This window comes from Tenrec ecaudatus, chromosome 12 (assembly GCF_050624435.1).
Source record: "Tenrec ecaudatus isolate mTenEca1 chromosome 12, mTenEca1.hap1, whole genome shotgun sequence".
Lineage (NCBI taxonomy): Eukaryota > Metazoa > Chordata > Mammalia > Afrosoricida > Tenrecidae > Tenrec > Tenrec ecaudatus.
Window position 1 is genome coordinate 29245832 of NC_134541.1, and position 70341 is coordinate 29316172.

At 51.2% G+C, this 70341-nt stretch overlaps 2 protein-coding genes across 2 annotated transcripts in view; both read right to left on the minus strand.

Moving 5' to 3' along the window:
• Nucleotides 1-8254: 8254 nt before the first annotated feature.
• BPIFB1 (BPI fold containing family B member 1) lies at nucleotides 8255-29374 on the minus strand. Its single transcript, XM_075527789.1, has 15 exons — nucleotides 29260-29374; nucleotides 26139-26280; nucleotides 25406-25513; nucleotides 24662-24802; nucleotides 23876-23957; nucleotides 19518-19581; nucleotides 17552-17637; nucleotides 15913-16092; nucleotides 14756-14809; nucleotides 14058-14216; nucleotides 12039-12106; nucleotides 11136-11181; nucleotides 10179-10242; nucleotides 9273-9349; nucleotides 8255-8287 (listed from the first exon to the last, which is right to left on the minus strand). The coding sequence occupies exons 1-15, from the start codon at nucleotides 29372-29374 to the stop codon at nucleotides 8255-8257; spliced, it is 1419 nt and encodes a 472-aa protein (XP_075383904.1).
• Nucleotides 29375-65894: 36520 nt separating this feature from the next.
• BPIFA1 (BPI fold containing family A member 1) overlaps nucleotides 65895-70341 on the minus strand; it is a 5471-nt gene continuing 1024 nt past the window's right edge. The window contains exons 4-8 of the mRNA XM_075527943.1: nucleotides 68769-68876; nucleotides 68316-68465; nucleotides 66781-66865; nucleotides 66213-66276; nucleotides 65895-65935 (exon numbers count right to left, since the gene is read on the minus strand). Coding sequence (XP_075384058.1) covers nucleotides 65895-65935; nucleotides 66213-66276; nucleotides 66781-66865; nucleotides 68316-68465; nucleotides 68769-68876 — 448 coding nt within the window. The remainder of the gene's footprint in view (nucleotides 65936-66212; nucleotides 66277-66780; nucleotides 66866-68315; nucleotides 68466-68768; nucleotides 68877-70341) is intronic.

Sequence of the window (70341 nt, forward strand, 5' to 3'; positions counted from 1 at the left end):
ACAGTAGCAAAATGACAGTTAGGAAGTAGCAACGAAATAATTCTATGGTTGGGGGTGGGTCCCCACCACACGAGGAACTGTATGAAAGGGTGGCGGCATGAGGAGGGTTGAGAACCGCTGCTCTAGTGGTTCTTGTCAGCAGATGCCAGCAGCGAGCGGCAGCCCTGTTCTGGGGGTGGGGGCACCCAGCTTAGGGACCTGGTTGATCTGTTACAGATAAACTCTGCTTGAAGTCTTCACTGTGTTGTAGCTGGGTGGGTTTCTGTCTCCTGGAGCCTTAGTTTCGTCCGTTGTAAGGTGGGGAAAGTAACAGCATCAACTTATGGAAGGCCCTTGGGTGGAGAGGGTCTGGGTGAGGCGACGGTCTGAGTTATGTAGCCCTTCATGGTCTCGGTTTCCTTATCTGAAGGTGGGCAGCATGTGTAGGAGGGCCGTGAGGAGGAGGTGGGATAGTGAGGTAAAGGGCTTGGCAGGAGAGAAGTGCCTGTTCTGCCCTGGGCCTCGGCACCCACATGCCAGGGGCCTGGAGGTGCTTCTAACTCTGACCTTCCACCTGTCTCTCAGGAAGCGCCCTTTTCCCAGCACTCACCTCAGCGATGTCCATGTAGCCTTGGCCAAAGGAGATACCCTTGATAGTGGGCAGCGGAGGCCTTGTTTTCTGAGACCTCTGTGAGAGAGGTGGGCAGGAAAACTCAGGACCCTGGTGGGCAGGCCTCTCTGTGGGCATGGGGCAGAGGGGTGGTGTGGGGACAGGCTGACTCATCCCTGCACCTCCTTCTTCTGCCCAGGACAGGAAAGGGTCTAGGGGTGCCTCCCTTCCTTTCTTCAACTGGCACCATCTCCCATCCTCAGTACGTCACCCTGAACTTGTGAGCTGCTCCAGCCCTAATACCATGTGCATGGTATGTGAGATGGTCTCACCTTCCTCACTTCTCAGGATCATTCTGACTCTGACTCTTCCAAGACAGATCTGTTTCTTCTTCTGGCAGTTTATAGTATACTCCACCTTCTTCAACAGCGCCGTAATTCAAAGACCTCGATTCGTCTTCAAGTGTCCAGAGTCGTTATCCAACTTTCACTTGCATGCGAGGCGATTGGAAACACCATGACTGAGCCAGGCACCCCTCAGCCCTCAAGTGATGCCTTGGCTTTTCAACACGCTAAAGAGGTCTTTCGCTGAAGATTGCAGCAGCACATAGTTCGGTTTCTTAACTACTGCTTCCATGGACATGGTTTGTGGATCCAAGTAAAATGAAATGCTTGCCAATAGCAATCTTTTTCCCATGAATCATGAAGTTGTGTATCTCTCAAGTGGTTAGGGTGTTTGTTTTCCTTACACGGAGGCATCTTGTGTACTGCAGACTGTAGTCCTTGATCTTCATCAGCAAGTGCTACAAGTCCTCTTCAGCAAGCAAGGCTGTGTCATGTACACATCTCAGTTTAATTAGCCTTTCTCCAACCTGACACTGTTCTTACTCAGTGTATATAAAACAGCAAAACAAACTTACTGCCATCAAGTCAATTTTGGTTCGGAGTGACCCTATAGGACAGGGTAGAACTATCTGCATGGGTTTCTGAGGCTGTAGACCCTTACAGGAGCAGAAAGCCTAACTTTTCTTCCACAGAGTACAGTTGGGGGGGTTTAGAACAGTTGACTTTACAATTAACAGCCCAATATGTAATACATACTGAACAAAACCAACGTATGAGACAGACTAGAATTGCTCCATAGGTTTTATGAGACTGGAAGGAGACCCCCAAAGTGGCCAAACCTGTCCTGGAGTGGCATCAGAAGTCTTGGTGGTGTCTAGAATCAGTAGCATCCCAGTGGCTTGCCCCTTGGAGGCCTTAGGAGCTCAGCACATTGGGCAACGGAAATGACGTATTTTTGTTTTGTTTATTTACAAGTCAATATCCAACTGTGAAATGTATACTGTGACTATTAGCTACTCATATTCTACTTCCGGATGAATCTTAAATTCATCCCCCATTCACTTTGACCAGCTTTTAGTGAGTCTCTGTGCTGGGCACATGTCTCAGGAAGCCCACTCAGGTCAGGTCTCTCCTCCTCTGTCCTGTTAGCACACCACACGTCTCCCATCCTTTTGCATCCCAGGCCCACAATTTTCGAGGCCAGCCCCCCTGCCCCTTCTTCTGAAGGCCTTGTTATGGGCCAGGCAGCATACTGAGAGCATTACAAGCTTCATCTCATCATGGAGTCCTCAGCACCGTGGTCTGGGATCTTTGATATCAGGCCCATTTTAGATGACGAACCTGAGGCCCAGAGAAAAGTCTCTTGCCCAACGTCACACAGGCAGGAGGTGACCTGGCAAGGATTTGAACCCAACTTTGACTCCACTAAGAATCCAGACACCATGTCGACATATTCTTGTAAGTGCTCAAGAAAGATTTGAGGAATTACCGTATTGCATCTTTATCCTTGCCTTTTAAGAACTGCCCTATCCAGACACTCTGTGGGGCTTTATTGTTCAGCACCCCCCCAAAGACCCAGTTTATAACCTGAGCTCTGAGATTTGAACTGCTAACCTTGGGACCCAGGAGCGGAAAAATCCAGCTGCCTGGCCAATTCTCAACACTCAGTGGAGGAAGGGGTCCTTTTTGGTGTGGAGTGGCAAGGGGCTTCTGGCCAAAACCAATAGGACATGTCACCGAGGCCCACAGGACAGACTGTGGGCTTGGCCTTGCTCCGCAGACTCCAGGACGTAGTGGATCACCGTGATTTGGGAGTGGTCCTTTTCCCTCTGGAAAAGCACCAGTGCTTCAGAACCTGAGGGAAGGCTCCCAGCTCTTGGGGAAAGTTGGCGCTGTGCAGACAGGCTGTGACAGTCACAGACATCAAAGGAGGGACAGCATGGCAGGGAGAGCAGGCAAGAGCCAGAGGTCAACCTGGAGATTGGGAAGGGGAGGTTGGGCAACCAACTTCTGGCCACTCTGCACACTCTTCCTTTCCATATAGGTCGTCTTAATTTATTCCGTGCCGGAAGCTTCCATGGTGGTACAGTTGTCAAGGATATGGCTTCTGCCATCAGATGGTTCTGGGTTTAAACAACCACCAGGCTCAGCAGCTGTGTGACTGTGGACAAGTTACTTTCCCTTTTGGAGCCTTTTCTGACTCATTGTCTCTATAAAATAATGGGAATAATAGATCTCTCTATGTCTTTCAGGTATTGCGAAGCTTCCATGGAGCAACTTCTGTAGATGTCAGCGTGGGGTCTAGCACATAAGAAAGGTTTATTTATTTATTTTTAAAAGGAACTTATTTTAAAGGTGAGGAAACTGATATTCAGAGAGGTTGAGTGACTTGCTCAAGGTCACCCAGCCCAGGGAGGGAGCTAGACATCCAGCGAAGGGGAATCAAGTGGTAATAAGCAGTGCAGCCCCAAGACCCTTTGTCCCCACATAAGGCTACCTGATATGCGAGGACCCTCTGTGGGAATCCTGGGGCCACCACAGCGACGGTGCACTGAGTTTGCTGCCTGGGTTTGCACGGAACTCCTGCATGAGCACCAGCCAATGGTGGCTGTGACTCCTCTCTCGATGGCATTGAAGTTTTCTCCAAGACTCCTGTTCACATGCTGACTCATGGCGACCCTATAGAACAGGGTAGAATGGCCTCAGTGGGTTTCCCAGACTGTATCTCTTTACAAGAGTAGAAAGCCTCATTTTTCTCCTGCAGAGCGGCTGGTGGTTTTGAACTGCCAACCTCCTGGTCAGCAACCCAACTCGCAACCACTACACCACTGACACGATGGCAGGGAGTTTTGTTGTTTTCCTTTTCACAACCCAGTGCCATGGCCAGGGCAGGTGGTAAACTCCACTCTTCAGTTGGAGACCCCGGGGCAGAGGAGTTGATGGTGGAACCTCACAGGTTCCCAGGTTCCAGAAGACACAGCTGAACAGGAAGTGCATGACCAGTGTTAACGAGGTCCAAAATGGTCACTCCAATGTTAAATGCCAATGGCTGATGTTAATATGACTTGGCAGCACTCCTGAGATGGGCTGTACGTCTGCCAGTGTCTCAGAAAGTCATGACCCTTCTGTGTAGGAAGATGCTTTTAAAGGCTGAGGGTTCTGCCTCTTTTCTTGCTGGGGTGTCTCCCTTCTGCCTGGGCCGTTGCAGATGAATGTGTTCCTGAGTCACCAGGGGAGGTGCAGGAGGTTGAGAGGTGTCCCTTCTCTTCCCAAATCTGCCTTCTCTAAAAGGAATAGCCCCAACCAAACCCACTGCCTTTGAGTGGATTCTGACACACAGTGACCCCTACCTGTCAGAGCAGGACTCTCTAGTGCTTCTGAGGCTCTACGTGTTGACAAATGCAAGCTGACTCATCTTTCTCTCTTGGGGCAACTGGTGGGCTCTAACCGCTGGCCTTTAGGTCAGCAGTCCAGTGCCTAACCCACTAAGCCAGCAGGACTCCTAAATGGAATCAAAACTCTCACTGCCATCGAGTCAATTCCCACTCATCATACCTGTGGAGGACAAGGTAGACCTGCCTGTGTGGGTTTCCGAGACCGAAACTCTTGATTTTTGCTGAAGATCATCCAACAAAGGTTGCAGCAATACAAACAAAGGAAGTTTCCAGAGGTTCAGATTGGGTTGAGAAGAAGATGTGGAATAAGAGAGGTCATTGCTGATGTCAGATGGATTTTGGCTGAAAGCAGAGAATGCCAGCAAGATGTTTATTTGTGTTTTATTGACTGTGCCAAGGCTTTCGACCATGTGGATCATAACAAACTCTGGATAACCCTGAGAAGAACGGGAATGCCAGAACTCTTGATGGTGCCCGTGGAGAACTTGTACGTGGATTAAGACACAGTTGTGCACAGGGAATAAGGAAATACCGCCTGGTTTAAAATCAGGAAAAGTGTGTGATAGGGTTATATCCTCTCACCCTGCTTATTCACTCTGTATGCTGAGAAAATCATCGGAGAAGTTGGCTTATATGAAGAAGAAGGTGGCATCAGGATTGGAGGAAGGCTTGTTAACCACCTGGGATATGTGGATGACACAACCTTACTTGCTGAAATCAAGGAGGACTTGATGCATTTGAATTGTGGTGCTGGAGAGGAATATTGAAAGTAGCACAGACAGCTCAAAGGACAAACCGATTTGGTTTGGGAGAAGTATGCCCAGAATGCTTCTCAGAGCAAGGCTGGTGAGACTTGGCGTTATATACTTTGGGCGTGTCGTCAGGATGTTTGGTGAAGTGGAGGGAGGGGCAGCAAACAAGAGGAAGGCCCTCCAGGAGATGGACCGACCTCGTGGCTGCAGCAATGGGCTCAGGCATGGGAACACTGGTGAGGATGGCCCAGGACCCGGCAGTGTTTCCTTCTGTTGTGCACAGAGACAAACAGACCCGATGACACCTGACAGCAACAATAGCAACAACTCTTAATGGAAGTAGGAAGCCTCCTTTTTCTCTCAAGGAACTGCTGGTGGTTTCCAACCAGTGACCTTGTGGTTAACAGCCCAATTCATAACTACCAGGACTCCCTCTCAATGGGCTCATCATAATAAAAATATTCATCATTGAATCAGTTTTGACTCAGGTGACCCTGGCAGCATTGTGCTGATGCATCGTGCTGCCAACAGTTGGAAGCCACCAGCCGCTCCGGGGGAGGAAGATGAGGTTTTCTACTCCTTTAAAGAGTTCTAGTCTTGGAAAACCACAAGGGCAGGTCTACCCTCCCCGATAGGGTCACCATGAGTCTAAATGGAATAGGAGGGAAACATTTGGCTGGATCCTCAGGGACCCTGTTCACCTCATTGGCTCATCTCTGCTGAGAGATGGACGAGGTCCCGGGGGTCTTCTCTAGGGGCCAGGGAAAGGGAAGACCTGAGAAGGACACAGGGAAGGCACAGGACAGCTGTGACAGCCTCGCTCAGTTTCGGCCTACTGGGCTGTCAAATGGGGAGTGGTTCACCCTCCCTTGGGGGATCAGGAAGAAGTGTGTCTTATTGCGGAGTCAGGGAGACACAGTGGGAGAGCTCTGGGTTCCCATTCCAGTGCATCATTTTACCACCTGGGTGTAACCTGTCCTGTCCTCTCTGAGGGGAAGGCTGTGAGTAATCATGCCTGCCAGTCTGGGCAGTTTACGGAAATGGGGCTTTGTGTTTCTTTTTCTTCGATGCTGCTGTTAGGAGTCAGGGGGAAGTTCTTCCCTATTCTCACCCCGAAACCCAGGAAGGCGGTGGAGCCTGGGGATTCTGGGTCTGAAAGCTCTTGCTTTGACAGTCTTTCGATGCCCCAGATGGGAAGGAGGTTGCCAGAGGCCAGTCTTCTCTCCTGCTTGGGAGGTGGTGACCCCAGCGCATGGGATGAAGGAGTAGAGGGGAGGCAGTAGGCTGATGGCTAAGGGCGACTTGGCAGTCTCGCTGTTTCGGCATTTGCCCAGGAGAAGAAGCCGGCTGAGCCTGTGCTAGAACCTGAGGGGAAGGCTGCATGAGGGTAGGTCTGGAGGACCCTTTGCCTGGGACCTGCCAAGAGCAAAGGCTTGTCTTGCCCTGGGTTCCCCGAGGGCAGACCCTGAAACACCTGCTTGGGTGCAGGTGGTTGCTTAGGAAGCCGGCCCGGGGGAGCAGGGCTGTGAGACAGGGAAGGGGAAGCAGACAATAGAGGGCATCATTCAACCCTTGCGGACACCGGTTCCATCCTCCTGGGGAGCTCTGCGGGGTGGGGGGGGAGTCTAGGGTGAGTGCCTCTGAGTTGCTCCCCACCCCCTGTCCTTGGCCCTACAAGGAGTTGAGAAACTGCAAGGATTCATTACTGCCCTGGGAGCCACAGATGACACAGGAAGATGGAAGCCTGCGAGCCATGTTTGGGAGAAAGATCCTGGGGTGCCAGCCTAGTCTGGGTGACGGAGCAGCTACCCTCGGACAGGATTGTGTGGGACAGAGACCCCTTCATCAGCGCCAGGCTACACCCCAATCCAGAGACTCTGCCCTACCCTGCAGCTTCCTTGCAGGGCCTCCACACCAACAGGTCTTTACACAGCCTCACGGGGTGCCTAGGGGACCAACCTTAAACACCAAGGAGCCTGAGGGCCTCAGCTCCCTGGGGAGGGACACTCTAACCCACTTTTAACATGATTTAGAAGAATCAAGAAATGTGATGGGAGCAAATTCCCAGCCATTTTTCAGATGGCCGCACAGGGGTGAGGCTGGGGGATGCGAGGGAAGCTTCAGCACGAGCCTGCCACCTGGGCAGGTGTGTTGTAAGGGCCTCAAGGCCTGGCCCAGGGCTTGTCGGGAGGGAAGTTGCTCCCTGGGTGGCCTGCCCAGCCTGTGATCCGCTGCTGTGCCTGGGCCAGCAGGCCTGCTGTGGATGTCTCACAGTCCGGAAGTGCCTCTTCCCCAAGTAGCTGCCATGACCCTATCTGCACGGCCCCTGGTGGGAAGTAGCGCTGTGTGTGCTTAGGCAGCTGAGAACAGGAGCCCATTGTCTGCCTGGAGTCTCCTGATACCAGGCAGGTCAGCGACACAATGGCAGTCACCCTCGCCGCTGTCAGGGCAGGGAGGGCCTTCTGTGATAATGCCTGACTCATGGAGTCCAGGTGACCACAGCAAGGATGACATCGCCCTCCCTCCCACCCCGCCCCCGCCCCGACATGCCTCCAGGGCCTGCCATGGGTCTGGAAGTGCTCTCTTCCACATTTAATCCTCACCATGGCCTCCGAGGTGGGACTGCGAGTCTACCCATTCTACAGAGAAGAAAACCGAGGCCAGAGAAGGGGAGCCACCTCCCAGCCTCGTACAACCAGTAAGTGGCTTGGCCAGAACTCAGAGCTTCGCTCACCGCCATCAAAGCCTCTTGTTTAAAGAGTCCTCGGTCTAGCACACTGCCAAGTCCAACCAGTTCCCCATCTTCGTGGCCTTGACGTGGACCCAGAAGGCAGGAGGAAAAACTCGAATTTCTCCTTCCTGAAGCCCAGGGAGGGGGCAGTGACCTTGCACCTCACTCCCACAGGACCCACAGATGTCTCAGTCACTTCCTGGGTTGGCTCAGGGATGTCTGAGCACAGGTCTTGGGCATCTTCCAAGCCCTCCAGGGGCCAAGTGACGTGTGTGCTGGGATAGAGATGAACCATGTGACAAGAGTCACCGTGAAGTACTTGTTTATTGCAGTCTCCAGAGCTTGCCAGGGGCCCACCCTCTCCCCCACTCCCAGTCAGGCATCCTTCCCTGGAAGACCACGCTCTGAATCTTCATGGGGAGAGAGGAGAGCTGTCCAGGGCTCTACAAGGAGGCCGGTGTGATCACAAGGGCATCCTGGAATTAGAGGAGAAAAGTCAAATGGAGTCTTTCCCACCTGACGCAAGATCTCTGCTGGCTGGTCCTTGACCAAGGAGCCCTGGTGGCCTCGTGGTTCTGTGTTGGCCTGTGAACCATCAGGTCAGCAGTTCGAAACCACCAGTCATTCCTTGGGAGCGAGACCCACAAGAGCAGGTCTACCTTGTCCTACAGGGTTGCAGTGAGTCAGAGTGGACTTGATGGCACTGAGGTTGGTGGCTTTTGGTTGTTGATAAGGTACCTGCTGGCACTCGGAGGCCATGACCCTGAAAGCATTCACCAGAATGACCATAATAGGAGGGCCTTATGTGTGAACAGTAGCACCAGGCAGCGGAGTGGGGGGGTTTCTGTTTGTTCATTTGTGTGGCCTCAAGTACACTCAAGCATGCCCGGCACACAGTAGGCCTTCCAGACATATCACTGAATGAATGGGAACAGCTGGAGGTGTACTGACCCCAGGCCAGTTCTGGTCAGTTTTCCACCCTCTAGAATCCAGATCAGGTGAGAGGCCTGGGCAGGACCAAGGTCCCCCAATGAGTGGAACACAGCCTGGGCCCCCATCCCAGGACCCTCCCAGCCCAGCTGCCCTCCCTCAACTACACCTACTGCCCCTAGGGCTTTGGAGCTGCAGTGTTCTCCCATGGAGCAGCTGGTGGGTTTGTGCTGCTGACCTTCAGTGAACCTTCAAGTCCTTAGCCATTGGGCTGCCAGGACTCCTCAGTATCCTCCCCTGTTCCCTCCTGCCCCTCCCACTGCCATCGGGTCAATGCTGACCAATAGGGACCCTGTAGCACTGGGTAGAACTACCCCGTGGGGTAGAAAGCCCCGTCTTTCTCCCTCAGAGAGCACTGGTGTATTTGAACTGCTAACCTTGTGGATCGTAGTCCAACACATAACCACACCATCACTTGGGTCCTTGTACACTCCCTAAGGCATTTAAGTTATGTCCCCACAGCCCACTCACCTTGGTAAGAGACAAGGAAACTGCCTCAAATCCTAAAGCCTCCGTGATGGAAATTGGGATGCCGGCCCGTAATTTGCCTGCAACAACAATGCGGTCATAGACAGGCAGTCCTGCCTCGGGACTTACCAGGGATTCTGCGGGTCTCCTCTGCCTCTGCACGCCTGTTCTCTGGCCCCCCAGCACCCACTTTGTCTCTTCTCCCCACCCTTTGCTTCTGACACCATCTTCTGGCTGCTCACCGCATATACACCCTCCCATCCTCTCACGCTCCTGCTCAAGAGCCGCCAGGGGCTCCCATGGTCCACAGCAGAGGTTTCCACAGGTTGAGCTTCCCCACACGAATACATACAGGAACGGAGGAAGCAGGGCTGGCAGTGGGTTGCTGGCCTAGAGGGAAGTTCCACCTTCTCTCCCAGCTCCCTCCCGCGAGCCCACAAGCCAAGGGTTGAGCCGTGGAAATGGAAGTGCTGAGCGCTGCTGTGTGGCCAGCGTCCCTGCAGGAAGTTGATCTCAGGGCCCCAGTGTACATGAGTGGGTGACGGAGGCTCTGGAGAAATGAAGCCGTTTGCTCGAGGTGAACAGCCCATAAGAGGGGGCACCAGGCTTGAACCCCGTTCTGCATAAGGCAGCTCCAGGGAGCGCTGGTTGTCTATGGACACCTGGGAGTCCATGAGGCTGGGCCCTGCCCGGTGTCTCTGAGTGGCCCAGGCTCTGGACTCGGAGAGGTTTTCCTAGAGTTGGGAGAGGGGAGGGGGGGCGAGGTCAATTCCAGCTGGCTAGGCAAGAAACTGCCTGGTAGAGTTTGGAGCTGTTGAAAGGAAAATGCGTGCACAATGCAGGAATGTAAAGGGTCCTCGAGGGGGACCCTGGCAGGCGCACAGGGAGGAGGGGGTGGCAAAGACTCACCGTTCTCATTGGGCAGCAGGACGGCCAGCAGGATCTCAGTGATGACGTTCTTCAGGAGCTCAGGCTGGGAGAGAGAGGGCACTGTCCCTCTGTCCTTCCAGCTGTCCCCAGGACAGACACCACCCAGCAACAGGGGATGAGGGGTGGCTGGGGAGATGCCAGAGTCCAAGGGGCTCTCAGGCAACCACCCCTGGGGCCTGGCTGGGGTGAAGGAGGTACCAGAGGGAATGGGGTCCTTGGTAGTCAGGACTTAGGACTGCTCCATGGGAGCCCGGTCCTGGTTTTCACGGGGAAACCTCCCAGGCTTAAAGTAGTTTCAACTTCACCTCCTTCTGAGGAGTTGAAATAGTGGACATTTTAGATGTTTTGGGACTCAAAAGTATTTTAAACTTTAAATACTTATAAAATGTCTCAAAACAAAATGAAACGAAACCCTAGGGCCAAAGGAGACATAATGGCAGGCAAGGCCGTCCAGTCTGCAAAGCTGGTTCAGCCCGATGCAGAGGGAGAACCGGAGGGCCCGCAGGGAGGAGGCCGCCCAGGGGTCGCCCAGCGAGTCTGCGTGAGCAAAAGGGGACCGTGAACCTGAGGGGTGGTTTTCTAACGGAGGCACCGAACTTGATGGAAGGAAGAGTGTGTAACTGTGCACGTGAGTATCTGGCCGTGTGTGTGTCAGTGTGCGCATGCACGCACGTGTTCTCGGCTGGGCAAGCATACAGTAGGTGCTCAGTAAACACCTGAGCCAGGAGTCAGTGGCTGCTGCCTGGACCTCGTCCCTCTTCCTGAACAGCTAGAAGGTCCAGAGCCACAGCTTTCCCACAAGTCCTGGGGCAACCCTGGCCTGATGCCCCCATTCTGGGACTTGGGGACTTGGCAACGTGGAGTCTACCAGAGTGCTGCCCATGTTGGAGACAAGTCTTTGGGGACCAAGCAGCTGGCCCTGCTGTTGGTACTCACGTTGAATAGGCCGATTCCCGAGTTCATCAGTTGGATTCGATCAACGCTGTAATGGAAGATGCTTATGAGAAAGGCCCCTGGGGACTCGATCCTGTCTTCCCCCCTTCCTTCAGAAAGTATTTATTGAGCACTTACTCTGTGTAGGGGAGCCCTGGTGATGTAGTGGTTACTTGTGAGACTACTAACTGCAAGGTCAGCTGTTTGAAACCATCAGATTCTCCATGGGAGACAGACAGGCTTTCTACTCCAGTCAAGAGTTGCAGTCTTGGAAACTCACAGGGGCAGTTCCACCTTGTCCTACAGGGTCGCTGTGACAGGGACACCTGATTCCCGACTCTGGTACTTGCTGCTCTACTGTGTGGGAATCCGGGCCTAGGGGCCAGCTATGCGGGTTTTTATATGTGGCACCATTAAATGGACTTGAAAACCCATCATGTGTGGGCCGATCCAAACACCTGGTGGATGTGAGATTTGTCCCGGGAGGGTCTGGTGTGCCCTGTGACCCACTTCTGGGGCAGCAGGGATCAAGTGGGCTGGGGGAGAACAGGCTGGGTACCAGGGGACACGATGTCGGGGTGCCCTCTCACTGCCACCGATCCCTAGTGTTGGTTCAGTCTTGGGCATGCCCAGAATGGGCCGCCCAGGGCTGAGAGTGTGGGCAAGAGGATGGGCGGGTCAGCCTGGCCTGTGGCTTCGACCAGGCCTCTTCCATCTCCTTCCCTTTGCCTATGCTCTGTTGGAGACCGCCAGAGACTGCAGGCCAGGGAGGCCCACAACAGCCTTGCCCCATGCTCAATGCCCCATGCTCGGGCAGCCACAGAAGGCTCTCCGTTCCAAGAAACCTGATGCCCCAGGGCGTGCCCGCTCCGTCCCTGGGGTCTTCCCAGTGACTTCCATCCTTACCTGATGCTGTTTAAGTTGAGCAAAAGCAGGTCCCCTTCGGTGTAAAACTGAGCTTCTGAGTTTGCTTCCTGCAGGAAGAGAGGGTGACGCCCTGCTAAGAGGAGGCGTCAAGCGTGGGGTGTGGGGTTACGCCAGGAGGCTCTAGGGCAGCGGTTCTCAACCTGTGGGTCGCCTAATTCATACAGTAGCAAAATGACAGAGAAGAAGTAGCAATGAAAATAATTTTATGGTTGGGGGTCACCACCACATGAGGAACTGTATTGAAGGGTCGCGGCATGAGGAAGGTTGGGGACCACTGCTCTATGGTGTAGCTGACATGGTCCGAATCTCAGTGACAGGCTCTGTGACCATGCAAAGGCAGTGACCTCCCTGGGCCTCCCTGTCCTCATCTGCTGGACGGGATAACAGCCATGCTGCTGACCGGAGCAGTCCAATCAGTCCCGACTCACAGCGACCCCGTGCACAACGGAATGAAACACCGCCCGGCTCTGGACTGTCGCCCCAACCACTGTGAGGGCTGAGCCCACTACTGCGGCCACTGGACAGTCCATCTCGTGGAGGGTCTTGCTCTTTCTTTCCCAAGCACTATGTCCTCCTTCCTTACTTGACAGATCCAACATTGGATTGTTGTGGGGACGTCATGATGGAGGCCACAGTGACAGCATCAAGCCCTCTTCACTGTGTGCTGAGCCGAGATGGAAGAGTTTTATAAGCCTAGGAGGCTGGTCCTATTGCTACTGCATTGTAGAGCTCAGGAGGAACCTGGGAGCCTAGTGGTTTTGTGTGGAGCTACAATCCCCAGGTCAGCAGTTTGAAACCACCAACCACTCCAATGGGGAGAGACGGGGCTTCCTACTCCTGCAAAGAGCTGTCATTTCAGAAACTCACAGGACAGTTCTGTCCGGCCCTATGGGGTTGCTCTGAGGCAGCATTGACTCGATGGCAGTGAGTTTGGCTTGGTTTGGTTTGGGTTTGGTAGAGCTGAGGAAATGAGGGACAGAGTGTAAGTGGCCATCTGGAAACTGCTGACCTTGATCTTACTAGGAAAGTCACCCACTGAGCCAGGTCACAAATATGGGGTCCAAAGAGGAGCAGCCATTTGGCTTCTGGGCTGGAGTGGCTCAGAGGGCAGTGTGGCGGGCTCCAGCTCCAGGTCAGCTGTCCTGGAGATCAAACTTGTCTCTGGGAAAGTTCCTGCCATTGACCAGGGAGGGTCCCACCAGGCTGGTGCGCGCGCGTGACTGTCATTTAACCCAGGACACTGGGCTGCACAGCTCCGGGGGTACCCTTCCCCTTGTCGTCTCTGTGACCGTGTGCCGGCCGCTGGGCAAAGCATCTCCACTGGAAGCACCGTGTCAGCTCGAACCTGCAGAGGAGTCTTCCCGAGACGGCAGCCTTGAAGCCAAAGGACAGCGCCTGCCTCATCTGCTCCTCTCCCCTGCCTTCTTTAACGGACAGTGCGGGTGCCCCTGCCTCAGCGGCGGGCAGTGTTGCTGCTCGTGGGGCACACCTGTCCCTCCTCTCCCCCCTCTTGAACTGAGCTGCCTTCCTTGCTGTGGGGGAGGTGGTGGTGGTGATGGTCCCCTTGACCACTGGGAGCCACTGGCGACTAAGGATGGACAGACAAGCTGGGGTGCCAAAGGCCAGTCCTCTTGTTTCAGTATGGGCTCCACTCTGTGGACCCGTGAAGGGACAGCCAGCTGGAAGATGAAGGCCGCCAGCCGGGGAGGAAGAACAAAGATACGATGGCCTGCACACCTGGATCTAGCTGTTCCTGAAGGCAACCTCATCCAGACTTTTCACTTAATGTAGTTCCTGGGATGCATGGGAGTTCAGATCCCACCCCAAGTTCCCTAAGAAGTGTGCAGGTCAAGGGCTGCTCCCCCTCCCCAGAGCTCCAAACTCTTGGTTCACAGTTCTTCTCCCTCCCCCATCCTTGTTGGGTGGCAAGTTTGGTGGGCATGTGTAGTGAAGCAGGAGGGGCCCCCAACCCCAGGCTGCTGCTGGTGTCGCACTCACGATGCCCAGGGTGAAGAAGGGTCGGAGGACTTCATTTGTGGCGAAGACCTCAAACACGATCAGCTGAGCCACCTTGGCGTTGCCCTGCCCCAGAAGGAGCTGGGGGGCGTCCTGAATTAAGACCTTCACAATCTGCGTGGGCCCCAACAGATCTGCAGCCTAGAAAGACATCAGGCCCACATGTGACACCCTCCACCCCCAGAACCTGGCTCAGGCCCACAGGCCCTTGGGATCCCATGTGGTCCCATGTTGCCTGGCCTTGCCCAGCTTCTTTGTCCTATCCTCCCACCTCCACCCCCGCTTCCTCTCTGTGCTCTGGCCAGCCCCCTTCCTCCTTCAAGATCTTCCTACTTCATACGTAGCCTTGGGCTTTGTGGTTCCATCTGCCTGTCTTCCCCTTCCCTCCAGAGAGTCCCTCCCTGACCTCCCAGAACTATCAGTTGTCCCAGGAATGCTCCAGAACCCCTGGACCCCGGCCTTGGTCACTGTCCCTGTAAATGAAATATTATCCATCTAAGTATTTGACTTGTTCCCTCTCTGTGAGGACAGGGACTTGCTCTGCTAAATTCACAGCACTGGGAGGAAAGCAAGCAGCTCCCCCCAGCCCAACTCCCATGCCTCCCCCAGTGTTTCCCCAGATGCCTAGGTAGAGACCCCAGTGAACATCCACCAGGCTGCCAGAGGACAAATGGACTGACCTGTCCACTGATGGTCTTGATGCTAGACTTCAGCTGGCGGGCAAGCTCCGGAAGCTGAGGGTGAGAAGAGGTCAGAGTAGGTCAGCCAGAAGGGCCAGGGGAGACAGATGGGCCTTCTGTGCCCCACGGTGGGGGTGATAGGGTCCTTGGACATCAGAAAAACTGGGTGGGCCTGGCAGTCCTGGCCATGCATGCCAATTGTTTGGGAAACAGCCCTGTCTGCTGCTGAGGAATGGGGGGCCCTCACCCACCCGACCCTTTCCTGTGGCCAGTGGTGGTGCCCGAGGGTCTTGTGGGTTGTGCCCACTCCTGGAGGACACATAGATGTGAACCCACGTTTTACCACAGCCGTGAATGTGGTTGCTACTGGCAACCTCATCCCAGCTCCTCCTCAGAGTTCTCCTTTTTAATTAGCGGGCATTTGCTGCCTGTTAGCTGACCTAAACTCCGTCTCCCCTCCCAGGACTTTGGGCCAGCACTTTCTCCCTGTTTCCTTAGCAGTCCACCTGTATGGAGCGGGTGACCCATTCTAGGGGATCCGTGGTGGTCCTCTGCTGCCCTGCACTGATAGGATTTCAAGGCTGAGTCAGTGTCCAGGCTCAATCGGAAAGGAAGGCTCTGACCATGAATGATGTCTGCCCCACACCCGAGGAGCTCTTAAGGAGTTGTAATAGGTATGGCCATTGAGCTGCTAGACACAGGATCCGCGATTGGAACCCACCAGCTGCTCCAGGGAGAAAGATGAGACTTTCTACTCCCGCAAAGATTGACAGGGGAAGTTCTATTTTGTAGGATTGAGTCGCTGTCCTGGGAATTGACTTGACGGTAGGATGGATTTTGAAGTCCCGGGCCCCCTAGTGGACAGCAGTGGTATAACGGTCTCGATTGCCTTATATCCATCCAAGTGGTATTTGTCTTCTCTGGACAGATGTGTATGCACCTAAGATGCCCTTTGGCTGGGCAGGCTGCCCTTTGGTGGAGGACAGGATTGGAACCTCATGGGGAGGACTTTGGATCTGGCAGAGTAAGCAATGGATTCTCCCTAATTGGAGGGAAGTCAAGGAGCCCGGCAGGGGAGTCCTAGTTGGGATCCAGGGCTCCCCGCACCTTCTTGGACTCAGGAAGTTCCCCTAGTGAGGTCCCGCGCTGAGACTTACCACGTAGTCCAACAGGACAGCCAGTTCTTCTGGAGGGACCAAGGCAGCCACCGCAGAACTCACCACATCCTGTCTCACAGCGAGGCTGAAAGGGGCACTGTCCAGCGACGGCACCGTCAGGGATGCCGCAGAGCTGTTGAACCAGTTGGTCACCTTGCCCTTTGAGTCCAACAACTTGGCCTGAAGAGACACAGAGCCAGGAACTGACGGAGACTTTGAACTTCCCAGCTAAGCCTATCACAACAACCCAGAAGGAAATGACACCGTTCCGTTTCTCTCTCTGCTCTGCATTTGCTCCCAGGGAGCTTAAGCCTAGAATTCAGTACCTTGGTTAGCTCCAGTGGCTGGAAATGTCTGCTCCACCTGAACCCCCCAGATCATTTCAGGTGCCTCAGTGGACACTCAGGCATCTCATACCATTTGGCTGAAGGGGACATTCAAAATGGCAACATGAAGGGCAGTCATGCTTGATGCAAGGGAGCTACAGGAGCGGGACTCTGGGCTGGCACGGCCTCTCTCAGAGTTCAGCACGGTGTGGAAGTGCGGCTCCACATTTATCGAGTGCTAGCATTTCCTAGGGAGCTGTGTTGGTGTAGAGGATTATGCACTGGGCTGCTAACCTCAAAGCCAGCAATTTGAAACCACCAACCATTCCCTGGGAGAAAGATGAGGTTTTCCACTCCTGTAAAGAGTTACAGTCTCAGAACCCCACAGGGGCAGTTCTACTCTGTCCTACAGGATCTCTATGAGTCAGAATTGACTTGATGACAATGAGTTTTTTTTTAAAAGAAAATTTCTGGAGGAGCCCCAGTGGTGTACTATCAGCAAAATCAGCAGTTCGAACCCACCAGCTGCTCTGAAGAAGAAAGGTGAGGCTCTCTTAGCCCAGAAAGAGTTACAGGTGAGGGATCACAAAGGGGCAGTTCTAAGTTGTTCTGCAGGGTTGCTATAAGTCAGAATTGACTCTATGGCAGTGAGCTTGTTTAAAAAAAAATTAAAACATGTTCTGTTTGCCAGCCCCTACTCTGTCCCATTTCATCCTCTCCTTGGTGACTGTTATAAAGTCAAAGAAACCAAGAAGAAACCTTTCCTGGATGAATTTTGGTGGCATAGAAGCTAAGAAACTAAGAAACCTAGAGCTGAGGAACCAAGGCTCAGAGAGGTAAAGAAACTTGCCCAAAGCCACACAGCCTGAGAGCACTGGGCCTGGTAGAGAAACAGATTTGGGTAACTCTCAGTGAAGTGTCTCAATCCTGGGCTCAGGCAAGTGCTCTGAGCAAACCGCCCTGGCCTCTCACTGCCACCAAGTTGATGCCGACTGACAGGACAGGATAGAACTGATCCTGTGGGTTTTAGAGACTGCCACAAGCCTCATCTTTCTCCTGCAGATCCACTGGTGGTTTTGAACTACTAACCTTACAGCTAGCAGCCCAACTCGCCATCTGGGGAAATCAGAGTTGGAGAAGTGATCTCCCTGGGCCTGTATTCTTCGTGGGGTCCTTAAATCCCACCTGTTGGGTTTCCTCCTGAGATGGTTTCCATGGGGTGTGACTTTTCTGAGTCAGGCATCGTGTCCTAACCGTGGCTGGTGTAGTAGTCCCTGACCCTTGACCTTCAGGGGAGACCCTGTGCCACTCACCTTCAGGTTAAGCTGCACGACGTTCTTCTTGATGGCAGGAGACAGGACATCAAATTCCAGGTGGTTAAAGCCCAGGGGGATGGGTGCTGTTCGGGAAGAACATTCTGTGAGGGTGGTGGGCAGGGTGGGGCGGACTGAGCACAAGGATGATGGAGATGCTGAGGATCACAACGATGATGGTGGGGATGCTGAGGATCTAAACCCTTCACAATCACCCTAGGAGCTAAGGCCCTGTGGTTACCCCATCTTACAGATGGAAAAACTCATCCAGCTCAGCAAAGTGGAGGGACTTGTTCAAGGCCCTGTGTGCACTGAATTCATGGTTTAGGCAAAAATCTTGCCTATTGCTTGTAACGCTTCATCTCTTCTCTGCTAGAATGGCGAGCACCTTCCCGCGTGCAGTAGCGTCTGGTCTGGGATATCGGTACCTAGCTGTACACATCTGTTCGTTTCACAATTTCCACAGGTGGCCACCAGGTGTCGATGATGTCCCACCTGCCCTGGCTGCAGGCTCTGCCCTTGACCCCGCCCACTACACTGGAAGCTCCTGCTCTGGGCCCAGGAGAGCAGAGGAGCCCACCTAGGTTTGAGCATCAGCGACGGCAGTTACTGTCTTCTCACCTCTGAGCATTTGTTGCTGTTGCCAGACGTGCTGTCCAGACCACTCATAGTGACCCTCAGGAGGCCAGCGTGAAACACTGCCCAGACCTGCACCATCTTAGAGCCCATTGCTGCAGCCACTGTGTCCGTCTATCTTGTCAAGGGCCTTTCTCTTTTTGGCTGCCCCTCTAACGAACCTAGGAAGGGCTAAATGAACCCCAAACTCACTGCCGTTGGGTGGACGCTGACGCATGGCGACCCTGTAGGATCAGGGTCAAACTGTCCCTGTGTGTTTCTACTCTTTACGGGAGTAGAAAGCCCCCTCCTCTTTCCTGGTGGTTAGCAGCCCTACGCTAACCACCATGCCAGCAGGGCTCCCGTGGCCTCAAGCCTGACTGGGGCCTCTCATGTCGAGAACGTCCACTCTGAACCTGGACAAAAATATCTGATTTTCTCAGAGCCTCCATTTCTTCCTCTGACTGCCAGGGCGTCTAAGGAGTCAGTGTATGTACAATGCCTAGCCCGAGCCTGGGCCCATGCCCATCGTAGGTGCTGCAGGTGTGTGAATGCCAGCTTCTTCTTTCCACTCCTCTCTGACTGCCCTTCGAACCAGCCGGTTCCGGCTCCAGAAGGGTAGACGACAGCGGTGATTTTCTCCTTCCATCAACCTCCACTTCACAGGAGCCGCATCCTCCCATCTCTCGGGGGAAATGGCCTCTTTTCCTGATTGCAGCTCTGTGGCTCTTCCCTCGGCCCCTCCTCTCCCATGTCCATTCTGGGTGTGGTGACAGTCCATCACACAGCCAGCCAGCACACTTTGGTAAGCAGGTCTCTGTGCCAGACCGAGTGTCCGGTATGTGCCTAGAACTCCCTGTAAGCTTTTAATCCCACCGCAGCCTGATTGGAAAAGAGGAAGGCCTCTGCTCGACAAGCTGGATTGATGCAGTGGCTGTAACACCAGGCTCAAGCTCAGGAGCGATGGTGACGTGGGCGCAGACTCGGGGGGCATTTCAGCCTGTGGTTCAGAGGGTCCCTGTAAATAGGAGTGAACTTGATGACACTTAAAGACAGCTGCTGCCGCCACCACAGGCCTTGGAGGCCAGATGGACAGGAGAGGACGGACGGGAGGCCGAAGGGCAGGGTAGGGGCTTGCCCAAAGGATGAAACAAGCCGGCAGCAAAACTAGGATTTGAGCTTGAACTCATCCTGGGGCCTTTCCCGTGGGCCCTCCTGGCCTCACACAGAAGCCTGTGCATCGTAGGTGCCTGTCAGCCCTGGGCAGGGGGCATCTGTGGCTCATCCCTCCTGTGGACGAGTCCAGGTGGCTGGTGCAACCTGACTGGTAGAGAGAGAGCAGGACACCTACCTCTCACGAGGCGCAGGAGGTCCGCGTGCATGTCCTTGAAGGATGCCTCAATCACGGGGCAGAGCTGCAACAGCATGAAGGCAGGGGCTTCATCAGCGAGGGGGCCGGACGCACAGAGCGTCTCGCCCAACACTGCCGGTGTGTTCCCCTACGGGGCCCATGTGTTCTCCTGGGGACAGCTGGCCATTGGCTTAGTAGTTCCATGTGCTAGGCTATGATCCTCAAGGACAGAGGTTCAAAACTGCCAGCGCATTCTGAGGGAGAAAGATGGGGCTCTCTACACCGTGAGTAGCCATGGTCTCAGAAGCTCTCAGAGGCAGCTCTACCCTGTCCTGGAGGGTCGCTGTGAGTCGGCGTTGGCTCCATGGCAGTGAGTGTGGCATGGTTTTGGGGACATATTTTAGTTGTTGCAACTTGGGGGTGCTGTGCTATTGTCACCTAGTAGGGAGAGGCCAGGGTCACTACCAAGCATCCCACCCTGCTCAAGAGAGTCACTCCTTCCAACTAAGAAGTGACTGCCTCTGGGCGTGGATGGCAGTGCCGTGGCCCTGAGACTGGCCTTCCCTGGTGCTGTTCTCGCCTGGACCGCCTTGAGGGAAGCCTGTGACTCATGTGGGACCCCCCCCCCCACACACACAGTCTTTGCTCTCCCTGCTTGGAGGCAGCCCATGTTTTCCATTTGACATCCTTTTGTCTTAGGTGCCGTGGGCCTGGTGGAAGAACCTTCCAGTTGAGCATTCCCTGCCGCTGGCCAGTGTAGCAAAGCCAGTGAATTGTGGTGGGAAATGGGGTGGTGATGGAACTCCGGTTCCTCCTATCATTTGCTACCATTGAGAACTGACCACGCACTTTGGGAAATAGTCATGTTCCCCCCCAGGCTCCATGATCCCCTGTGCTCAGCTGCGTCGCTGACCCAGAATCCAGAGAGACCAGAACCTCCCAGCCGTGCACCGTCGTCCCCTATGATTACCTACCCCACTTTCTTTCTACCAGCGGGGCTCATCCGGGTTGCACATTCGGACCCTCTGTGGCACCAGGCCCCAACAGAGGCCGATGATACCGGTCTCTCTGAGGTGGGACCTGGATGTCAGGATTTTATATCCTCTGTCTAGGAGGTTCTGATGAGCAGCTAGAATTGAGACCGACCGACGGACCCCAAAATCCAAAACACAGTCTTATTCCCGAAGAGTCCATTCTGACTCGTAGCAATCCTACAGGTCAGGGTAGAACTGTCCTGTGGATTTCTGAGACACGTACTTAAAAAAAAAAATTAAATACTTGTATTGGAGACTCTCACATCTCTTATCACAATCCATACAATCATCCACTGTGTCCAACACATTTGTACATATGCTGCCATCAACATTTCCAAAGCATTTTCTTTCTACTTGAGCCCTTTATATCAGCTCCTCATTTCCCCCCTCCCTCCCCAACCGCCCTCCATGATGGACCCTTGATAAGTTATAGATTATTATTTTCATATCTTACATCGTCCTCTGTCACCCTAAACCCACTTTTCTATTGTTTGTCCCTCTGGGAGGGAGTTATTATTATTTTTTCCCCCATCTTCACTTTTATTTATTTTTTTAATTAGGAGCTCATACAACTCTTATCACAATTTGCCCCCAAATGTGTAAAGCACATTTGTACATTCATTGCCTTCATCAGTCTCAAAAAATTTGCTCTCCACTTAAGTCCCTGGCATCAGGTCCTCATTTCCCCCCTCCCTCCCCACTCCTCCCTTCCTCATGAACCCTTGATAATTTATAAATTATTATTTTGTCATATCTTGCCCTGTCCGACATCTCCCTTCACCCACTTTTCTGTTGTCCGTCCCCCAGGGAGGAGGTCACATGCAGATCCTAGTGATCGATTCCCCCTTTCCAACCCACCCTCCCTCTACCCTCCCAGTATCGCCACTCATACCACTGGTCATCCTCCCTGGATTCCCTGTGTTTCCAGTTCCTATCTGTACCAGTGTACATCCTCTGGCCTAGCCAGACTTGCAAGGTAGAATAGGGATCATGATAGTGTGGGGGGTGGGGAGGGGGAGAGGAAGCATTTAGGAACTATAGGAAAGTTGTATTTTAATCGTTGCTACATCGTACCCTGACTGGCTTGTCTCCTCCCTGAGACCTTTCTGTAAGGGGGTGTCCAGTGGCCTACAAATGGGCTTTGGGTCTCCGCTCCATGGGAGGGAGTTATATGTTGATCCTTGTGATCGATTCTCCCCCCCGCCCCCCGCCTTCCCCTAATCCTCCTGCTATCTCTATTCTCCTTGTTGGCCCTGAGGGGTTTATCTATCCTGGATTCCCTGTGTTTCCAGCTCTTATCTGTAGCAGTGTACATGTTCTGGTCTAATCCAATTTGTAAGGTAGAATTGAGGTCATGCTAGTGGGGGGCAGGAAGCATTAAAGAACTAGAGGAAAGTTGTGTGTTTCATCAATGCTATACTGTACCCTGATTGGCTCACCTCTTCCTTGTGACCCTTCTGTGAGGGGATGTCCAGTTGTCTACAGATGGGCTTTGGGTCTCCACTCCATGTCCCCCCCCCCCCACCATTCACACTGGGTATGATTTTGTTCTGGGAGACACGTGCATTTTATGGGAGTAGAAAGTTCCATCCTTCTCCCTCTGAGCACTTGGCGGTTTCCAATCACTGGCCTTGCTATTAGCAGCCAAGACACAACCACTACCCCTCCAGACGGACACCAGCCCAAGACACAACCACTAACCTCCACACGGACACCAGCCCAAGACACAACCACTACCCCTCCAGACGGACACCAGCCCAAGACACAACCACTAACCTCCAGACAGACACCAGCCCAAGACACAACCACTAACCTCCAGACAGACACCAGCCCAAGACACAACCACTAACCTCCAGACGGACACCAGCCCAAGACACAACCACTACCCCTCCAGACGGACACCAGCCCAAGACACAACCACTAACCTCCAGACAGACACCAGAGGGGCTTATTCAGCATTTGTAAAATGGACTCCTGTCAGATGCCGACCCCCCCCCCCCCAAAGATGCTACGCCGTTTCCCCTCACGGTCAATAAGTCATTCGTGTGCCAGGGCAGCAAAACTAGGGAAGCGTGGGGAGAAGCGGTGTGGTCCTGGAAGGCCGGCCTCTCTGATCGTTTGCTTCACTCGGCGTTTCCCTTAAACACGCTACTGCACAAAGCGCATTACAGCCTCATGCTCCTGGCACTCCCCCGCCTTCACCTTTTCCTCTAAGGAAAATATGTCTGTCAGCAAAGCATGAGCTCAGATACGGGATGACTTTGTGGGAGGGTGGGGCAGCTTTAGAGCTGGGTTCTACTTTGGGAGATTCCCACTTTTGGATAGAAGAACAAAATTTGCCCCCCAAAATACAAATAAAACCTCACCCAAGGAAAGCAACATTTTACGAAGCTATTCACTTCGCGATCCCTTCAAGAAGGCTGCCGGGAATGGCTTAGGCAAGCGTTAGATACTAGGCAGCCATTACAGAACCATGACCGTGGCTCAGTGCCACAGAAACAGGGCACCCTGGAAAGATGCTCGCCAGTCTGTGTTCATGCCGAGGGCTGCCACAGAGGAAACCAGGCGCCCGAGTAGCTGGAGAGCGGAAGGCAGCGAGCAGAGGGGGAAACCTTTGTTTCGTGAAGACAGACTTGGGAGGCTCGTCTCCCCAAATGGTTTTGGTTATCCAGTCATCTTGTCTATTAAAACACTCAAACTACAGCCCTTCCTGTTCCTGCATGCGAACACTATCTCTTAAGGTTCTTTCCCTTTCATGTATCTGTCTGGTGGAAGCACCATACGGTAGTATGCCTAGGATTTAGCTGACCGCAAGGTCAGCAGTTCAAATCTACCTGCTGCTCCACAGGCGAGAGATGAGACTGTCTGCTCGCGTAGGCTGCACAGCCTCAGACACCCTCTCTGGAGTCCCCGAGAGACAGAAGTGACTCGGTGGCAGTGGCTTTAGCGCGTGATAGCACATCTCTTCCCAACGCCATGCTGACGTCACCTTGGTGGTCTGCAATCACCCGCAGGCAGTTATGGCTCAGCAGTCAGCAGACACTACAACCAGGGGTCCCTCCCCACCCCCGCCCGCAGAGCTCCCTGTGCCAAGTTTGCCAGCACATCAAGGCATCAGCCTAAGTCCTCTCGGCAGAAGGTGGGGTTCACTTGTCTTGAGCTCAACAATCTGCCAATGGTCCCATTGACTACGCTTAGTCCTGCCTGAAAGAATTAGCCAGCCCCAGACATTTCCACGCGTTTGCAGTTCCAGCCCAGATCCCTGTAGTCCCCACAGTGTTGGGGAACAGTCCTCCCCGCCAGAGAGTCCTTGGTTCCCCTTACCTGACTTTTCACCAGGTTGGGCAGGGCTGGCATCAGGAGGCTCATGACCTTGTCGGCTAAGGAGTTGACCAGGAAAGACAGCCTTCCAGAGAGGAGAAGGGACAGAGAGATTCGGAAGTGTCAGAGAATGTCGCCCCTTCCCTGTGTTCCAGCAGTGGGGATGGAGTCCAGGGAAGGAAGGAGTTTGCCCGTACGGCTTCATGGCTTGTCAGACCAGCTCTATAGGCCAGGACTAGCCCAGGCAGAGAGTCCTCTGGGACCAGAGTCAGAGAGAAGGGTTGTCATGAAACTTGTGTGGACTTCGGGAGGAGGGTCGTGGGCTCATCTCTCCATTCTCCTGAGAAGGAGAAGGAAAGCCCAGTATTTTTGGGCAGCCCCGAGGGGCACCACATACCAACCACACCAAGCTGTTTATGGAGGTTGGCTGATCGAATCTGGGAGGTTCCAGCTCCACTTCATAGCCATGGAAGGTGAGGCCCAGAGAGGTGATTCGGACAGTCTAGGCAGCAGCTGTGGCTGCCTGATCCCAAAGCCTTTGATTTCACACCATGACTCCACCTGAGTGTCTCTGGGGCGGTTTGAGGGGGTCCTAGGAAGGAGGCCCCTCTCTACCTTCACTGCTTGTCCCGCCTTCTGGCTCTAAGCTTTGAATCCCACCGTGATTGCTTCTATCCTGGTGACTTGCTTCCTAGACCCAAAGTCAGGAGTGACAAGTGTTTTTCTTTCTGGGTCTCTTGGAGAACCCCCCCTCATGGCGGAGCCCAGTGGGAGGCTGGCTGTACTCACTTCTGCAGCAGGCTGATGCGCAGGCTCCCATGGCTGTTGGAACATTGGCTGAGGACCAGGCCGCTCCCGCCACTCTTCATTTGGATGGTGGCTTGGACCTCCGTCTCCATGTGCATCTCCACGATGGTCTTGACCAGGGGTCTAGTGGGGGTGGGTGAGAGGGTGGGTGGAGGCACCAGACCCTTTGAACACCCCTCCAACCTGGAGACATTCGTTGTCTGCATCTCCTCCCGCTTACTCGGCTTCTCCCCACCCCCCACTTCTTGTCCCCCACACGTGCCATGCTTGAACTTTAGCGTCCTCTCCAGGTGGAGACCCCACCCCTATGACAGTAGCTTCCAATGTTGTAACCCACTCTTTGCTCGGATGTCTTAGCGGAGTCTCCAATTGAGCAGGGACAAAACTGAATTCCCAAATGTGCCCCTCCCCCCACCCCCCATCTTCATGGCTGGGCACGCCATCCTTCAAGGGCAACACCTCGGGAGTGGTGGTTGATTCCTCTTTTGCTCCACATCCAATATTTCAGGGCACCCTCCCCTCTCTACCTCCCTGCAGAACAGCTCCAGAATCTAATCCCATCCTCCCTTCACATGCAGTAAGGCCACATCCTCACCTGGACCCACAAGGCCCCACATGATCTGGTCCAAACTGCCCTCTGACCTCACTTCTCACCATCCTCCCCCTATCCCTTATGTCCCCGCTCCCTCCCTCTGAACACGGCTCTTCTCTCTGGAATACCCTTACGTGTTAAATCCAGCCACCATATCCAAGGGGATCTTGACCACCAGCTCTTGGCCATCGGTCGAGGGTTGCACTTGCACCTGGAGGATGCTGGCAGAGGTGACCTTCAGCCTGGATGGGATGCAGAAGAGATGAGAATCAAATGAGCATTGTCCCCAAATGTGTACCCCTGTCTTTCCCATGTCTCTTGGGTATCTAGCCAGCAGATGGATCCCAGTCCTCGGTGACTGACTCCTTCCCAGTATGGTGTTCTCCCACGCCCCGCCTCACAGCGTATGACTGGCACTCTTCCCTCTCTTGGCTGGATCCCAGATCCTTGGACTGCCTGTGACCCACCCCCTCCATTTACTCCTTACCATGGGCTGGAGCTGCAGCCTTCCTGACGGACCCTCCCACCCCCGTGCCTCTGCTGAGGCTGGCTGTTTCCTTCTGGTCTCTTAATGAACTCTGAGTCATTAACCCCAGCCAATGGGAAGACTTGTCTCATTCCCACCTCGGTGACCTTGGTCTGGGGTTCCCTCTATTAAGAGTTTCTGTGTCTCTGTCTTGTGGTGACTGTTCACTACGCTGGGAGCTTCTCAACGAAGGGGTTTCCTCTGATGCCCTTTCCGCATCCAGGCAGAGTGGACACGCATTGGGGCTTGTGGACTGAGCATGTCAAGTCCGCTCAGGGCAGCAGAGCAGAGGGGTGGCGTGGGTCGGGGGGATTTAGAGACGTGTGCCCTGTTTTACTTACCAGACGATGTATTTCAGGATGGAGTTCACTAGGCTGCCTATCACGGGGATGCCCCCGGCTGGCTCCCCTTGCATGGCATTGAGCAATGGAAGCTGGTGCAGGATGCTGACTGCATCGTGGTCCTTCAGCTCCTGCATCAGCTCTAGAGGAAGAGCCAACAATCAGGGCCCGAGGAGGAAGGCAGGAAGAATGCATTGGTGGGGGCTTCAGCCTGGGAAGGATATCACTCAGGAATCCTTGGACTCTGATGGCAGGTAACAGTATGGATGACTTCATCTTGCTCATCTCTGTTGTGTAGCTGGGACCATGAAGATGGTGGCCCAGATGTGTCATGTTCAAATGAAAATGCGTGAAGCTGGAGACACTGTAGGGACCATTCACAGGCTGGTAGAGAGCCAACTTCTGCCAGGAGAGTTGGCAAGTATGCTCAGAACATGGACTTGTAACCTCTTCACCAGCCAGTAGGCCAGGGGTTCTCAACCTGTGGGTTGCGACCTCTTTGGGTGTCTAACAACCCTTTCATAGGATTTGCCTGATTCATAACAGTAGCAATATTATAGTCATTAAGTAGCAACGAAAATAATGTTATGGTTGGGGGCTCACCACAACCCGAGGAACTGTATGAAAGGTCGCAGCATTCGGAAGGTTGAGAACCACTGCAGTAGACAATAAATCCAGAGCCAAGAGACAGGGACCTCACAAGGTCCTGTTTGGGGAGGTGTTAGTGCCCAAATACAATTATTAACAATTCTCTGATAGTCATGCCAATTCTAGGAACCTGTTGTCCAAAGAATCTCAGGCACTGAGCAGAGAAAGGAGCAAGCAGAACCAGAAGGGAGTGAGTCGGCAGCCTAGGTGTCGGTACCTCTAGACTTCCAGTCAGAGGCCATCTGGCCTATGTGCAGCGAAGACCAGAGCACCTGAGAGGTGATGCCCCAGGAGCAGCCCTCAGCCAATGACTGAGAAGCCATCATCCCTCAGGTGAGATGATCCAAGTGTGTATCCCTGATGGTTTTCCAGGGCCCCTGTGCTCAGTACAGTTATTGCCTCTCAACTACACATTACCCTTTTTGCTTGCTCTGTGATCATGGAGGTGGGCCTTATAAAATCTCTCCTCTGACAGCTGGCACAGTGCTAAGCCCTGTTGATGGAAGCTCTGGAGGGACACTGGAGGGGGAAGGGACCTCTCTTCCTGGCCCATGGATATACCTCCTGCTGATCTCTGTGGAGTCAGTGTCCAGTGGCTTTGGGCAGCAAGTTCAGCGGCACTCCGAAGAGCAGCTAGTGAGTTCTCTGAGCTCCCAGCTCACTTCCAGATTATTTTCTTGGGACGGCATCCCAGTGAGTCAACATCAACATTAAACCTCTCATCCTTCTTTGAGGGCTTCACAGAGAATTCCGAATTCTGTAGGCATCTCGGCAGATGAACCTCTGCTTGGAACCACCTAGCAAACGCTACCATCAAATGCTACCATCCAGTAAGCTTCACACCACAACCTCTTCCGTGAGGTTTGAGCACCAGCTCTGGAGAAGACTCTTCCTCCCCAAGTTTGTTCTGTCTCGGGGACCCTTCCCCATCCCTGGGGTGTCCTTTGGAGTTCTTGTTCTTTTCTCTCTCAGCCAATGTCCTATTACTCCAAGCCCCCTAACAATTCTTTCTATTACATTTATGGATTGCAAGTTCTCTGTGGTTTCTGGGCCCCCCTCGGCCCTACTGATGAATACAGTGTTCCACCGGCTGAGCTCCAGTCTCCAGAGTGCTGACTCCCTCTCTCGGACTTGTTCCCCGCTCTCCTGCAGGGGTTTTCTGTGATCGCCTCCCAAAGAAACCATGTGTGCTTAGCTTCTTATGCTGGGGGAACCTCAACCACAGGTGCTGACCTCCACGCTGCTTCTGACTGAGAGCTCTCTGCTGCCTGGCCTGCCTGGGGAATCCAAGTCCCTGCCCATCCAGCCTGAGCACAGGGCCACGACGTACAGAGGTATGGTCCACTTAGTAAGTTAGTGGTGGACTTCCTAAGCTGACTGAACATCCTTCTTCCTGGGAGACCACAACTGAGAACAGGGCTTCTCATTTCCCCACCAGAGGGTCATTGACCTGTCTAAAGACATTTCCAGTTGTCCCTGGAATGCTATAAACAGCCTGTAAAGTACTGAACAGATCTCCCCAACAAAGAGTTAATCCCTGCCACTGAGTTGATCGGGCTTATAGCTACCCTGTAGGACAAGGGAGAATGTCTCGTGTGACTTTCCAAGACTGTAATTATACAGGAGTAGAAAGCCTCATCTTTCGTCTGTGTAGCAGCTGGGGGTTTGGAACTGGTGACCTTGCAGTTGGCAGCCCAACGTATAACCACTACACCACCAGGGCTCCTGAAACAAAGCGTTATCTGAGTCTCAATTGGCAGTAGTACTGAGAAGCCCAAGTGTAGAGTTTAGAAAGGGCTTGTCAGTTCCCATTGCGCCGAGTGCTCCCAACCCCCCTGAGAGGCAGGCCCTCTTGTTGGATCCAGAGGCGGCAGCTGGAGGCTCAGGGATGTGCCAAGTTGCAGGAGTGGAGAAGGATAAGGTGGAGGGCTTGCTCCAGAGACTAGCAGGACACCAGGTCTAATGCAGAAGAGGGACTTTCATGAAGGGGTTGCAGGCAGGCCAGTTACATCATCACACATGGTCAGGCACCCTTTCAGAAGGGCATGGAAACTTAGAGCGGGGCATTCTTGGCACCGCAGGAACTAAATTATGGGATACGAAGATTCACAGAATCATGATCTCTTGAGATCACCACTGCCATCGAGTCGATGCAGACTCATAACGACCCCTGTAGGACAGGGTGGAACCGTCTCCATGCGTTCCTGGACCACAACACTTTATGGGAACAGAGAGACTTACCTTTCTCCCGCAGAGTGACTGTGTGTTCAAACCGCTGACCTTTTGGTTAGCAGCTCAGTTCATCGCCCTATAACCCACCAGGACTCCTTCCCGAGATCACAGACATCCCCAACTTTGTAGTCTGTCCAGAACTTTTATCCTGGAACCATGCCTGGCACACCCTCAGTGATGGGCGCTCCGTCCCACCTCCCCAGTGCTTTATGGTGTTGTGCCTTGCGTGGCCAAGACTTACTTTCTTGGATGACTTCTGGACCTAGGTTGAGAACCGCAGGGGGCATGAGGGTGGCGTGTACCAAAGTGGCTGCCAGCAAACCACAGATGAGGGTGAAGGCCCGTTGGCCGGCCATCTTCCAGCAGGGGTGGATGTCAGAACCTGGGTGGGTACAGGGGGCCCTGTTGGATGGTGCACTGGGACGTGGGGTTCAGGGGAGGCTGTTTAGGGCAGTGGTTAAGAGTGTGGGCTCTGGAGCCTGACTCCATGTATCTATGAGCATGTCCTGGCCTGGCTGCTTGCTAGCTGTGTGGCCTTGGACAAGCCTCTAGCCTTTCTGTGCCTCTGCTTTCTCAACAGACCAATGGGCCCCATACTTCTTTAATAATGCTGACTCACTGAGTTGACATCTGGAAGGCATTTAGCATCGTGTCTGACACACGATGAACGCTTGGGAAACGTTGACTATTTTCATTTAGGATGAAAGACCCCACATCCTCTGTGCTGCGCCCCCTACTCTAGAGTGCTTGAAGTTCCCAGAATATGCCTGGTTCTCTCCTGGGTCTGTGCCTTACCCACACTCCACTTGCTTCCTGATCTGCCTACCGAACTCCTATTCATCCCTTAAAACCCTGCTCAGGTACCACCTCCTCTGTACAGCTTTCCATCTCCATCAGGGATCCTGGACCACACTTGGAGAATCATTGTCTTGGGAGCTGGTGTATCCAGGATGGAATTTTGGTGGCAGGAGGGAAACGGGAGTTCAGGCAGACCCCAAAAATGCTCACCTATGTGGGTCCTCTTACATGGGAAACCTTTCTCACTTCCATCGAGAAGATTCCGACTCACCGTGACCCTCTGACTTCTGAGGCTGTAAAGCTTGATCAGAGCAGATAGCCTTGTCTTTATGCCTTGGAGTGGCTGGGGGGTTTGATCCGCCAACCGTGAGGCTAGCAGTCCAATGCTTACCCTATAGCGCCACCAAGACTTTCCCTAGTCAGTGTCAAAACTCAGTTTGTCCCTTGCCATAATGTCTTGTCTAAGAAGCCTTCCCTGTCTACCCTCTGCTATGTCCCTGGTCTTCTCTGAGCACCACACTGACCTGCACTGAGAGTCACTGCAGATGGGGACAGTGTCTGATGTCTTTCTTTCCTGTCATCTCACTACTGCACGGGCTGGGTCCAGGGTACCCAGTGTGGGCAGAGGTCTGTCAGGGGATCAAGCTCAGGAGGAACTCCCTCAATCTGGTCCCCTTGCTAGGCGAGGGAACTGGGTGCCCCTCACCCCCTAGGCCCTGACCTTTAGAGTGCCCAAGGGACTGTAGTCTGGGTCCCAGCCTCCCTCTTGCTCCTGACCTGACCTTGGCAGGTATCACTGCCCAGAAGCTAGCTGGCAGCCTAGTCCTGAGCCCCTTCCCTGTAGCCTTACCTGGACGCGGGCAGTCGTTGCCCACCACTCTCTGCTCCTGAAGTGGGCCTGCAAGCCGAGCCTTATATCCTGTCTTGGTCAGCCCAGCCCATCACTCTTTGCATGTTGGCTGAGACCTCTGGCAGGGTCAAGGTCTCCAAGGTAAATATTTGTGGCTCTCTGTGAACCACAGCCCCGCCCGGAGGTAGCTGCGGAACACCAGCTTCCTGAGCTTTGGAGAACGGAGGGTCTGGGCTGGCATTCAGGGGGCAGGTGAAGCGCTGGGGCTGGCGACCAACGGGCTGGATGGGGGACAGTTTGGACCATGCAAGGGGCCCCTGTTTCCTGGGAAGTCGATGCCCTGCGGCAGTCATGACAGGAGTAGCAAGGTGGCTGGAAGGAGCCCTGGTGATGCAGTGGTTACGAGTCAGGCTGCTGACCACAAGATCAGTGGTTTGAAAGCACCAGTCACCCCCCAGGAGAAAGATGAGGCTTTCTACTCCCTTAAAGAGTGACAGTCTCACAAACCCACTGGCGCAGTTCTACCCTGTCCTATAGGCTCACCAGGATTTGAACCAGATCCCGAACAGGGCAGCCTACACAGTGTGGCAGACCCAGGGCTGTCCTGGGGACAGACAGCAGCTGAGTCCTGGCCCCGCTGCTCCCATGCTGGGTGCCTTGGGACACATTGTCTAGCCTCTCTGAGCCATGGCATTTTCATCTGTGAAGGTGGCAGTGGTACAGGTGCTGACAGAGCGAGGGCTTCAGAAATGTGAGTGGGTGTTATTGTTGTTGATAGAAGGATGGGCCAAATTATGATCAGAGTTTAATCCAGAGAATTCCCCCGGGGAAAGGGAGGTATAGCTTGTCCACCCCTCAGGATCCACACCTTCACGAATTAATTCACCAAAGAGAATGAATCTAGGTTTCATTTTTGCCACTTCCATCCTGTGTGACCGTCAGAGAAGTACTACACCTCTCTGGACCTCAATTTCCTCATCACAAAACCCAACCCAAACTCCCTGACCTCGAGTTGATGCCGACTCATAGCAACCCTCTAAGACAGGGTGGAGCTGCCCCTGTGGGCTTCCCACACTGTAACTCTTCATGGGAGCAGAAAGCTCCTCTTTCTTCTGTTTCCTGATCCTAACTTAGCGATGATGAAAGCGCCGCCCTCCTAGGGTCAGAGCGTAGTATGAGGGGTGAGCCCCTTAGCACAGGGCTCCAGTCCACACCTTCTGCAGCATTGTTGTCTTGAGTGAAGCAGCCTCAGTGGCTCTATAGGCTGATACCCACAAGGTTGGCGGTTCAAATCCACCAGCTGCTCCTCCGGAGAAAGACAAAGCGGTATATACTCCCATGAAGATTTACAGCCTCAGAAACCCCATAGAGAGTCACTTTGAGCTGGAATGGACTCTATGGCAGTGGGTTTGAGTGTGCTTTGGGATCCCAGTGAATATGCGTGTCATGAATAGACATTGAAGGCTAGCCTTAAACCAAGGGGACATTGGTGAACAGGCCCCCTGGGGCCATCAGCACCACCCATTAACCTGCATAGTCACCGGGCAGGTGTCAGCAGCCCGGATGCCGCTGAAGGCATCGAGGTTGGTGACTGGCTTAAGGTCACATGGCCACAGCTGGAATTTGAATCCATCCCTCAGACCCAAACCACCTGGTCGTGAGCACCGTGCCCTCCTAACTCAGCAACTCTGGGTAGTGAAGCTAACACGGCCCTTTGCTGTGGCTTGGGACACAGTGCTTGCTGCCGACTGTAGTCTAGAAGCAGGGGATGCAGTTTAGAGCTGGGAGGGCCATTGAGATAGTCGACTCCCCTCTGTCTGCTCGAGGGACGAGAGGGTCCGTGAGTGTCCTGAGGTCACACAGCGCAGGGCAGGTCCCTGGCCGAGCCCTTCTTCCTGGTGGTGAAGAGGAACAAAGGGAAGGGCATTTGCCAAAAGGACCAAGGGCCTCATCACCCAGGAGGCTTCTGGGAAGGACCCTGTCAGCCTGTTGGGCACATCTCCAGAGAGGCTCCCACCCCACCACACTTGCTGCCCACGGACAATGCCCCTCTGTGGCATGCCAGAGCCCAGTGCCAGGGCCTGGGCCTATGTCAGCTCCTGCTTCCTGCCTCTGGGCCCTGACCCATTCACTGGGTCAGCAGGCATGACTGTACCCCATAGACCTGGTGTCTAGAGGCCCTGGCCCGTCACAGCCTGTGACAACCTTGCCTTCCATGCTGCCAGGGAATGGTCCTTCCTGGCCTCACCCCTTGCCAGCCTCCAGGCCGTTACTTGCCTGTGGCTGAGTACCTGCCCCCATCCTCTGTCTAGGCAGAAGGGCAGCCGGAAGCCCCTGGAGTCCAACAGACAGGGCTCTAGTCCTGCCCTGTGCTTGTCAGCTGCGTGACCTTGGGACACGTGCTCCATCTCTCCGAGTCTCTTTCCTTAACGGCAGAATGAAACTGGTTTGAGGGCTACAGACCACATATGGGAAGCACCTGGAACATCGAACTGTTTAGGAAATGGCAAATGCTCTCCTTATCACGACACGTCCTCTGGTGGGTCAGATGACTAAGCACTTTATGACTGATTGAAAAATGGGTGGTTTGAACCCACCAGAGGCAGGCTTGAAGGATCCCAGGCTTGAAACCCCCTTGGGGCCATTCTTCTCTGCACACATGGGACTGCCAGGAGTCAGCACCACCTGGACAGCAGCAGACAACAGTGATTGTGGCTATTGAGACACTGCTATTAACACTGAGACACACTATTAACGCCACTGCCACGAACTTCATGGTGCCCTGGTGGCCCAGTGGTTACGTGTTGGGCTGCTAACCACAAGGTCAGCAGTTCAAGACCACCAGCCACTCCTTGGGAGAAAGATGAGGCTTTCTGCTCCAATAAAGAGTGACAATCTCAGAAACACACAGGGGCAGTTCCACACTGTCCTGTAGGCTTGACTCGATGGCAGTGTGTTTGAGTTTTAAGCACCGGCCCTCAAGCCCAACCAACTAGAAGGCAATCTCTATAAAAGCTTTCCTCGATCATTGCCTGCCGGCCCGAGTGTCCTCTGTCCTCTCCCTCCTCTTTGGCCCCCAATGCATGTTGACTCTGCGGGGGCTCGAGAGATGTCCAAGTCATCGCGTCTTCTCTCGCTCTGTTTCCCTTCCTCCGCCCATCCTCCTTTCCTCTCTCCCTCCTCTGCTTCCTTTTCCTTCCTGTTGCACCAGCCTCCCCACCGACTCCCCTCTGAGTCCAATGTTCACCCCCCAGCCAGAGTGGGCGCTTGAAAACATGTGCTGCTCCTTAAAACCCTGCCGCCGTGTCCACTGCTCACTCAGAGGAAGATCGGACCCCTCCCACTCTCAGTCCTCTGTCCTTGTCTCTCCGTTTTGCTCCTCGGGCCTCTGGTCCCAACCTCCAGGCCCTGGCCTACACCGAGCTGTCTCCCTATAGCTTTGCCCCTGGCTGGCTCCTTGTCCACCATGCCTGGGCCTCACTGTGGTCTCCTTGGAGAGGCCTTTTCCGGCTCTCTGTCTCCAGCAGGGCATCTCTCTGTCCTCTCCCCACTGCGGGGCTTTCCCTGTCGATCAGGAATTGCAGCGGAAAGCCCAAGTGTCCTTATAGACACCGTGGGTGTTACCTGCCCAGGTGGGTCAGCGCTCAGTGCCGACTATAAAGCAGGTGGCTGGGAACTGGCCACTCTCAGACCCCTCATGGAGATGATCAAAAGGTCAGGAGAGAGGATGCTTCTTTGGGGAGGGCTGTGGGCCCTCTCCCAACTCTCTCAGGGAAGGAAAGGGGGTGTCTGCCCCTCAGTGAAGGCCTAGAGAGAGGGAGTCCTTCAGGGTCCTCTCAGGACTTGAGGGACGTATCCCCAGTCATCCTGCAGTGGACTGGCGCCTCCTGCCTAGGAGAAACGGCAGGGAGCTCCAGCCTGGTGGGCCAAGCGACTGGAGTGGGAGTGGCAGGTATGCCCCCCCCCCCTCGGGACGCACTCCAAGGGCCTGGGGTGGACGCTGCTGGTCAGGCTCTGTGAGAAGGCCCTCCAAGCTCTTGCCTGGAGAGGGTGTGGAGAGTTGGCTGGGGAACGGCTGGGTGGGGTGCAGGGCAGCCAGCTGCCAGAGAGCCCGGGAGGAAGGGCTGACCGTTGTTTTGTGAAGGTGCCCGGGAAAGTGGTTCGGGCTGAGTTCCTCTCCTCCCTGTGCCCCGTCCCTGCATGGAGCCAGAGAGAGGGAGGGGGAGGGGTGAGTGTGTGTGTGTGTGTGTGGGGGGCAGTGGTTCTCAACCCTCCTAATGCCGCCACCCTTTCACACAGTTCCTCATGGGGTGCTGACCCCCCAACCATAACATTAGTGTCCTCGCTACTTCATCACTGTCATTTTGCTACTGTTATGATTCAGGCGACCCCGGTGACAGGGTCGTTGGACCCCCAAAGGAGTCGTGGCCCACAGGTTGAGAACTGTTGGTGTAGAGCGAGAGAATATCTCCTCTCTCCCTACCCCAGCAGCAGTCCCCTAGAAGCCTCCTCAGGGGCGGGGAGATAACTCCATGTGAAGCCCCAGCTGGGCCCTCAGACACAGCAAGGCGGGAAAGACCTTCCCATTCTAGAGCTCCCCAGACTGAGGCCCAAAGAGCAGGCATGAAGGGGGCTCGGCCCTCCATTTCTCAGATGAGGATATTAGGTCTTGTAGAAGTCGAGGGTCTTGACCAGGGTCCTATAGCCATAAAGTATGTGTGTGGGGGTGTTGGGGGTGGAGAGAGACAATATTTGGTCTCGTTCTGTCTGACACCAGAACCCACCCTCTAGCCCTCTGTCCCAGCCTTCCTGCTGCTTCCAGCTGAGATGCGGAGCATTCTTTAGTGAGATGTGTATAGACCCCAAACTAAACCAGGGCCATCAAGTGCGCTATGACTCCTGATGACTCGTGTCGGAGCAGAACTGGGCGCCCTAGCATTTTCCATGGCTTTCGGATTAAAAAAAAATTGCCTTTCCAGACCTTTCTTCCCGGGCAACTCTGAGTGGGCTCAAACCACCAACCTCTTGGTTCAAATGAGCATATTGTTTGCACCACCCAGGGGCTCCTGGGAAGTCTAGAGTCACACTGGAAGCCAGAGAGCACCTCTGAGGATGTGGGAAGGTAGGATGGACAGAAATCAAGAGGGCATGGTGAAGGAAAAGATGAAAGCAAGAATTCAAGTCACTCCTGAGCAGGTTCACGTTCTCAACTAGAAATGGCTCTCTGGTGGCACCAAAGATGCCACGTCTCAGCCCAAAGGTGCCAGTTCTAGTCATTTGGTACTGGCTGTTAAAGTCCTCAGTGTATGAGTGCACGGTGATTGATTAGTGATGTCTGCCACGGACAGTGTAGGCACTACGTCTCAGCTGCATCCCACCTGCACCCTCGCTAAGGATTATGGATTCCTTTGCAAGATGTCTAAGACCTAAGGGAGTTGGGAAAAAAACACACCAGCAACTCCAGACAGCATCGATTTCAGCTGAGCTTTGTCACAGATTCTAGGTGGGTTTTGCATTCAGTCCGTTCTTCTCTTTGAAGATCAGTTTCTCCAACTGTAGAGTGAGGCTGTTGGGTTCTGTGCCCTGAAGGGTCAGACTGGTTCTGATCATCTTTGATTACAGCAGATGGAGCTCAGGAAATACACAGAGAGGACTGATCTACTCCCAAGGACACATCTGTTCTCAGAAAGGCCCAGACCCACTGCCCTGGGTGTGTCTAGGTGCCACCTAAGGGCATTCCTCCGAAGTGTGGGCAGAGAGGCCTGGGGTGTCTGCCCACCTGCGACATGATCTGTATTCCCTGCCATGGGACAAGCCTGAATATCCAGCACGGGGATGTCTTAAATAGGCCGGGCCACCAGGCAGCCACCCCATACTAACACCAGGCTCTGTGCAAGAGAGAAAGGAGACGGTTTGCAAGGTAGCTTCCTTCCTTGGAAGCGGACCTGTGTGTCCTGAAAGACCCCAAGTCTGCTTCAGCTGTGCTTCCCCTCCTTTGGGAGCCGCTCAGATGGACAGGGAGAGGGGTCTCTTAAAAAGAAACAACCATTTATTTGTTTTTACTTATGTATGTATATATTTCCCTTGTTGTCTGTTTCAAGGTAGCTTCTGACCCTACTTCTTACCAAAATGTTGGTTTGCACCCGGGGAAACCACCGTGGAGACCTGTCCCACCATGCTCCCGGGACTTGCTTTTTGGTGGCTGATCTGGGGTGACCTTCACTCTCTCTTTTGTGTTTTTGAAGAATTCAAAAGAAGTGGAAGAAAAGAGAAAAACAAAACAAAACGTGACATTGGAAGCATTTCGGTTGGATCAGCAAACAATCCCACTAAGTGGCTTTAAAATGAGTCAATAAAGGTTGGGCCCAGGCAGGGCTGGGGAGGACACCTCAGACCTCATTCCTTTCCCACCAGCCAACCCGCAGCCCCCAGCAAGCAGCGCCGGGCTCCCAGGAGAAGCACGGTGATGCCTTTGCTAATAAAGCGCAACAAAAGCCCAGCCACGTCAGTCCCGGAACCGTCTGGGAAAGAAAGAGCACGGAGGGCGTAATCCCTCTTTTGTGGACGGAGTAGATTAAGTTCAACACAAACAAACCCTGGCTGAGCTCTGGCCCGGTTCTTCCCTTGGGGGGCTCATGGTCAAGTGGAGAAGTCGGGCAGGGGCAGTGGAACAGGTACAGGGCTTTGATGCGGGCCGCCCAGGGTGCTGGGCTAAGTGCCATGGAGTAATACGGGTAGTGCGTGCCCGGAGAAGGGTCAGCAAGGCAGAGGCTAAGGAGTGCTCCCTGAGAGTAAAGTGGGCAGCGGGATATGTGCCAGGACATATGCTGGAGGTGAGCAGGTGCAATGACAGTGCCAGGGTGTGGACGGTCTATGCTGAAGGTCAGTGTGGGCACAGTGTGTCCGGGGAGCCTGGGGAGCATGAGCAGGGCAGTGGTTGAGGGAGATGGTGGCTGCGGGCTGGCGGAGGCCTTGAGGGGGCCGCACAGCTGGGCTTTGGAAGAGGGGGCACTGGATCTAGGACTGCAGGACTGGGAAGTTCACAAGGGGCTGATATGGAAGGGAGGACTGTGTTGGAGTGAAGGCTGGGGCTAGGTTTTGGAAAGAGGGTCCGGGAGCCAGGCTGGATCTTGTACAGGTGAAAGAAGCAGGGTGGATGGTGGGGGATCTGGGCCAGAGGCTGCTGCCTGGAGCTAGAGCCCTGGGCTGAGGGCAAGATGTGGTGGGGGTGGGGGGGCAGAGAGGGCACTCAGGGCAAAGATCACTGGGGTCCCTTAGCCCCTCCACCTTCCAGATGCCATAGGCTACAGTGGAACCACCCTTGGGCTGAGGGAGGGTCTGGTCTGACGCCCAAGCCCATGGAGTCCCTGACACTAGCTGTCCTGAGGGTGTGGGTGTGGGTGTGGGTGGGGGAGATGTTGCTCACTGACTAGCTCTCTGCGTCTCTCTTTTTTTTCTGTCCCCTTTTCTCTGTCGCTCCTTTTCTCCCCATGTCTCGCCCTCTCTTGGTCTCTCCTGATCTCTCCCCATCTCTCTCCCCTGTCTTGTCCCAGTTCATCTCTTGATTGCTGCCTCGGACATCCTGGAGGAGCTGGGAGGGCCCACGGGGAGCCCAGGGCAGCCACTTGGATGTGCTGCTGCTCCAGCTGAATGGTCTTGGGCCAATGCCATCCTCTTGGTGCCCACAGCTGGGGCCTGCAGAAGTTGCTCCAGGCGCCTGCCTTTGGCACCTCACTGGCCCTGACCTGTGTGTGAGCACAGCACAGACTGCCGTCCCAGGCCCCGTTCTAAGGGGTCTGCTCGTGTGAGTCCACTCAGCCTTCTGAGCAGCAACAGCGACCGTGCTTCCTGACCGCAGCTGGCCCCGAGGAAGGGGCTCAGAAGCCCAGCGGTTCTGCCAGTCTTCTTGCCGCTGGGGTAGCTGACGGCGTGTAGCATTATTGGGTAAAGGGAAACTCGGCGGTTGGGAAAGTCTGGCCCTTGTGAGAGCCTCCCATAGGAGCAGAGCTTGTCTCTAGAAACAGTGTCTGACTCCGCGTGTGAGGAAGCAAACAGACAAACGAATCAAACTCACTGCCATCGAGTTGATGCGAACTCATACTGACCCAACAGGGCAGGGAGAAACAGCCCCTGTGAGTTCCCCAAACCGTAACTCATGATGGAGGGAGAAAGCTCCGTCTTTCTCCCAGGGAGCGCTTGGTGGTTAGTGTGTGTGGGAAGGGTCTGGGCAGTGAGGGGCCCCTGGCAGAGGGAGGTGCTTAGATAGGCTTCTGGGGCATCTACTTCCCTAAAGGGCGAGCCTCAGTTTGGGGAGGGAAGGGGTCCTGGTGGTGTCCTGGTTCCGAGTTGGTCTGCTGTGTGCAAGGTCAGTAGTTTGAAACCAGCAGCTGCTCTTGGGGAGAATGATGGGGTTTTTGACTCCTGTAAAGAGTCAGTCTCAGAAGCCCACAGGGGAGTTCTGCCCTGTCCAGCAGAGTCACTGTGAGTCGGCATTGACTCGATGGCTGTGAGTTTTTGTTTGTTTGGTGTGTGTGTGTGTGGGGGCAGGGCTCAGAGGTCCAGCGTGCTCATCATCTAAATGGCCATCCTTAGAGACCTATGTCCAGGCTTCACGTCCCTCCCCGGCTGCCCCACAGCCATCTCTCCAGGTGGGGAGGGAAGGAAAGGTCTGCTCAGGAGCCCAGGGCAGGGCCACAGAAACGTCTGTACTTGGAGCCTGAGACTTCGCGGTGTGGGAGGAGTGTGTGGCTTCGAGGGTCCCCTCTCCAACACTTCTCCCCCGACTCTTCTTAACAGTTCAGCCAGCAGGTCAGTGAGGCAGAAGATGGGACACAGCCCAGCCCTGGCCCTTGGGTCTTTTCTACTCCCGGGGAGAAAGAGTGTGAGGCCCACAGAGGCCAGAAGTCCCACTGATGTCAGTCATGAGGGTGGTGCGTCCACGGAAGGAGCATGTGCAGGGCGGGGGCTGCACTGCAGAGCATCACGGGGCATAGGGCTCTTCCCTGCGACACAGACACACACACCTTGTAAAACACTTTCCTGTTCAATTCTCACCTTTGACTTGGGAATGTAATTTGGAGGGCGAAGCCTGGTGGCACAATGGCTACGTGCTCAAGGGCCAACCCCAAAGCTGCTCCCAGGGAACAAGAGGTAGCAGTCTGCTTCTGTGAGATGTCAGCCCAGAAACCCTGTGAGCTAGGGCTCCCCTGTCCCATAGGGTCCCTGTGGCTCGAAGTCACTTTCCAGCGGTGGGTGATTGTGTGCGGACAGAGGGGGGTGGCCTGAAGTAGAAAGTATAGAACAGAAACCATTCCACCAATGAGAGCCCGCCTTACCTGCTGGGCAAGGCTCTCGGGCCTGCTGCGGTCCCCAATTTACAGAAAACGGATATGGAGGTGCAGGAAGTCTGGGTGACTTGCTGAAAGTCACACCGCCGCTTGGGCAAGAAGCTAGCATCTGAACTCGGTTCTGTCAGACTCCTGATCTGCACTGTCTGTCTTTCAGCCCAGGTCTCCCGACACCTGTGGTGTCAGTATTGCCTTCACCAAGCTGTCCTAGGCCCCTGCACATGTAGCCACACCTGTCTACCACTGGCACTCCTAGTTCCTGGACATGCGTTTTCATAAGTGGCCTCCCTTGAAAACATCTTCGTCTGATAGCACATTCCTGCTAGCCCCTCTCCTTGAGCTTGCTGGAAGGACCCGGACTTTGAACCGTGTCATTCTGGAGACTGCATGTCTCACCCTGGAGATACTGAGCCTGAATCTATACCGGGCGCGTCTTACGTCTACATGGGTCTATATGACTCACCGGAGGATCTTATTAAAAGTCTGGTTCAGAGTCAATCTACCTGGGGGTGGTAATGCAAATTCTCAGGAGCTGGTTGAACCAGAACGAACTGGTTGTGAAGCCCGGGGAAACCCAGAGGGAAGGAAGGCAGGTCTGTTCTTACTGCCCCCTCTGGCGAGGTTAGGCAGCCCGGGCTTCTGGGAAACCCCATGTCAAGCAACGGTGCATCAAGAAGTGCCTGGGGGCCGTGAAGTGGTACAACCACAGTGGAACGCGGTGTGGCTCGTCCTTAAAGAGTTGGAATAGAAATACCGCATGATCGGCCAGTCTCCCTACTGGGCACCCGAGAAGCGAGCGCCGTTACGAGGAGGCATGCACACTCTGGTTTGTCACAGCGTTCTTCACCATGGCGACGGACGGAAGCAACCAGCGATGGCACATGCATCCAGTGGAAGACGTACAATGTCGAAGAGTCATGACAGAGCTCACGCCCGGGACACACCTTGTCCTGCGGGTGGGCTCAGAGGACGTTATGTTGAATGAAAAAGGCAGTCACAGGACACAGTGCATGCGATCACAGTGCTAAAAGGTCCAGAAAAGGTCTACATTCAGAAAGAAGCATTCATGGACGTTTGTTAGGGATTGGAGAGGAAGGCAGGGGAAACTCACTCACTGGAGAGTAGCCCCATGTGAACGTGGGCGAAGAGAAGGGGAGGGTGAGCCCAATGGCCCAGGCAAAGGAAGACGCTGGGAGGTGGAGGCCAGGAGTTCAAGGGCACGTGGGTGGAGACTGTTACTAGGACCTGCACAAGCCTTCACTCACAGTAAGAACAAGCCGTCTGTGGACAGATACATGCGCACGTAGACCCGCCAGCGGAATAGGAAGGGACTCCCTCAATGTGACTGCTGGGCTTGGCAGACGGTATTTCCGCATCTGTATTTATGTGGCTGTCAGTGTGTTCACGCTGATAATAGAGCACACGGGGGGGGGGGACGTTATGGGGCCTTCTTAGCTACAAACAAACACCTTGAGGGAATGGCTCACTGGGCTTTGGGGCTTAGGATCATCGTCTTGGGGGGCATCTAGGACAACAGGCATATGGTAGTCCACAAAGGCAATTTTCTATATCCTGCCTTGGTGAATAGTGACTGGGGTCTTGAAAGCTTGCAAGTGGCCACCGAAACACAAACAACAAGCAGAACAAAAGTCCAACACGGCCATCAAGCTGATGCCAACTCATAGGACCCTTCCTAGGGAGGGGTTCCAGGGCTGTGAATCTTTTCAGCAAGCAGATAGCCTCAGCTTCTTCCTATTCGAGCAGCTGGTGAGTTTGAACCATTGACCTTGTGGTTAACATTCCAGTGCTTACCCAACAATGCCACCTGGGCTCCTTCCGAAGTTACTTAAGAGGCAACTGTCGCCCTCTCCACAGCTGGAGCAAAGCAGAGTGAGGAAAAGAAAAGACTCAAGGACGAACTCATCCCAGGGACCCCCTGGGACCCAGAAGAACCAGATGGTGCCTGGCTGCCTCTACCACTCAGATTGAGATCGCATTAGAAAACCCTAGACAGAAAATGGACCAGATAGAGACTGGCCCCAAGACTGTCCCTTCGACACCCTTCAAATCGGAACCCACGCTCACTCGTGGAGACTACTTTTCAGCTAAATGCTAGCAAGTGAGGGCCCCCCAGGGAAGGTACTCCCCCAGACAGTGAACCTCCAGAGACTGAAAAGGCAGAATTCGGTCTGCCCCCCCCCAAAAATTCAAAAGGCAGGAAGGACTGGGAAAAGGGGGCCCATAGAAACGGGGAACACAGAGAAGTGTTACTTTGAAAGGATTGCAACTAAGGTCATGAAACGAAATGCATTATAAATTGTGGAATGGAAAACTAATTTGCTCTGTAAACTTTACACAACCGACAATAAAGAAATCCGCAAGTGTTCTTTCTCTCTTTGTGTGTGTGCGCGCGCACGCGTGCATGTGGGTGGCAGGTGACCGGTCTCTTACTGTGCGGGCAGCTGTGTCCACTGATGGCAGCAGAGGCTCCGAAGGACGTCGGCTCTTCAAGCCTTTTACCCCTTTTCTGGATTCGGTGGCCCCCCTGGTCTCGTGGCTCGTCCTGGACACCCGGAGACCAGAAGCGGGCAGAAGGAGACCCATGTGGCCTCCTTTGAAGTCGCCCACATGGGTCGGGTTTCGGTGCTAACATTTGCTCACTTAGCACGTCCTGCGGGAGAGGAGGCTGAGGCGGTGGTCATGGTCAAAGGCACCGGCTTCTTGGAGTGGGTGAGCGAGGAGACCCACCTGACAGGTAGCAGCAGCGCAGGGTTGGGAAGAGCCATTCAGGAAGCCCTCAACCCCTCCTCCTACCTTCTTTCTCAAAAGGAGCCCTGCAGAGCCCGCCACGGCCAACCTTCTGACCTGTTTCCACTCCTGATTCTCCTGTCTCTGGCCTTGGTCTCTCCACAACTCGTGTCTCCGGCCTCCGCTCCTCTCCACGGCACCTCCTAGTCTCTCCTCAGTCTCGTCATTCTTCACCTCACACACGCCTCTTCACTGGCCTCCCCGCCTGCAGGCTGCGCCTCTCAAACTTACCTCTTCTCGGTAGCACCGTCATCTGTCCTCTCCCCAGTGTTGTGATCTGAAAACTCTCAAACAGGAAGCAAAGCTAAAAGAAATTGATCAGGAACATTGCTTAGCCTCTTCCTAATCCTGCGGTTAACAGGTTACCTCACTTGTTCGGTTACCTGCCTCACCATTCTACTTTCCATCCATCCACTCAGCCCTCCGTCCATCGTATTTATCTGACACGCGTCCAAGCAAATAGCAGACATCGGTACACCTGAGCACTCCATTGCAACTGCTTGCAGAGCTGTCATTGCAAATCCCCCCAGCTTGGGCATCACGACAAAGGATCGAGAAAGTGGCCTGCTAGACGGGCGAGGAACCCTGGTGGCGTAGTGGTTACACATGGGCCGCCACCTACAAGGTCGGTCGTTTGACACCACCAGGTGTTGGTCCTGATTCATGGTTCTGCCGAGTTGAGGGATTATTCCTGTTTCATTATTCAACAGATGGAAACCCAATTTTGCCAGCACCGTTTGCTGAAGAGACCCTCTTCCCTATGAATGTTTTGTCCCCCTTTGTTGAAGACCTGGAGGTGGGTGGATTTATTTCTAGGGTCTCAATCCTGTCCTCTTGGTCAACAGATCTATCATTATACCAGGACGAGACAATTGTGGTTGTTGTTAGATGCCTTCATGTCGATTCCAACCCTTGGCGACCTTCTGCACAACAGAGCGAAACCCTGCCCAGGCCTGCGCCAGCCTCACCATTGTTCCATGGTTGCAGCCGCGAGGTCGATCCAGCTTCCTGAGGGCTGCCTAGCTGCTTTCCCAAACATGACGCCCTTCTCCAGGGACTGGTCTCTCCTATCTCAGCGTGTCCTTTTGACCACTTTCTCTGCGACCACAATTCAAATGCATCGATTCTTAGTCCGGCTTTCCCTGGTCAATGTCTTTTGGAAATACCTGTCTGCTGCTTCTAGGAGCTTTGCTTGTGGCGCCAAGCAAGACAAAATCCTGGACGACTCCACCCTTTTCACCTTTTATCCTCACCTTACCTGTTGGGCCAGTGGGGAAGGTTTTGGCCGTCTTCGCACTAACGGCTGCAATTCTGCATCTTCGTCAGTAGGGCTTCGAGTCATCCTCACTTTCAGCAAGCAAGGCTGTGTCCTTTGCATATTTCAGATTGTTAATAACTTGCAGGTTGTTGATAAGCCTTTCTCCAATCCTGCTGTCACATTCTTCTTCATATAATTCAGCTTCTCTGATGATTTGCTCAGCACATAGATTGAATAAGTATAGTGAGAGGATATAACCCTATCTAGTCCATCTGGTAGCTTAATACTAAACCTATAAATATATGCACATAGATCTATTTCCCCATCATCATATATAAATAAATTTATATATGTACATACCTGTACTTAGACCTCTATAAATGCCCTTTGCCTCCTAGTTCTTTCCTCTATTTCCTTCTACTTTCTTCTTGTCCCACTATCATGCTCAGTCTTCATTTGGGTTTCAGTAATTCCTCTTGGTTACATTACCCTTGATCATGCCCTACCAGGCCTCCTACACTCTCCTCACCACCGATTTGGATCACTTGTTGTTCCCTTGTCCCTGGGTTTGTTAACACCACTACCTTTCCCCCCAACCATGTCCTCTCCTGAAGGCAGTCTGTCCCTCTGGTAGCTCCCTGTCAAGGTACTGCTGCCACTGTTGTTGGATGATCTTCAGCAAAATTTGACTTGCATGCAAGACCAGTGATAGCATTTCATAGTTTGAACATTTTTGCTGGTCATGGTTCTTTGGAAGGGGCATAAATATAAGTCTCTTTCAGTCAGTTCGCCAAGTAGCTGTCTTCCAAATCTCCTGGCATACAGGAGAGAGTGTTTCCAGTGGGTCGTCAACCTGTTGAAACATTTCATTGGGTATTCCATCAATTTCTAGAGTCTTGTTTGGGCCATTGCTTTCCGTGCAGTTTGAGCATCTTCTTTCAGCACCATCGGCTCTTGCTCATGTGCTATCTCCTGAAGTGATGGAATGTCGACTAGGTCTTTTTTGGTGCAGCCGTTCCTGGGTAGTCTTTCTATCTTCTTTGGATGCTTCCTGCATTCTTCAATATTTTGCCCATAGAATCTTTCGATATTACAAGTCGAGGCATGAATTTTTTTCTTGAGTTCTTTCAGTTTAAGATATGCTGAGCGTGTTTTTCCTTTTTTGTTTTTCTAATTCTAGGCCTTTGCACATTTAATTATACTATTTTACTTCTCCAGCTGCCCTTTGGAATTTTCTATTCAGCTCTTCGACTTCATCCTTTCTTCCATTTACTTTAGCCACTCTATGACGAAGAGCAAGTTTCTGCCATGTGCTGGGAGGTTGTTTCAATGATCTGATGTATTTCTTCTTTTGTTATAGATCTGTCGATGTTTCTTCTCATGGATTGGAATCGAGAGATTTGTCTTCAAGTTTGCTAATTCAGCTTTCCATCGCTTCAGGCCCATTGCTCTGTTCCTTTCAAGGGCTGTCTAATTCTATTATTTTACTATTAATCTTCTGGATTTCTATTTTTGTTGTTGTAAGGTTCTACTTTTTCTATTTTTCCATCTTTCTCTTGGTCTTTCTGTCCATCTATTGAAAGTTCTGAACATCATTCTTCTGCATTATTTCCTGGTCGCCCCAGTGGCTCATCTTTTCCAGAACATTCCTTCGGCTCTGTGCACTGGTCCTGTGTTTGTGCCTATCTTCTCCTCTGTTTCGTGTACGTGGAACTTGGTGTCATGATGTAAGTGTTAGGGGCGAGAGGGTGGCTGGGTTGGGTGGGGACAGTTGACTTCCTCAAGTGGTAGAGGCAAGGAAGAAGAGAAACCACAGAGAGCAAAAAATCAATCAATAAAATAGAGCTGTTTGGTTGGCTCTTCCTCAGCCCCGGAGAACACAGGGGCTTGTGGTAACAGAAGGAGTTGGATGGAATCAACTAGCCTCCAGGTGACTGGTTGGCTTCCTGAAGGCATGGCACCATATGGGTTACTATTGGTCTCTTGGTGACAGGCCAAGCATTAAATGCCAAGTACAAAGTCAGTTTTGATGTCTCCAATCTTTGGTTCTTGTTTCTGGTAGGTCCCTTTTGCCACCTTTATAAAAGTGGATGATCCAATGCACAGTCTGAAGCTTTGCTTTTGGGAGGATTCCTTCCAATCGGTCTTTCAAGGTCGCCCCTAAGTGGAGCTGTAGTGAAACAGCATCCATCATTGGTTTGCCCAGCATGTGGGGCGTACCTATTCATAAATCAAGCTCAGGTGTCCCCGTCCCCTGCCCCCGTCTCAATCAGCTTTCTGTAGAGAATGCCTCATATGGTCATACTACTAGTCATCTCTTTCAATGAGAACCTACATGTACATGGGAGCCACCTGTTTATTCAGCTTACTTACGTCTCCTGGGCCGTCATGACCTCAGACTAGAAAGATGCACCGCTTCTGTCTGATGATGGATTGCCACTAGTCCTTCCTGACCTGATGACTGGGTGGTTCTGACAGTATCTGGCTCAGGGTGGGCATTTCCGACCTCATGGTTACTTGATGTCTCATGGACGATGCTCCTCTTCCAGGGTCCAGTGGCAAGTCAGGAGCTGCTTTTTCTTTTTCTTTCTTTTTTGTATTAAATACTTTTACCGGGGGCTCTTACATCTCTTATCACAATCCAGACATTCATCCATTGTGTCAAGCACATATGCTGCCATCATCATTTCCAAAGCATTCTCTTCCCACTTGAGCCCCTGATATTATCTCCCCATTTCTCTCACCTTTCTCCCCCACCTGCCCTCCCTCATGAACCCTTGATAAGTTATAGATGATTATTTTCATATCTTACATCGTGCTCCGTCACCCCTCACCTACTTTTCCATTGTTCGTCCTCCTGGGAGGGGGTTATAGGTTGATCCCCCAACCCTCCCCTAATTCTCTTGGCATTTCTACTCTCATTGTTGGCCCTGAGGGGCTTATCTATCTTTCTTTATTTTCTTTTTTTAAAAATCAATTAATTAATTTATTTTTTTACATTTTATTAGGGGCTCATACAACTCTTATCACAATCCATACATATACATATACATACATCAATTGTATAAAGCACATCGGTACATTCTTTGCCCTAATCATTTTCTTTCTTTCTTTTTTTTAATTTTATTTTTAAAAATCTTTTTATTGGGGCTCATAAGACTCTTATCACAATCTGTGCATACATCAAATGAGTAAAGCACCCTTATACATTAGTTGCACTCGTCACTCTCATAATTCACCTTCCACTTGGGTTCCTGGAATCAGCTCGGTTTCCCTTTTTTTCCCCCATCCCCCTCCCTCCCCGATCCCACCCCTGGTCCCTTGATAGTTTATAAATAATTATTATATCTTATCTTACACTCCCCGGCGTCTCCCCTCACCCGCCTCCCCCTTGACAATCTCCCAGAGAGGAGGTTACACATAGATCTCCGAGATCGGTTCTCCCTTTCTACATGCCCTTCCCTCCTGGTGTCGCCACTCCCACCGCTGGTGTTGAGGGGTTCGTCTGTCCTAGATTCCCTGTGCCTCCAGATCCCCACTGCACCGCTGTACAACCTCTGGTACAACCAGGTCCGCAAGGCAAGGTAGGATTGGGGTCATGATGATTGGGAGGGGAGGAAGCGTTCAGGAACTAGAGGAAGGTTTTGAGTTTCATTGTTGTTACACTGAACCCTGTGTGGCCCATCTCCTCCTCACTACACCTCTGGAAGGGGTGTTCAGCTCTCTACAGGTGGGCATTGGGTCCCCATCATGCACTCCCCCTCTTTCACGGTGATGTGATTCTCACCACCACCCCACCTTTGATGTTGGAGACCTGGTCTCCTCTGTCCTTCATGGTCACCTATGTTGGTGTGCTGCTTCCATGTGGGCTCGGTTGCTTCTGGGCTAGATGGCCGCTTGTTTGCTTTCAAGCCTTTAAGTCCCCAGACGCTATATCTCTCAGTAGCTGGGCACCATCCGCCTCTTTCTTTATTTTCAATGGTGTATAGTTCTCTACAAAAGATGGCATAGTCTTACTCCTGAACTCTTCTCTGTGACTCCCTCCTTGGCACTGATTAGAAACGCTACATGCATCTTTCTCGACCCTAGAGTCTTCTAGTCTCTGGGGTCTGCCCAGTCACCATTGGCACTTGAACTGCATTCGGAGTGAGTCCGGCCTTCCAGGTTCTTCTGGGACCCACACAAAACTAACACATGATAGAAGATGCTCAATAGACATTCCCCTCCTTGGGGACAATGTGACAAATTTGAACAGGGACAAATGTGAATGTCTTTAGGATAGAGCTGCCAGACACAATGTAGGACACCCGGGGGAAGAACAACAGAAACCATGGGGGAAGGGAGACAGCGGTCAGTGTGAGAGATGGAAATAATCACAATGTACAATCTGTTAAGGGGTCATGAGGGTGAAGGGGAGGGAGGGGTCAAAAAGAGCAGCTGATACCCAGGGCTCAATAGAAAGTAAATGTCTAGAAAAGAAAGAAGGCAACATACGTACAAATTTGCCTGATGCAAGCGATGTATAGATTGTGACAAGAGTTGTAAGAGTCCCCAATAAAATGAAAAAAACAAAACAAAACCAAGTATATGAAACAATATACAGGACACCAAGTTAAATGCTAATTTCAGAAACATAGTGACTAACTTTTAAAAAATTGTTTTGATGTATTTTTTTTTTATTAAATACTTTTAATGGGGGAGGCGTCCCTTCTGGATCCCTGCTGACCAGCTCCTCCTTAGATCTCTTTGTCTTGGGTTTGGGGAGAGCAGAGAGAGCTGGGTATTTTCCTGTGGCTCCATTTTCCTGTGGAGCCTCTCTGCTTGTGCTTCTTTTGGGGCCTTTCCCCGTTGCTCTCCTGCCAGGTGACCTCGCGCTCCTCAGGAGCTCTGCTGTTTTCCTGAGACGCATTGGCAAGCGCAGCCAGTTGCGCCTTTTCCTTTCTTTTTAAAAATTATATATTGCGAAAGATTTATTTCTAATGACAAATAAATGAAATTGTGTCTTGAAGCATGGTGTAGCATGGGTAACGGTCTTCACTCTGGGTACTTGTAGGTGGACGTCTCCGCATGTGGGTGGACCCGCCTAAGTCCCAGCTGCTGTCTGGTAGGGATTTTCCACTCCACCCTGGAGGCTTCTGGGAGGAATAACCAGTCCAGATCACTTCCAGGTGGACCGGCAGTCTCCGTGACCTTGGCTGGCACTTGGGCAGCTGTACCGATGGAGGGGTGGGTCAGTGGCTCCTCTCTGGCTGTGAGGCCTGTGGGCCGTTCTGTCCAGAGCCGTGCTGGGCTGTGTCAACAGGAGGAGGCTGTGGGCTCCGCCCGCTTGGTGGTCCACGTGGAGAAAGCGGGAGGGGTGGAGGACGGGGAGCGAGGACTGGGGGAGAGAGGGAGCCCACAGGGGCCAAGAGGGGGAGTCTGAGAGCTTCTTTTCCTTTTTCCAGCGCTTCTTCTCCCGCTTCTCCAGCTTCCTAGTCATCTCCTCAGCGGCCTCCTCCGGCGGACCCATTGCCTCCTCCACCACATCCAGGTTCTTCCGGGGGAACTCCCCAGTCGCGCAGACGGAGAGTCGCTCCTCGACTTGCTCTCGAAGCTTTCCCCCAAATACACTTGTGGGCACCGCAGAGAAACAATCGATCCGAGAGGCGATGCTGCATTTGTTGGCCAGGTATCGGGCGATGCGGCCTTTGTTTATGGCAGTTGCTCGGCCAATGAAGGTGGAGTGGAAATGAATCCGTATTCAGGGGTGTTTCTCCTGGTCTTCAGGGCTCTGGAAGCTTGGTCCCTTTTGCTGGGCCCTGGGAGTCACACAGACACCAGGGCTGGCCCGTCACAGAGCCCCTTGCATGTTGGTGGAGAACTGGGCCCACAGGTAGTCAATGGTTGGTTGTTTTTGGAAGTAGATTTCAGGCCCTTTTCCTGAGGAGCTTGGGATGCACTGGGGCACCCGCCTCTTGATTAGCAGCCAAATGTGTTCATTGCTTGCACACACCCCCCCCCCAGGGATGCTGGGCCCACAGTTAATGCACAATAAACCTTAGGGTTGATTTTTTTTGATCATCCTAATGGAGCTTTCTACTCTCGTAAAGAGTCACAGTCTCAGAAACTCAAAGGGAGCAGTTCTACTCTGTCCCCCAAAGTCACTATGAGTTGACATTGACTGGATGTCTATGAGTTTGGTTTTGGTGGTGTGATGGTTATGCGTTGGACTTGCTAACTACAAGGTCAGCAGTTCACCAACAGCCAACCGAAAGGAGAAAAATGAGGCTTTCAACTTCTGGAAAGCGTTGCCGTCTAGGAAACCCGCAGGGGCGGTCCAACCCAGTTCTTTGGGGTCACTAGGAGTCTGGATCTGCTCAGTGGCAGTGGGGTTTTTGTCTTTTGTTTTTTAATCAAAGTTAGAGGCATCCTGGTGGTGCAGTGATTAAAGTACTCGGTTGTTAACTAAAAGGTTGCATTTAAATCCACGAATGATGAAGCTGTCTGTCCCAGTAAAGATCCTACACTTGATCTTAGCCGAAAGGCAAGAATTGACCCCAGTAAAGATCTGCAAGCTGTCTGTCCCAGTAAAGAAGTAAAGGTCTACAAAATCCTAGTATGCTGTTGCACTTTGTCCTGCACGCTGGCCCTGAGTCAGAATTCATCAGCTGGCAGTGGACTTGGGGGTGAAACTCACAGCTGGGAGGACAGCACCCTCTGGTGGTGATAGGAATAATGTCTGAAATAATATTTTTGGTGTAATTCCTTATAAAATCTTGGGTAACTCACTGCCAGACTCATAGTGACCCCCTGTGGGTTTCTGAGACTGTAACTGTTTCCTGGAGTAGAAAGCCCAGTCTTTCTCCTTCGGAGCTGCTGGTGGTTTCAAACCACTGACCATGCCGATCACAGCCCAATGTGTAACCACTACACCACGTGTTCAAGAATCAGCTGAAGGCTTCGGTGACATTTTCAAAGGATGGACAAGAGGCAGGATTTGGTCCAGACACAGTCAGTGTGTTCTGGGACTCAGGCTGTGTAATTGCAAGACAAAGTTGTCCTGAGCTGGGCCTGCTGAGCACAGGAGGAGGGTACTAATTCTTCCAGGCTACTCATTGGCGTTGGTGGCTTAGGACCCTGTGGGGGAGTGGCCTAGACCCTAAACATCTGCTGGTGAAAAGCTCACCAGAGTCGGTTTGTTGTCCCTGTTAGGTGTCTTGGAACGTGCCCCGCTGTGAGTCATAGTGACCCTGGAATACAACAGGACAGAGCTATGCCTGTCCCTGTCCCTTTCTCACACTCATTCCTCGGCTTGAGCTCATTGCCGCAGCCACTCACGGTGCCAGGTCATCCCACAGAGGCTGTTCCTCGACTTTACCCACAAGACGTCCTTCCCCGGGAACGGGTCCTTCCTGATGCCGCGTCCAAAGCACGTGAGGTGAAGCATTCTAGGGAGCATTCTGGCTGCACCTCTTCCAATACAGATTTGTTAACCGATGGTCTATTTAATCTCCTTTGACAGCACCGTCATTCAAAGGCATCTGTCTTCTTCAGTCTTCTTTGTTCATGCGCAGCTACCAACTGCCCACGAAGCCACTGAAAATAGCATGACTTGGGGCAAGAACACCTTCGTCTTCAAAGTGACATCTTGATGCCTTAGCACTTTAAAGATGTCTTTTGCAGCAAACTCGCCAAATGCGGCACTTCCTTTTTTTCCTTGGTGCCTGCTTCCAAGGGGATCCAAGTAAGAAGTCCCGGACAGGTCCGGATGGCCTCCAGTTAGTCTAATACGGCTGGTTGGCCCACTTGTGAGGATTTCTCGGTCACAGTATAACCTACGTGCACTGTAGCCTAGCGTCTCCACTCTTCACCAGCAAATGCTCCAAGTCTTCTTTGCTTTCAGCATGCAAGGCTGCACTGTCTGCCCACTGCAGGTGGCCAGCGAGTCTTCCTCCGACCCTGATGCAGTGTGCCTCTTACAGCCTGGCTTCTCGAATGATCTGCTCAGCACACAGATGACACCCGTCTTTCCTACTTTTAAACCAGGGAGGACCCGCTTGCTCTTCTTGGGTGACTGCCTCTTGGCCTCCGCACAGTTTCTGCAGGAGGTCAGATCAGTGTTCTGGAATTCCCATGCCCTCCACACACTCGACTGTCTGCATAGCAGCAAAACACAGACAAACCTCTTCCTCACCAGCTCTGTTTTCAGCAAAGACCTTCCCGACATCGGCAATGACGCATCGCTTGTTCCACATCTGCTCCTGAATTTGGCTCGAGTGACTGGCATTTCCCTGTCCATGTCTTCCTGTAACCATTTGCTTTTTGAATTGTTGTTGTTGGGTGCCGTCAAGTTGGTTCTGACGCATGGTGAGCCTACGTGACCCTACGTGCAACAGAACAAAATACTACCCAGTCCTGCTCCGTCCTCGTCCTCGTTACATTTGAACCCGTTGCTGCAGCCACTGTGTCAGTCCGACTGAACCGTCTTCCTCACTTTCTCTGACCTTTTACTTTACTAAGCAGAGCGTCCTTCTCTAAGGATCGGTCTCTTCTGATCACATTGCCCAAAGAATGTGAGAGGAAGGCTACTCATCCTCGCTTCTAAGGAGCACGCTGGCTGTACTTCTTCCAAGACAGACCTGTTCATGTATCTGACAGTCCACAATAGTTTCACTATTCTTCACCAACTTCATGACTGGCACACACAAGTCAAATTTCATAAAGGTGGCTGATGCTTTTGAATGATGATGTTGGCAAAGTCGTGCCTTGTGCCCATTTTTTATTGCTTTACTTGCATTTTTCTTGTGAAGTGTTGTAGTTTTCTATAGGTTTGTGAATGCTCTCAAGCATTTAAGACCCCAGTTGTTACCCACCAAAGTAGGATGTAGAACATTGTCTTGGTGGGCTATGTTGTGAACATTTGCCTTGGTGTCCCCCGGGGCCATCGATGCATTCTTTTTGGTGCAGTGACTGTGCATCTCTCCCATCCTCTTTTGAAGCTTCCTGCATCCTTCACTATTTTGCATATAGAATTTTTTTGGGTTTGTCCCAGATTTATTGAAAACATCACAGTGTAGTGAAAAAGATCCAAACAGCTCCACGTGGTGTTTGAAATTCATTCCAACTGTGGGCTGAGTGACCTGCAGGCTGGACAGACTGCCAAAGTCCAACAGCTTCCACATTTCCTGAGAGTCTGGATCCACTTCATCAAAGTCCTGATCCAGGGCTGAGAGCTCAGGAACGTAATCCTCTCTCCTCTTCCTGCAGCTGGATGGAGATGCCTCTCACGGGGCCTCTCTGAATCTGCTTCATCAAGGGGTGGCACAGCCCCCTATCATGTTGTGCAGCTTCTTGCTGGGAAGAATGGCGATCCCGCACACGCACTTGTTGGCGGGGAAGTCATTGCCCAGGTGTGTGGTGTTTCTCAGTGATGACCCAGACACCTTCTTCACGGTTTGGGTACGAGCGTGGCCCATGTTGGCGGGTCCCTGATAAAAGAGACAGAATTCTTAAATAATTCAACTTGAACCTTTATTTTTTCTTCAGGTCTTCAAGCTTGAGAAGTGCTAAACACATTCTCTTTTTGGGTTCTAGCTTCAGGCTGCACACGCTTCCTTATCATACTCCACTTTGTTTCCTTGAGTTGCTCTTGGAAACCTCCCGCCCGGCTCTTAAACACCTCCGTTTCTTCTATTTACGTTAGATCCTCTACATTAAAGGGAAATTTCAGAGACTCTACTGATCTCTTTTTTCCCTTTTTCTTTTTGGTAAATTTGCTGTATGCTAATTTGCCAAAGGACCGATTTGTTGAGTAACCAATTGACTGAATTAATCAGATTCACCAATTTACTAACGTTTTATTAAAATTTTAATTATTTTTTTTAATACAGAGGTAAGTAAAAGAATCCTGCTACAAGGATCTCCATGTGACCTCCTCCCTGGGGGATGGACAGTGGAGAAGTGGGTGAGGGGAAATGTCGGACAGTGCAAGATATGACAAAATAATAATTTATAACTTATCAAGGGTTCGTGCAGGAGATGGGGCGGGGACAAAGGGGAAAAGATGAGGAGCTGACACCAAGGGCTCAAGTAGAAAGCAAATATTTTGAGAATGATGATGGCAACAAATGTACAAATGTGCTCGACACAATGTATGTATGTATGGATTGTGTTAAGAGTTGTACGAGGCCCAATAAAATGATTTTAAAAAAAGAGTACTGCCAAGAGAAAGAAAATATCAATGTAGATGTCAGAAGAGACTCTGTAAGTTGCTCTTAATCATATAGTAGCTAAGGCAAATGGAAGAGACGACGACATTAAAGAACTTACCAGAAATTTCAAAGGGCAGCGTGAGAGGACAGAGTGAAACACCATAGTGCGACGTGCAAAGACCTGGAGTTAGCAAACCATAAAGAAGAACACAGTCAAGGGGGGAATGGGGAGGGAGGAGGGGAAAAAAAAGAGGACCTGATGCAAGGGGCTTAAGTGGAGAGCAAATGCCTTGAGAATGATTGGGGCAGGGAATGTATGGATGTGCTTTATACAATTTATGTATGTATATGTGTGGATTGTGATAAGAGTTGTATGAGTCCCTAATAAAATGTAAAAGAAGAAAAGAGAAAAAATGATTAGGGCAAAGACTGTACAGATGTGCTTTATACAATTGATGTATGTATATATATGAACTGTGAAAAGAATTGTATGAGCCCCAATAAATTGTTAAAATTAAAAAAAAAAAAAAAAAAAGAAGAACACAGTCAGCATAGCTGAAACGGAAAGAGCTAAAGAAAACAAATCCAAGCCTTGAGTGGCAATATTGAAAAAATTTAAGGGTAAAATATTGAGTGATGCAGGAAGCATCCAAAGAAGATGGCAAGACGACACGGTCGCTGCGCCCCAAAGAGCTAGCTTACAGGCCACCATTTCCAGAGGTAGCATATGAGAAAGAACCAATGGTCCTGAAGGAAGAAGTTCAAGTTGCACTGAAAACATTAGCCAGAACCAATGCTCCAGGAACTGATGGAGCATCAATTGAAACAGTTCAACAAGTTGATGAAGCACCAAAAATACTTACTGATCTATGTCAGGAAATTGGGAAGACAACTACTTGGGCAAGTGACTGACAGAGATCTATATTGTACCCACCCTAAAGAACTGTGACCCCCCACAATGCTCCTACTACAAACATTATCACTGATATCACATGCAAGTAAAATTTTGCTGAAGATCATCCAACAACAGTGGCAGCAGTACATTGGCAGGGAGCTGCCGAGGTTCAGGCTGGCTTCAGAAGAGGATGTGCAACAAGGGATATCATTGCTGATGCCAGGTGGATCTTGACTTAAAGCAGAGAATATTAGAAAGATGTTTACTTGTGTTGCATTGGCTATTCCAATGCATTTGACTGGGTGCATCATAATAATGGATAACTTTGAGAAGAATAGGAATCCCAACACACTTCATCGTGCCCATGTGGAATTGTACATGGATCAGGAAGCACTTGTGGGAATGGAACAGTGCAATACTGCATGGCTTAAAAATCAGTAAATATGTTGGGCTTTTTGACTTTGCCTTGTTTTTGCACTTATTAATGTCTCTGCGTGTCTATCTAGATAAGATAGTCGGGATAAATAATTCAGAGATGAAAACAATGGAACCATGGATCTCAGGGGCTATGGGAGAAGAGGAGGTGGGAGAAAGGAAGTGGGAGGGGGGGAGGGAACCAACCTAGGGACAAGAGAACAACAAGTGAACTAAAATCAATGGCGAGAAGGGCGTAGGATGCCTAGTAGGGCTTCGAGGGCAATGTAACAGTGAGGAATTACTAAACCTGAATGAAGGCCCAACATGATGGTGGGACAAGAGGGAAGTAAAAGGAAATAGAAGAAAGAACCAGGAGGCAAAGGACATTTATAGAGGTCTAAGTAAAGGCATATACATATGTAAATATATTTGTGTATGAGAGGGAAATATATCTACGTACTTATATTTATATGTTAAGAATTAAGTAGCAGATGGACATTGGGCCTCGACTCAAGTACTCCCTCAACACAAGAACACTTTATTCTAATAATCCGGCATTCTGTGATGCTCACCTTCCCAACATGATTGCTGAAGACAAAATGGGTGCATAAGTAAATGTGGTGAAGAGGGGTCTTAAAGGATTGAAGATAAACAAGGGGCCATCTAGCTGAGAAGCAACAAAGCCCACATGGAAGAAGCACACCAGCCTGTGTGATCATGAGGTGTCAATGGGATGCGATATCAGGAATCTAAGGCCCAGAACAAAATCATACCAATGTGAATGGGGGTGGGGGTGCAGGGAGATGAGGAGAGGAGACGCAAAGCACATCTGTAGACAATTGGACATCCCCTCACAGAAGGGTCCCAAGGAAGAGATGACCAGTCAGGGTGCAGTATAACACCAATGAAACACACAACTTTTCTCTAGTTCTTTAATGCTTACACTGCCCCCCCTCCTCACTATCATGACCTCAATTCTACCTTACGAATTGGATTTGACTAGAACATTCACACTGCTACAGATAAGAGCCCACAACACAGGGAATCCAGGATAGATAAATCCCTCAGGGCCCACCAATGAGAATAGAGATACCAGGAGGATAAGGGGAAGGTGTGGGGGTGGGGGGAGAAAGGGGGAATCAATCACAAGAATTAACATATAACCCCTTCCCAGGGGGACAAACAACAGAAAAGTGGGTAAGAGGTGACAGAGGATGATGTAAGATATGAAAATAATCATCTGTAGGTTATCAAGGGTTTGTAAGGTAGTCAAGAGGCACCAGAGGCCAAATCAGTTGAATTAGAGCAAACAGAATTTATTGGGGAGAAAAACCCAATCTGGGCCAAGTCCCACAGTCCACAACGTCCGGGCCGAGGGAGTCGCATTCCAGGCTGCAGGGGTGGTGCTTATATGGCCGGGAAACCGGTGACTGGGCTGTCTGGAGTCCATATAAGGTAAAGCTGTCAGGGATTGGGAGATACTGGTATGTCTGGGTTTCTGGGAGGTAAGGTGTCTTCCTGGTTCCGGGTGTATTTGTGCCGGGTGCAGAGCAGCGGGCCGAGAACAAAGTGGGCACTGAGCCTGATGGGCAGTGAACAAAATGGGCCATGGGTAAAAGAAAGAAAAAACTTGCAAAGCTGCTTTACATTAGCCAGCTTTGGTCAGCTCCGCAGGTATGTGTGGGAGATTCAAGGTCACTCGCTGCTAGTTGTTTCAGCCAACTCTGGTCAGCTCCGTGCAGGTGGGGGAGATTCAAGGTCTGGCCAGACAGGGTTCATGAGGGAGGGAGGGGAAAAATGAGGAGCTGATACCAAGGGCTCAAGTAGAAAGAAAATGCTTTGAAAACGTTGATGGCAATATATGTATAAATTTGCTTGACACAATGGATGAATGCGTGGATTGTGATAAGAGATGTAAGAGCCTCCAATAAAAGTACTTAATAATAATAAACAGTAAAGATATGCACCAGGATTGTATCCTGTCACCATACTCTTTCAATCTGACCGTTGAACAAATGATCAGAGAAGCTGGATTATATGAAGAAGAATGTGGCATCAGGATTGGAGAAAGGCTTATTAACAACCTGCAATATGCAGATGACACCACTTTCCTTGCTGAACTTGAGGAAGACTTGAAACACTTGCCAATAAAGCTCAAGGATGACAACTTTCAATATGGACTGCATCTCAATGCAAAGAAGACCAAAATCCTATCAACTGGACCAATAGGTATCATGATGACAAATGGAGAAAAGGTTGAAGTTGTCAAGGATTTTGTCTGCTTGGATCCACAATTGATGCTCATGGAAACAACAGTCAAGGAATCAAAAAATGCACTGGATTGGGTAAATCTGCTACCCCTTTAGAGTATTGAAAAGCAAGGACGTTACTTTGAGGACTAAGGTGCGCTTGACCCAAGCCATCGCATTTTCAATTGCTTCATATGCATGTGAAGGCTTTATGCAGAGTAAAGAAGACCAAAGAAGAATCTACGCCTTTGAATTCTGGTGCTGGTGAAGAATCCTGATTGCTAAAAGGACAAACAAGTCTGTCGGGAAGAAGTACAGCTAGCATCTCCCACGGCCTAGAGGCGCGAGATATTTTTTTTCTTATATACGTTGGACATGTTGTTGGGAGAGAGCAGTCTCGGGAGAAGGGGGCAGTGAACAAGAGGAAGACCCATGCGAGTTGGAGTGACACAGGCTGAAACAATGGGCTCGAGTAGAGGCGCAATTGTGAGGATGGCTCAGGACAGGGCAGTGCCTCGTTCGCTGTGCACGGGGTGGCTATAGGGTGGTACCAAATAACAGAAAATGCACTCCCAGTTCATACGTGCATAAGTTTATTCCAAACAAAACACGCAGACAAGTCTTCTTAGTAATATGCTTGCCTTAGTGTTTTTAGGGTCTTCACAAGCAACACAACAACAACAACAACTATTCAATCAAAACAGTGGCTACCGAGCGGATCTGTTGAGCTGGTTAATTTCAAGGCAGAGAGGTCAGCTCAGAGGATTATATATCATGATTTTGTTTTGAGAGCTCAAGGAAACCATCTTGATAGATTTTTTTCGCAAGGGCGCAGGATGCTCTGGGGCTTATAACCCAGTTTTATGAGATGGAAAAGTGCGTTGGTGAGAAAAGGCCAGGAAAGTTGTGCCCAGGTTTTGTTCCCATCGTCGTAGCCCACCTGCTCCTTCTTCAAGGGTAGCAAGCACTGCTCTGTCAGCATTGGTTGGGAAGCCTTGCCTCATCTGCCCTACAGCCCCCAACCTTTCTCCTCAGACTTCTTTTTGTTCCTCAAACTCAAAGAGCATTTAAAATATATATAATTTGAGTCCCTTGAGGATGCAAAAATGGTTTTGGTGTGTAAACCGAGGAGTTCAGAATTCTTTGGGGGGAGGGCTAAGAAGACGGAACACCACCGTCAGCGGTATGTAGACCTGTTGAAACCAGCCTGTTCTTGTCTCATTTTCTTTCTCTTTTTTGGGTATAATTTTCTTGACAGTGCTTTAAGTTCCATGTCATTGGCTAGATTATTGACACTGTCAATAGAATTACTTTATCCCCCAGCGAGATGATTTATAATGTAATGATATCGCTAAAATGATCCGGAGACAGATATAAACCACACATATATGAATGGAGTTTGGGTGTGTACTTACTTCTAGCCCCAATCTAAGAATAATTAATTTTTATGGCTTGACTCTGCTCGGTGCTCGCCCTCATGAAGAGATCACTGAAGACATGGGCGCTGTAGCAAAGTGTGCTGAAGAAAGCAGATAGCTCCTGCCTCTTAGGAAGAATAGTGTCTGGGATCTTAAAGACTTGTCTTTAAACAAGCTGCCAACGAAGTCTACGTGAAAGAAGCACACCAGCCTGTGAAATCCCAGGATTGTAAATTATAATATCCAAATCCGAAGGAGGAAATGGTATCAGAGCTTTAACTGGGTTTGCAGATGACTGTGACTGACAAAAGCCAAAAGCCATTTGCAGGGTCCCCATATGGATTAAGCCTATGGTGAGTCCCCTCTGCCCATAGGTGAGGGATCGGACTAGCCTCGCTATCAGACAGAGAGCATTGACAAATCGATTATGACAAATGTCATAAGGTTAAAATGTAATACCTATCGTCCATATAACATTTTTAATATTTCAGTTTTAATATTCAGTTTCTAATATTTTCTGCTTCCTTTTGTATTGAGCTTTTTAATGCTTTGTCTAGTCAGTGTTTGCTTGCTTACTGTTTATGTTTTGTACATGGAATCCAGGAGAGGAGGCTCTACAGTGGCACTAACTGGGTTGATATTTACCCGGGGCCTGGCGGGCAGGCTGGAAGCGAATGGGGAGATAACAGCAATGAGCACAAGAAGAAAGTGGGTGGTCTTGACTGTGGCGATGACATCTTCTTCACATGATTGGATGATTAAATTGTTTGACACACGAAGTCCATGTCAACAAAACTGTTAATACGAAACAAAACAAAAGGTAGAGACCTGGAAGGAGGAGGTGTTGAGAAACAGTAGCTTCACAATGTGATATTTTCATTTAGCAAAGGTGTCTATGATTTTGTAGCCAGACTTTTTGACTCAACCTTCACCTATTCTCGAATGTACGATTCCTCTTTGTTGTCATTGAGAATCTACCCAGCAGACATATACCATTTCCACAGTTTGTACGCACACAGTTCAGCGACAAGAATTACACTCTTCAAGTCATGCAACCATGTCAACTTCTTTTCCAAGTTGTTCCTCCCTCCCTAGCACACACTCGCTGCCACCTGAGTTTCCTATTGAACCTTCAGGTTACTGTTGTCAGTGTCATTCAAGATACATGAAGCTTACAACAAGGTAACATTCTTGAGTGTGTTCAATGGATGTGACCGGAGCTTTATTGCTCATGGTGCCAGGTGCCATTGAGTCGGCTTTGACACAATGGCTCTTGTGCCTGAGCCCATTGTCGCAGCCACTGTGTCCGTCCATCTCATCAAGGGCCTTGCTTTTTTCGCTGCCCGCCCACTTTACTAAAGGTGATGCCCTTCTCCAGAGACTAGTGTCTCCTGACAACATGTCCAAAGTCTTTCCATCCTTGCCTCTAAGGAGCACTCTGGCCATACTTTTTTCTCTTTCAGATAGCTAATACACTTCATGTTATGAAAGTAATATATTCCAAGTTTCAAAGATTTGACAGGTTTGGTTGACTGTCTCTCATTAGTAGATGGCAACTCTCACAACCCACCGTCTTCTGCCGGGAGGAATTGGTGTCATTCGCTGGTTTGCGGTCGAGTCCATTTCAAGGCATGGCGTGGTGGTACAGTAATGGTGGGGTGGTAGAACGCACAGGCAGGTCTTGTACACTGAGTGTTAAACCTACAGTGTTTTGGGTGATAGAAGGGACATTCCATCTTCTTACAGGCAGGAAAGTAATGGCAGAGCTGAGTACTGGAAGGTGGGGTTGGCATTGTAACTGCTGGCTTGGGAGGCAGCACTGGGAGTCTCCTACTCAGATGAGTGAAGGGGCAGTCTGGCTTAGTGCACTTAGCATTGTATTTACAATTTGGGTGAACAAATAAGCATTTCTCAGCAAACTTACAATTGGGGAAAGCTTTGCGAGGTGAGATGGGGTGGTGGTAGGCACACTCATCCCCGTTCTTACAAGCAGATCTGGCCATCCTTCTTCCAGTGTAGACCGGTTTGGCCTTTCAGTAGTTCACGATATTCAATATTTTTCTCCAGTGCCACAATTCAAATGCATCTATTCATCTATGCTGTTCCTTATTCAATGTCCAACTTTCACAGGCCTATGAAGCAATGGAGAATACCATGGCTTCGGTCAGGCGCACCTTAGTCCTCAAAGTAATATCCTTGTCCTTCAATACTCTAAAGAGGTCCTGTGCAGCAGATTTATCCAATGCAATGCTTCTTTTGATCTCTTGACTGCTGCTTCCAGGAGCACTGATTGTGGATCCAAGTCAGACACAATCCTTGACAACTTCAACCTTTTCTCCATTGACCATCATCTTACCTACTGGTCCAGTTGTGAGGATTTGGTTCTTCCTTACATTGAGTTTTAATCCACACTGAAGGCTACAAACCTTGGCCTTCCTCAGCATGTGCCTCAATTCCATCTCACACCACAGGTTGTTAATAAGCCTTCCTTCAATCCTGATGCTGAACCCTTCTTTATATGGTCCAGGTTCTCTGATGAAAACCTTATGCATAGCTCCAAAGCATCTTCAAATACTGAAAACCTAAACATAGCAACTTTATTAGGATCCCAACAATATTTCAGCAACGAAACACATGTAAGCTCAGTTTACATGAGTTTCTATCCTTTTTACAAATAATCTTCTTTTCCCAATATAGTGATAGTTATTCATGAGTTAAGCAGACCAATTGTTTTAGTCTGGGCACTTTAGAGAAACAAATCCACAGAAACCCATGTATAAGAGAGAGTTTTATATAAAGGGTAAGTGTACATCAAGAAAACATCCCAACCCAGTGCTGCCCAAACCCGCAAGTCCAACATTAACCCATATGTCTGAAACCAATCCACAAAATCCTCCTCCACCTCACGAAACACACACTATGATGTCGACCACAGGAGGAAAGCCAAATCAGTGAGCATGTAAGCATCTCAGTGCTGGCAGGAGTCTCCACACGGCTGCTTCAGCACCCAGAGCTGCATCGGGGTAGGTCCATGTGGCTTCTCCTTGGGGATGTCTTGCAGGAAGTGAACCTTGCCAGCTGAAGCAGGGAACTGCTAAGGCAGCTGCACCCTGGTCTGACCATCACAAAGCAAGAGACCTGAGAACTAGAAAGGCCAGGCTCACTGAGCCATTTATCCCTCCGCCCTCCAATTAACCCCACATGTGTTTATTGGCCAGGTTTGCACAATAAACTAACTCACCAACCATCTGATCCCGAGTCCATTTCCATTCATGGGAGCATGGCTGTGTGCTCCACAGGATTTTCATGGCTTTCAACCTTCAGCAGCAGATCCCAGGCTTCTCTTCCAAGATGCCTCAGGTGGGTTTGGTCCATCAATGTTGTTTTGGTTACTAGTCAATGGCTCAAGAATACCACTCCTTTAAATCAATTCTTAGCAAGTCAGTACATTTTGTTAGTTTGGTTAAGGGTGATTTGGCCAACTGCCTTTCAACGCATTGATCTTTTAGCAAATCAATCCTAGGAGAATTGACTTTGTGCAAATCAATTTGTAACCAATGACTCCCAGACTCCTCGAACTTTGTGTCGCTGGAGATGGCAGCAAATCCATTTGGGTTGGGAATCTGGTGTTTTGCTGTGGGATTTTAGTATCAGATACCCCAAGTCATGGACTGCCAAGTTATGAACTCTACGATGCCAGGAAGGGCATCCCACAGCAGAAGAATGAATGGAGGGAGGGGCCTGGGTTTCTGAGTCACACTGACCACCTAAAATCTCAGCTCTTCTGGCCTTGGACAGTCTGCTTGATATTTCCCTCTGCGCTTCAGCTTTCTCATCTTATCATGGAAGAAAAAAGGTTTTGTAGAGATATTGTGGTAATTTTAATAAAATGATATGTGTTTGGTACCTGGACCCAATGCTGCCACAATGAACTTAGTATCAGGTACTGAGTATTGACCAGGGCCAGGTCCCAAATTCAACACGTAGTCAGGGCTATCGCCAGTTGACTGATGGTCTTACTGTCCATCCTCGCTCCTCATTGGAACGTGCATCCCATGAGTGAAGGCTTTCTTTGACCCTGCAGAACTGCAATCAGCTAGGACAGTGCCTGGCACAGAGTTGGCCTGACTCCATAGGTGCTGGATAAATGAATGATCCCAGTTAGTTCTTCCAGTCGTCCTATGAAGTAGAACACGCTTAGTGATGGCAGCGACGGCAATGGTGTCTGCAAAGACCCCTTAAACTGTAAATGGGGGAGACCCATGTGCTCGGAAGGGTGTGGCTAGCATTCCCGCTTCCTTCTTATGTTCTCTCTACCTCTCCCCATGTGACCTGGAGGCCAAATCAGCCACGGCGTGTGTACAACAGAGCAGGAAGTTGGCTGACTTTCTAGCTAGAAGACCGGAGACGAAGGGCCTCCGGGAGCAAGAGCATGAGTGAGATTATATGGAGAAGGAAGCTTGAAAAAAGATTTTGAGGTTGTAGATGAACTCCTGAGCTCACCCTGAGCGTACATGTGTTTATCTGACTCTAAGCCATACAGCAAAAGCAGTGAGAACTGAATCGTGGGCTCACTGGGCTTGGAAAGAAAGTCAAACAGCCATTTCCCTTTTCTGTAAGAATCAAGGACTTTGTGAGCCAGGAACAATTTACTGTTGCCTTACTGTCCTTTAAGGCAGTGGCCATCTACGTTAGGGGGCAGGCATGACATTCAAAATGCATCAGGCAAGTCAAAGAATCAATGATTCCCTTTCTTTACTTTTGGGCCACGTGGAATGGTACACCTGCCTGACCTGCAGCGGTCCAGGGAGGAAAAGGTGCAGAGTGGGGCAAATATAGTGGGCAGCAAGGCTCTTTGGAGGAAGCTGCTTGGCGTCAAAGGATAGTGGGGTTTAAAGGGAGAATTCCAGAAAAGGAGCAAAGCATATTCAAAGTCGAGAGGAAGGAGTCATGGGGAACATTCAGGGGGATTCATGTGAAGGACTCATTTCAAGGACTCATGGGAAGGCAGGATGGAGCAGCAGGGCAGAGATGCATCACAGAGAACTACGGAATGGGGCAGTCGACGTGAAGATAGAACGTGGAACACTAGTGGTCACTCCTGAATGAGATGATGTGGTTTAAATCACAGGAAGACTCATGGATTTACTGCTGCCCCGCGCAGCTGAGATTTGATGGGAGAACGCAAACCCTAGTTACATTCTAGTTCTTATATCTGAGATGGAAGTGTGGTGGGTTGGATCTGATTTATTGAATCACATGGATTCAGATCTCTTAGCCAAGGTCGGGTGGTGGAGAATCCCCTAGGAAGGCTTTCTCAAGCCTCTGAACCACTTTAGACTTCTTCTTTGCCATCTTCATCGTCTCTTGCTTAGGGAACAGAAGTAGCAAAACCAGCATGGTTGGATCCAACCAAGCAAGCGAAGAGTGGTGGAAGGCTGTGTATCCACCAGCTCCCTGGACATCTCCTTCAGGGTCCCCCAACACTTCCTGCACAATGCTCCCAACTAAGGCATCATCTTCCTGTGGGGATCAGCTTAACCTTCCTGCTTCTAGTTAGCCTTGGACAACCCAACCTGAGATACGCATCGGCGTCTCTTCTGTTCCCTCACTGACACTCGCCCAACCATACCTCTTAAAACACCCCTCAATGCACCCCTTTCTCTCCTTTTGTGTAGTCGGTGCCATCATATCGGTCTAGATCATTGCATCTGCCTGTAACTCCCCTGTCCACCCTTCCTAAAGACACCAGAACAATCCCTGTGACATTTGCATACATCTGAATATCTTCCTCTTCTGTTTAAGACCTTTAAGATCCCCAGAGCAAGGTCCAAACTCTGTTCCATCTCCAGGGCCAGCCTATGTGCCTTCCAGTCATGGTGAAGAATGACACGACTCCGCAGTGCAGAGAAAGAGCAAGTTTATTGGGTGAGGATGATGGAAAGTAACACATGCCTGATGGGCAAGAGGGGGCGCAGGTCTCACAGAGAGAAGGCTACTCTGGTCCCCCAAATGGTGGCAGTGTCATTCTCTGGGGCATAGACCAGTCTTCTGTGAGTCTTGGGAAGCAGGGCAGGAAGTAAGTTGAGCAGCAGGAAATGTTTCTGTTGAGAGAAGACCCCAGCAGAATAGAGACTCAAGACCATGACGCGCACTGTCATGGGTCTATCATCAAACCTACTATCCAGAGGAAAGGAACGAGGCTGAGAGCCTGGGGCTTGGGGTCTCGTCTCTGCGCCACAGAGCCGTTCAGGTCTTGGGTCGAGGGCCTCTTTGTGTATGTGGTTGAGTGAGTGTGTTAGTCTTTGTGGCCTTGCATGTACATGTGTTTGGATGTGTGCGTTTCTGTTGGAGTGACCGTGAGTTTGTCTGGACATTTACCTGTCTGATACCTATGGAATGTGTGGTTCTCTTTAAAGCTTTGTTGTTCTATCAACATGACTGTGTATCCATGTGTCTGTCTGCATGGGTACTGGTGTCTCTTTCTGGACATCACTATCTCAGCTCCCCTGCTGCCACCTCAGAAGGACAGCCAATTCTTCCAACCCTGGATGTGTGCGTGCGTGAGTGGATGGGAGGCAGAAATCATCATGGCACACAGCAGCACTCACCGGCTCAGTGGAGGCCAGGAGCCCTCTTGGAAAACTTAGACTTTGCTAACAAATTCCACTCCATGAATCAGTAACTCTGGGGGTAAAAAATAAAAATATAAAACAAAACACACACACACACACACGTCAGAATGACGGTTTCATTGTGAGAGGGTCTAGGAATGGTCCACATTCTGCTGGGGCTGGGGCTAAGAGAGGGATGTTCTGGAGGTCCTGGACTCAGAGAGGACTGTGATCCACAAATGGGGATCCTTGGGACCAGAGTCTGGTTTGCAGGAACAAAGCTCCCTGTGGGAAATTGTTGTTCCTAGAAAGAGGGGGTGGGGGTGAGAGGGCTTGGAGTGGGTGCTTACCAATAATGGTATGTGCCATGGTGAAATCCAGGCGACTGAGAATCTCGTTGATCAGAGGGCACACCTGGAGCAGAGTGGGGCGGGGTTAGGCATAGCTGTACTTGTAGGAAGATTCTGGGGATGCTTTTGGATCGTTTTTCGCCCCCTGGAAGTGCTGGATTCTAAGCCATCCCACTGATGGAAGACGACGCACATCCACACTGGGCACACGGAGAAAAGGAAGCTTTGGGTGGCAGGACACATGAAAGGCCATGTCTACTTCCACATAGGGTTGGTTGCTTTGAAAGGGCTGATATTTTGGTTCTAGGGGGACCCAGGCATAGGCTGGGAGACTGCCAACGCAGCTCGACTGAGTTTCCTGAGACAGGAGTCAATCTATCCCACCTGCAGTATAGACAAGCACGGGGCCTGGTCCAGAACAGAAGCCAAGGATGGAAAGGAGAAATATGTAGAGATGGACATAATTTATTCAATTGAAGGGTTTGGAGCCCCTCAGCCCAAGGGCCTCTTTCAGTGTGAGAAGCTCTAAGACCAAAGGATTAGAAGAGTCTTCCTTTTGTCCACTTACCTTGCTCTGCACCAGCTCGGGAAGAACATTATCCAAAACTGCAGTGAGGCTGTCCACAAGGCTCTGGATAGGGAGGGGAGCAATTCTGAAAGAGAAAATCCACGATTCACACTGGCTCCATGAAACCTGGAGCTGCTCAGTCATCAACGAATGAAAAATCGGATCATCTTGCAGGAGGGGGAGTGCGGAGTGGGGACCCAAAGCCCATCTCTACAGGCAACTGGACATCCCCTGATAGAAGGGTCATGGGGAGGAGACAAGCCAGTCAGGGTGCAGGGTAGCAACAATGAAACATACAACTTTCCTCTAGTTCTTAAATGCTTCCTACCCCACCCCAGTATCATGATCCCAATTCTATCTTACAAATCTGGCTAGACCAGAGGATGTGCACTGTACGGATAGGAACTGGAAATACAGGGAATCCAAGACAGATGATCCCTTCAGGACCAGTGGTGAGAGTGGTGATACTGGGAGGGTGGAGGGAAAGTTGGGTAGAAAGGGTGAGCAGATTACAAGAATCTACTCCTTCCCTTGGGGATGGGCAACAAAAATGTGGGTGAAGGGAGACATCGGACAGTGTAAGACATGACAAAATAATAATAATTTATAAATTATCAAGGGTTCATGAGGGAGGAGGCAGAGGGAGGGGGAAATGAGGCGCTGATACTAGGGGCTCAAGCAGAAAGCAAATGTTTTGAGAATGATGATGGCAACAAATGTACAGATGTGCTTGACACAATGGGTGGATGTATGGATTGTGATAAGAGTTGTAGGAGCCCCCAGTAAAATGATAAAAAACAACAACAACCTGGAGTTGCTATGGAGAAGACTACATGATACCCACACCAGTCTCAACATTAAGAAACTGAACACTAAGGGGGAGTACCCTAGGGAGAGTTACACCCTACACAGCACCCAGTAGCTGTGCATGTTGATAAAACATATAGTTCTACTCTACAGTAAGTATTCATAAATATTTTTAGTATCCATAAACGAGTGAATAGTGTTTAGTATCTGACTATCATGAGGATTTATCACATGAAGTGTAATATTTGTGTTCAGTAAAATCCAGCTGTGGTCGAATGATGATTGAATATTCTGCATGTCTTAGTTTCCCTGTGTGGGGAGGTAAGGACAGTAAGTTATGACAGACTCTGTAGTTATTCTGCCGTTTACTGGGATAACGCATGCGTTACTCTAACGAGTCTACCAACAATCCCAATGTAGCTCCACATCACACATGAGCAAGCTGAGACCTAGAGTTGGAAAAACACTGTCTAGATTCACACAAGATGCTTCTCCCCCAATTCATATTAAAAGATGAGGTTTAAACTCAGATATCTTGTCTAATACAACTTAAGTGGATTGGTCTAGTTTAAGAAGGCACAAGTGACCCATTATCCATCCATCCATCCATCCATCCATCCATCCATCCATCCATCCATCCATCATCTATCCATCCAACCTTCTTCTAATCCATTAGAAGAATCCATTCCCTTGAGATCCATGGGAAGAAGTCACCACTTTGGCCTCACCCATCAAGCAAGGAAGTTTTCAGGCTGCCCAGGGAATGAGTGCAGTCTCCAAGGACCAGGTGGAGGTTCCCGTCCTTATTTCTCACGGCTAACAGTTCCGCAGTGAGGTTCAGCTTCACGTCCAGCCTCACCAGACTTCCGACCACGGGCCTGCGGAGGAGATCATCCTACTGGCATCTGACCCCACAATACTCCAAGGCAAAAAGGGATTTCCTTCTCACCCGGAAGCTCCGCCTCACCTCCCTCCCTCCAGCCCACACAGGGACTCATCTCAGTGATCCGTAGGGGTAAGTAAGACTCAGAGAGGTCAAGTGAGTTTCTCAGGGTCACTCAGCATAGCAACAAATGAGATGAAGTTGGAGGTGGAGTTCAGGACCCAATTTTTGGCTACCCATGGCCATCAGAGTCTTCCTTGGCGAACCATCATCCCATACCCCGTGGGAGCCCACTCACGTCTTCACGTTGAGAACCAGGCCCAGAGGGATGGTGACATAGAGACGATGGCCATCAGGACTCTGCACAAGGCCAAGTTCCAGCAGCTGGGGATCAGTGACTTTCACTCTGTCCAGAGAGTAGCATAGGGAGAAACATCAGTTCCTCCAGCCCCACTCAGGTCAGAAACCACCTTTGACCCAATTTGTCTCAGCTTAGAGATGGAGCTTCCCATGAGGGCTGAGGAGGAAGCAGGAAGCGAATCTTGAATCAAAAGCCACCTGAGTTCTAAATTTGAGATTAGTCTTCCCTGATCTCCCCACCGGATCAGATCTGGACACATTTCTGAATTCTCTTCCTCTCAAGTTTACGAAGGTATTTCAAAATAGAGACCATGTTTGGGTAATACTTGCCTTGTTTTATGGTCACCTCTAAAACTCTAAAACCAAGCTCACTGCCATCTAGTTGGTGCTGACTCATAACGACCCTACCGGATGGGGTAGAACTGCCCCTGTGGGCTTCCTAGATTACAACTACAGGAGTAGAAAGCTTCGTCTTTCTCTCATGCAGAGGTTTTGAACCTGCTGACCTTGCAGTTAGCAGTCCAACGAATAACCACAAGGTGTAGCAGTTATGTATGGACAGCTAACCACAAGGTCAGCAGTTCAAAGTCACCAGCCTCTCTCCATGAGAGAAAGACGAGGCTTCCTACTCCCACGAAGAGTGACCGTGTTAGACACCCACTGGGCAATTCTACCCTGTCCTACAGGGTCACTGTGAGTTGGAGCCAACTCAAGGGCAGTGAGTCTGGCTATCCTCAGATCCTTCAAAAGAAAGAGGTTAGTTTGTGTAGTTGAATTTGTGAATTGATGAGTGGATAGGTAGAGAGATGTATAGGCGGATGAGTGGAAGAGTAAATGGTTGGATAGAATGAAAGATGCAGGCGTGGATGGATATATGGGTAAGTGGGTGGTGTATGGGCACAGCCTTAAATTGTGCACAGACTTCTATGGGTAGGAGTCCCTCATCCTCTATGATAGATGAATCAACTATGTCTACCACGGGCACTTAGGGGCAGGAGGTGGGAGAGAATGGAATTGAGCATCTTCCCTGGGGCAGTGTCTAGGCCAGGTGATTTACATCTTCCTCTTTCCTCCCAATAGTCTTTCTTGGTGATGACAATCCCCATCTTACAGACAGGGAAACCAAGCCCAAAGAGACTGAGTACTACCAGCAAGTCCACGGTACCGTAGAGAGTCAGATTCAAGTCTGTCTTCAAGCCAGGGGGCAGGTGCTTAGATGGAAAGGATCTTGGAAATTGCCTGGATCCAGGCCTATCAAGGAAGCAGGTTTAAGCTTGTCCATGACTGCACTCTGGTCTCAGAGGAAACATCACATTGGGTCTTCCCATGTATGTCATGGGCTTAATCATATCACCAATATAACTGACTGTAACTGACACTTTCTGTTTACATTAAAGGTGCCATATGGTTGAAGGAATTCCACAGGGAGAGAAAATACAAGCATTAAGATGGAGTGAAAAGAGCCTTGACTTTGGGTGTGGGCGGGAAAAGCCTAATTAGATCCCCGTGAG

Coding starts and splice junctions, on each gene's coding strand:
- BPIFB1 (XM_075527789.1), bottom strand. CDS start 29,374: ATGGCCGGCCAACGGGCCTTCACCCTCATCTGTGGTTTGCTGGCAGCC. Junction 19,582..23,875: donor CCAACCTGGTGAAAAGTCAG/GTAAGGGGAACC, acceptor ATGCTGTTGCAG/CTCTGCCCCGTGATTGAGGC. Junction 10,243..11,135: donor CGGGAATCGGCCTATTCAAC/GTGAGTACCAAC, acceptor TCTCTCTCCCAG/CCTGAGCTCCTGAAGAACGT.